The 54402-nt window shown below is 39.8% G+C and overlaps 1 protein-coding gene across 3 annotated transcripts; it reads left to right on the top strand.

Annotated features, from left to right (window-relative positions):
• Positions 1-645: 645 nt before the first annotated feature.
• RGS10 (regulator of G protein signaling 10) lies at positions 646-44651 on the top strand. Of its 3 annotated transcripts, XR_016279817.1 has the most exons (6): positions 646-803; positions 23595-23713; positions 26543-26629; positions 33099-33242; positions 42191-42930; positions 44334-44651. XR_016279817.1 is itself a non-coding variant. In XM_089507820.1 (5 exons), the coding sequence occupies exons 1-5, from the start codon at positions 755-757 to the stop codon at positions 42335-42337; spliced, it is 546 nt and encodes a 181-aa protein (XP_089363946.1). In that variant the 5' UTR covers positions 646-754; the 3' UTR covers positions 42338-44651. The 3 variants fall into 3 exon arrangements, 2 of the variants coding, with proteins under 2 accessions (XP_089363946.1, XP_089363947.1); XM_089507820.1 differs by having other exon boundaries at positions 42191-44651; XM_089507821.1 differs by lacking the exon at positions 26543-26629 and having other exon boundaries at positions 42191-44651.
• Positions 44652-54402: the final 9751 nt, after the last annotated feature.

Below are 54402 nucleotides of genomic sequence, written 5' to 3'. Positions count from 1 at the left end.
AAAACACTCCTAGAAATGTAAATGCATGCTTCTTAGTCATGCTCAGAATGGAGGACATTGCAGAATGCCTCCTGGACAGAAAGTGGAGGCGTAGGGTGAGTCCTGGAAAAGGAGGACAAGGTCACCCTGCCAAATGTTCTAACTGTAAAGGAGGACCAGGCACTGCCAAAAATGTAGGGCACCACCCTAGAAAAAATTGAGGGCGTTCCAAAATAAAAAGCTCGAAATAGAAAGATAAATGCTTGCTTCTTAAAACTCATGCTCAGAGGACATGGTGGGATTCCTCCTCCTCCTGGACAGAAGGTGGGGATGTAGGGCAGGTCCTGAAAAGGAGGACATGATGTCTGACGATCACCTTGGTCGGGAAGGACTGAAAGTCACATACACAGACAGCACACAACTACCCCCCCCCCCCAAAAAAAAAGCAGCAGCAGCAGCAAAGCAGGGCGCCAAGCCCTTTGCAAGCCCAGGCAGAGGAGTCAGGAGCCTGGCCCCCTCCTTGGCTGCTCCTTCCTTCCTTCCTTCCTTCCCGCCAAAATTTGAGGCGGGGTAAAGACCAAAAACCCCAAAGCAGGGCCCTAGTCTCTCTCTGTCTCTCTCTGCTGCAACTCCCTCCAGTCCATCCCTAACTAAGTTGCAGGGCTGAGGCGCCTCCCAGGGAGCTAGGAAGGGGAGAAGAAGGAGGGAAAGGCGGCCAGAAGGACAGGCAGAAGGACAGGGGCTGGACCCTCCCTCCCCCGGACCTCCCCCAGAAATGTTCACCCGAGCGGTCAGCAGGCTCAGCAGAAAGCGGCCCCCCTCAGGTAAGGGCCCCCAGGTCTCTCCTCCCGTCCTCCATTCCTGGCCAGGACACAGGGGCTCCCCCAAAGCCCTCCCTTTGGAGCAGGAGCAGGTCCCACATGCTGCTTGGAGGCCCTCCATTTTGGGGCGTCTTCAGGGTGAGCAGAGGTCCTCCTCCTCCTCCTCCTGTCCTCCATGTCTATTCAGGACGGAGTCCCCAAAGCCCTCCCTTTGGAGCAGGACTAGAAGCAGGACTTTGACGCTTCCAAAGCAGCCAGGTTTGCCAGCTTTTCTCTGCCCAGCTCCCACACTTTTCTCCAAGGTGCTCCGTGTTGGTGGTGGTGTCTTCAGGGCGAGCAGAAGCCCTGCTCCTTTCTCAGGACTGTCCCCTGGTTCTGTCCAGAAGGGAATCCCCAAAGGGGCTGGGAACCCTGACTTTGCATTTCTATAGGAGTGGTTTGCACTTTTCTTTGTTCAGCTCCTCCCTTTTAGTCTGGAAACGTCCTCCATTTCGCAGTGCCTGGTCCTCCTTGACAGTTATGAGGACATCTGCTCATCCAGGGCTGGACTTCAGGGAGAAGCTGCTTCGTCCTCGAAGGCAACAAGACTTGGATTATGACTCTGCAGACCAGGGTTCGAGTCCTGGCTTGGCCACGGAAACCCGCTGGATGGCCTTGAGCAAGTCACACTCTCTCAGCCTCACAGACGAGTTGAAGAAACTGTGTGTGTGTGTGTGGTTATTTGCATGGTTAACTAAGTTATAGTTAGCAGCTTTGATTGCTGCTGCTTCTCCTTCACAGTCAGTTCCGGGAGAGCCAGACATGTCTTCCTTTCCTAGGATGTGTCCTACATTTCCTGCCTTCTGTCCAGGAGGGATTCCAAAACGTCCTCCATTTGGACTCAGAAGCATTACTTTTGATTGATATTGTCTTTTTAGCTTTTATTTGGTCATGCCCTCCATTTTTCTTGGATGCCCTACCTTTTGGGGTGCCTTGTCCTCCTTGGCGGTGAGGACATCAGATCATCCTGAGTCAGTCCAAGTTGCCCTCTCTGCCTTCTTTGATCAAGTGATGTTCCTTTTCAGGATTGATCAAAGAAGGCAGAGAGGACAACTTCTCCTTTGCTCCATTGAAGCCGCAAAAGAAGCCAGAGGAAGTGTCTAGTGGAAAGAGGAAGGTGGCTTGCTTGCTTGCTTTGGGGCTGTCTGACTCAGGCCATTGCCAGCTCACTCTCCTCCAAAAGAAAGAAAGAGAGGTCTTTTCTGTTGTGGTGTGCCTTCAAGTTGTTTCCAACTTATGGAGACTTTATCATGGGATTTTCTTGGCAAGTTTCTTCAGAAGAGGGTTTGCTGTGGCTGGCCACAGAGATATAAATACAAAGAGAGATTTGTTGTTAGTAGCCCCTTTGAGACTAGCACTTTGTCTCAAATGTGCTACAAAATGTCTCTACGTACTGATTCTGCAGACTAACACGGCTATATCTTTGAATTTGTTGTTGTGTGCCTTCAAGTCGTTTTCCAATTTAGGGCGACCAGAAGGCAAATCTGTTGTGAGGTTTTCTTAGCAAGTATCTTCAGAAGGGATGCCATTGCCATCCTCTGAGGCTGAGGAGTTTATCATACCGGGGAAAATTGGAAGTTTAAATGGGGATTATCCTGTGAAAATTGCACAATTGCTATTAAGACACGATTAAGATTTTCACACAAAGAAGTCATTATCCCAGAAATAACCAGGGAAGAACCAGGCAATAAACAGCAGCAAATCATTCACGGGATTTTCCCATAAATGATTTTCTGCGGTTTATTGCCTGGTTATTCCAGGGATAATGACACTTTAATCTCTTTTCATCATGATGTCGTGTGAAAACCTTTATCGCTATTGTGCGATTTGACTGGGATATTCCTGGGATAATGGCAGTTCAATGGTGACGTATGAAAATGTTAATCGTGAATGCACAATTTTCACATGATAATCTCAGTTTAAACTTCCAGTCTTCCCCGTGTGATAAACTCCTGAGAGAGTGTGACTTGTTCAAGCTCACCCAGTGGGTTTCCATGGCCGAGTTGGGATTCCAATCCTGTTCTTCAGATTCATAGGTCAGCGCTCAAACCACTATGCCATGTCGGCTCCAGCAATATAAAGAGATTAGTTGTTGTTTTGTGCCTGCAAGTTGTTTGGGACTTACGGTGACCCTAAGGCAAATCTGTCATGAGGCTTCCTTGACAAGGTTCTTCAGAGGGGTTTTGTCATTGCCATCCTCTGAGGCTGAGAGAGTGTGACTTGCCAAGGTCAACCAGTGGGTTTCATGGCTCCGGATTCAAAACCTGGTCTCCAGAGTCATAGTCCAATACTCAAACCACGCTACCACACAGGCTGTCCCATAAAGAGATACACTGTACTTGCTCAATATTTTGGAGTGATGAAGAACAGGGGCATTCACTCCCCTCTCTTTTTATTTAATTATTTTGGTTCTTTTTCATAAATTTCATCTATGGAGTGAGAGCGTTAAAATGCATCTGGAACTCTAAAATGGGGATTTCAACGTTTGCTTCCAGATGTGTTTATCAACCCGCCCACTCTTTTTCTTCTTCGCCTGTGAGTCAGACTTGCCGAGCTTTTCCTTCTGCTGTTAGTTTTATGACAAGAAAGAGCATCAAAAGAAGCCTTGTAACAAATGCCAGGGAGAAAGGCTGCTGCCAGTTTGCAATTAACTAATTTGTCTCTCCCAATAGAAAGTGCAGGGCATAAATTTAATAAATAATAATAGAATAGGCCAAAAACCAGCAGGAGCTCATGCAGAGCCATCCCAAGCTCAGATTGACTTCCGCTTGAATCCGCAGGCTCAGAGTATGTGAAAAATCAACTGTGCAGTAAGGAAATATTTAGGTATGGAGAAATTGCTGGGAGGATTATGAAACCATAGTCTACGTGTAAAAATAAATATCCACATGCTCATTCAGTAGCAGCTTTGGGCACTGTGCCGGCATCCATCTGGAAAAACATGTCTTCCCCCAAAAGCAAAAAACTTAGCTACATATTTAGAATCACCTGCCTACTTGAAAACCTACTTACATAGCATTTTACAGCTTCTGAAATTTGAGCTGTGATTTTATAGTACTTTGTATTCAGTACAATACTTTGTGTTGTGACAAAACTTAAATGACATGCTGTGAATAGGTGACTTTTTAGTATTTTAGAATTAGTATTTACAGTTTTTTTGTTTTCAAGTATTTTTGCTGACTGCTGTATTGTAAAAGTATGAGGTAAAAGCAAATTGAAATACGTTATTTGAATGTCCTATACGTAGAACAGATTCTTTCTATTAAAATACAGTTGGCTATTTGTATCCACAGATTCTTTATCCATGGAGTCAACCATCCATGGCTTGAAAATAGTTTTTTTAAAAATTCCCAAAAGCAAGCCTTGATTTTGCCATTTTATATAAGGAACACCATTTCACTGCATCATTATATATAATAGGACCTGAGTAGCCACAGGTTTTGGTATCCACAAGGTGTCCTGGAACAAAACTCCAGTGGGTACCAAGGGCCCACTGTAGCTTTTAGTCAAGAGTCAGATTGAATTTTTCAAAGACTGAGAAACGTTCATATTTTTACCTGAATGCAATGAGGAAGAAGGTGGCAAACAATTTACTTTATGTTATTTGGATCTTCATTTGTTTTGAATGCTTCCAAAAATCATACCCTGCACTAGGTAAATTATTCCTTAATCTTGAAATTACGAAATGTGGGTGCCAATTGCTAAGAGGGATTTAATGATCTCTTATTCTTTTATACATTTTAGAATGAAATGTTTCTGTTCCACAATTCCAATTTCAGAATTCTTTTCTGCATTGCTTGTCATCAGTGTTTTTGAAGATTATTATGCTTAGGGCAGAAAGAATATGATTTGGCGTTAAAGATCCAGGTTGTCTTTTCTTTTTTTCTATTATTGCAGAAAATGATATAAGCTTAGAAAAGATGAAACAGTATGTATATGACCAGATAGGTCACAGAGTTCACTGTTATCTTGTCAACAGGCAGGAATTTACATGTTGCTTTTGGAATCTTTTCATCTGTTTGAAAAATCTTTCCTTGATGAGGATTTCCATTGATGTATTGCTTACATGAACCATGAGATCCACTGATATGCTGTCCTTATAATTCAAAAGGTATTAAACTCACTAAAAATACTACAGGTCTCAATGGTTTTATCTGAGACTCTCAAAAAATAGGACTTTATTCTTTCTTATGCTTGTTTTCTAACTGTTCTGCTGAAGCTTTTTCATATGTATGAAGGGTCTTATCTTCCTTCTAATCCTCTACAACAGATCTTTTCTTCAAATTTTTCATAATTCTTTTTGCTGTTTTCTGAATATTTACCCATTTGCTAACATGTTATCTGAAATCTGATGTTCAAATTAAGCATGCCATTGCTAATGAATACTTTTATTTCATACAAAATGCACTTGGTTTGCAACTAACAAAGAGAGTTTGCTTTTCCTGTTGTATTTCATTTGTGTGACAAATTCAGTAGGTCAAACAATTTAAACTCAGGTCCAAAACACAATGCAGAAATAATCCCTTTTGAGTCCCCTTTAACTCAATGCTAGGGAATTCTGGGAATTGTAGGCTCAATCTTAGGGGATTTTGGGTACAGTAGTTTTGTGAGACATTAGCCTTCTCTGTCAGAAAGCTCTGGAATGAAAATAAACTACAATTCCCAGGATTCCCTAGCACTGAGCCACAGCAGTTAAAGCAGTCTCAAACTGGATTATTTCTGCAGTGTGTTTTGGACCTAAGAGTCTGGGACTGATATGTGTAAGGGAGGAGTATGTATCACTGTAGTTCACTACTGCATTTGTGAGAGAACTATGTGGTTTAAACTTCATGTTATTGTTTTCAAACATTGCGTGTGTTGCTGCTGAATGATAGCAGATGTGCTGCATGAGCAAATATCTTTTTAAGTTCTCTTCCTCAGAGTTAAAAATAATTAGCAGTAGTTTAAAAGGGATGTTTGGCGTTGTAATTTGAGCAAACCTACACATTCAGAAGTATAAGCTGTTGGAGCCCAAGAGTCCTTTCAGGAGCAACAGCTATCACAAGAAAGCACATGTTTGAAACTTCTCCAGTGACATTTGGCTACATGGAAAGTAAGGAGACTACTTCTTTAGCTGTACAGTTATGAATAATTTTCATCAGAGATTATGTTGGTGCTGTCTTATCAGCTTTTTACAGAATGCATTAGAAATAAACCTATAGGCGTAAATCTTCCATACTTAATCAAATTTCCCATCTTTTAATGAGAATGTAAATCTTATACTGTATTTTATTCTTGTGCACTACATTTATTCTATATTTTTGTACACTGCTTTAAAATCATCAGATCTAAGTAGTCTATAAACATTTGTAAGTAAACAGTAGTGCTTGAAGAGCTCTGCCTGGAAGCTCCTGGCTGCTGGTAGAACCTAACAAATTCCTTTTTCTCTGAATCCTAAACATTTTGCCTGAATCTAATATTCATGGGATTTGCTTCCAAGAATGTGTACTTAATATCATACCCTCACTATACACACCTACCTGGGAATAGGCTCCACTGAATTCTATGGGCCTTCCTTCAGACTAGAGATGCATAAGATTGGATTGTCAGTGTTTTAAAACTGGCAAGGCAGAGATGGGAACATGCCAATTGCACAGGCTCTTAGTCAATCCTGTCTAAACTCTTGGGGGCTTACTTTTTACACCGTAATTTTAGCAAATTTAATGGATAATGTGCATTCTGCTTCTGATAGCATTTTGTAGTCAATAAGAAAAAAAGGTGTATGTTTCAGAATGTAATTACTTGTCAGCATCCCTCCCCATGCATTCTGAACAATTAAGTTTTCTTTTAACCCTTTAGGTATCAAATGCAGAGGCCATGTGTAGAGGGAGGAGTCGTAACAGAGGTCTGATGTGCTACTAGTCCTGGGTCCACTCATATAGATACACATGAGAAAGCATAGTGGGTGTTTCTGTTGAATGGAAAGTATGTGTGGATCTGTCATATGCATATTTTGCTCTCTACGTGAGTTCTCATGCAACATGAGCAGGCTAAGGGGAGGAGGAGTGGATTGGTGCATGAGAGTCATGTGCAGGTGTCTCATTGTTGATACTAGACTGTTGCCATAATATTTATGTAGTTGGAAACACCATAATCCTCATCAGGGTAAAGCTAATCCTAACGCAGAATCATTGGAAGCAATTACATGAGTTTGTTATGAATAACTTAAGTCCCATCGAAACTACAGCTGGACTGAGATCTATTACTGCTGAATGCAGATGTAGCAACCCAAGTACTGCACTCCTGTGTGCAGTGTGCACTTATCTGAGAATAAGTCACATTAAATAGAACCTATTTTGGTAAACATGTACATGGCAGATATTTTTTTAAAAATGTATTTGAAAACATCTTAAGAATTACGGTAGATATGTGAATTGCTGGTGCCATTAATAAACCACAACATAGTTTCAACATAAACTATCTTGTGGTTTCTTATGCGCACCAAAAGTCCAAGATCCAAGTCTTAAGATGTTTCAAACACACCAAACAGTCGTGTAATCAGGGAACGTCTACTGCAACACACTGATAGAAAAATTGCGGCTATCTTGTATTTACACAAGAAGAAATGCATCTTTACATTCAGCATTTTAGTTGGATAAAGGCCCAACTATAAATGTGACATCTGCCATTCTAGCAGAATCAAGCAAACACAAATCCAGTGTTGCTTCTGTGTCAGATATTCCTACTAAACAGCTTCCTGAGATACATCAACTAAAACAAGTACTACCACAAGAAGATCAAAAGCTAAATCTTGGTGAAACTATGAACCACTTCCCAGTTCTTGGGATTCAATAAGTCTTCAATAGCCAAACAAGGGGAATTATCAAGCCTCAAGGAAATTCTTTGATCCACTATCTAGCTTTAAAATTTAAATGAGAGAGGGTGTTGCGAAAAGGAACAAAAAAGAGAAGATGGATGAATTAGGCATGATACTAAATATGTTCATAACTACTTCTGCTGTGTTTTTAAATATATGCTAAGAATGGGAGAGGGAAGACTTTCATCACAGTTTCAGCGGGTGGGTGGGAGGTTTGAAAGCTTTCATCGCTAGCCATGATTCTAATAAAATCCCACCCAAACCCCATGGCATTTAGTCTTAGAAAAAGCTTTTCTCTAAAGCTTAGCATTTTCTCCAAAGCCATTTACAACTGGGGTAAGAATTTCAGGACTCCGGTTCGGAGGGATAATATTATTGCCAATATCAAATTTTTAAAATATCCAAATATGTTTGTCAGTGACCTATTTAATATCATGTCTACTTTGATTCTAAGCAATAATAGGCCAACTCCTATATATCTTTGTAATCCTATTTTATTATTATTATTATTAACCTTTATTTATAAAGCGCTGCAAATTTACACAGCGCTGTACATACAATCTTTTTAATTAAATGGTTCCCTGCCCTCAGGCTTACAATCTAAAAAGACATGACATAAAAGGAGAAGGGAAAGGTGGTGGGGCTAGTAGGCTAATACATATAAAGTACATAGCAATACAGGAAATGGTTCGATAAAACAGGCATCAAAAGAACATCATATAGCAAGCGACAATTATGCAATGCCTGGGAACACTTCTCTGAACAGAATGGTCTTCAACTCTGTTTTGAAGCTGGTTAAAGAAGTGATGGCTCTTGCTCGCAGGGGAAGAAGGTTCCAGGAGTGAGGGGCACCAAGTGAAAAGGGGCGAATCCGAGATGGGGCAGAGGAAATCCTGGGCTGGGACAGCAGACCTTGACTACCAGAACGGAGGGCCCGACTGGGAAGGTGAGGAGAAAGAAGGTCTGATAAGTAAGGAGGGGCCAGTCCATGGAGGGCTTTAAACGTCGACAGCAGGAGCTTGTACTGAATGCGGAAAGGGAGTGGGAGCCAGTGAAGGGATGCCAACACACGAGAGATGTGGTCAGAGCGGTGGACGGATGTGATAATGCGTGCAGCTGAATGCTGGACAGAGATTAAAGGACGGAGGTGAGAAAGAGGAAGCCCAGCCAGGAGGACGTTACAGTAATCAAGTCGTGAGATCACTAGGGCATGGACCAGGAATGAGATCCGTTTTGTATTTTTCCTCCTAGATTAGAGCTAATGCATCAGACCCAGAGTTTAGGACCACTAAATTCAGGCCATGAGAGAGCTCCTATAACTTACAATTTCAAAACTTAAAGTTTAAACTTTAATGCTTAAATCTCAAGGCATAAGGCGCTGTCTCTGTTTTCAAGTCACACTGTTGCACAATGGCATAAGCTGTACTTTATGGTTTGTATTTCTCCTCAAGTATATTTTATTTGGTTTATAAAATATTAATACATGTTTTCCAGTAGTATTAACAATATATCCAGCATATGCAGAAGATAACTAACAAATAGCAATCTCATTAGTCACATCCTTTCCATTAAAAAAAAAGATTCAGAGGACTTCCGGTGGTATGGCGGCGCCTTGATCACCTCCGACGAGAAACTCCGGAGGAGGGATCGCGGTTTCGCGGCGACGGGAGCGGTGGGGTAAGGTACCACCGACTCAGAAGTATCCCCCCGATAAAGGGGAGGCAGAGGGGCTCACTAGAAGAACCGGTGCTTCTCAAAAACTTGCCGATCCTCCATTTACTGGAGGGCTAGGACGGAGGAGCTGCACGGAACAGGAGCGACCACGGCCGCGAAAAGCAAACACAAGCCGCGGCTTGTGTTGAGTGCAACGCCACCACTTTTTAAAAGTATCTGTGCTATATAAACTTTTTGAGATCACCCGAACCCTACCAGAGAACGGAGTCCTCACAAAGGTGCCACTTTAACTTCTCATAATTTGGCTTCTTGCGGAGGAGAAGGGCGTGAATCAAGGGGCATCCTAATTGGATCTACAAGAGAAGGTCCCGCGTTCTCTTGTTACTTTTGTTGTGATTCAGGGCTCAAGACTTTATTTGCCTTACCAACTGCTATTTTACTACCTACTCCTGGAGATTATCCGGTTGGGCTCTGGTTTACTCCAAGGAGGGCCACTTTCCTACTAAAAAACTGAGACGCGACCGGACTGGGGCTCTTTGCCAACTGTTTGAGAGATTGAAACTGAGCCCGCAGAGGAAAGGCTAAGATATTGATCAATGTTTGGGGCATACTTCTAAGGGAGGACTGATTGTCGGATTGGGAACACTGTGTCAAGTTGGAGGAGCTCTTTCTCTTTTCTCTTTTTCTTTTATGCTGGTTGACTACAGTGTTCTCACTGTCACTCTAGTTGCTGTTCATTTGAACTTAAACTCTGATCTAAACAGCGCTTTTTCCGTTGGGCAAGCTGGGACTGAATACAGTGAAGAGAGAGTGGATGTGACACCTCCACCACTTTGCTGAAACTTACTCTCGCCATTTCTTCTGATTGTGTATTGGAAACTCAGTCTCTAACTGAATAGAGACAGAAACCACCTGAACGGACAAGACCAGCTGTTCCTAATTAGCCTGAAGGCCAACTGATAAGAAGAGTAGGAGGAAGTGTTGAAACCAGGAGAGACTTAAGCCTTTTTTTCTCTCTTCTCTCTCTCTCTTTGTGGTTTTCCCCCCGCCCTCCTTTTCTCTTGGTCCCTTATTTCTACCCCAATACTACAAACAAAAAAGGAGGAGAAAAAAAACACCTTCTTACCGTTACCAATTAGAACTGCTTGACTTGATCTCTCATTGAGACTGGTTCTCTATTGCTGAGACCTTAATTTACCTGGCGGTGACAGATTTTCCCTAAATAGATTAGAAGCAAATTTTTGTCTTTCTTTGCTTTCTCTCCCCCTATGCCTGAAAACTAACCCTCACTTGACTTGGAAGGAATATTGAGAACTTTGTGTAAGTGGTTTGATACTGTTGATTAAGATATGTATGCTGATGTTGTTGCTGTAACCTTTACTGGATTTCTGAATTGCTGATTGTTGTATATTAATCAGCTTTGGGGAAGTATCCTTCTTACTAAGAAAATTAATAAGGGGAATATAGGGGATAGAGGGAGTGAGGGGAGGAGGGTAGAATTAACATTGGAATGTCCATTTAGAGAAAGCAACTTTAAGAACAGAAGGAGTAACCAAGTTTGTAAAAATCTCCCTGGCAAGGTGAAGACTATTGATATTCTTTCTTCAATCTAATAACTATACATACCTGGTTGACTATAATAACTAGAGGCTTTTGGGTTTGAATTGACTTTCCTTTTTGAGAAAATCTTCACATCTGCCCCTCTTGGTCTGTATATTTCCTTTAAGGAATTAAGCTTAACGCTCCCTTGTTGTTACATATAGGGGGGTTATATCTAAAGGGGTTTTTTTCCCCCCTCTCTTCCATTTCCAGGGATTTAGGAGAGTGGTACTAGGCAAGGGAATTTAGTAGTTAACTGATAGGCACCAGGGGGACAAATCAAATCCTATTTAAATAAGGAAACTATATAGGAAAACTGAATCTAGACTAGAGTTATTATTTTTTATTTATTTATCTTCTGGTTGATACAGACAGTAAGTCTGTCTTTTATTACACTCGAGTAGTAAATCTTCTTTTTGTTTTAAGATGATGAATACCAGAAGAAACGCAAACACAAACCCAGGCCAACCAGGGAACGCTAGGAGAACCTCAGTTGAATCAATATCTAAACCTCAAGAACAAAATGATCAATTAATTGAGGAAATGAGAAGACTTCAACAAGAAACAAGCAAAGAGATACAGGCTTCGAAAGTTGAAATAAATTTACGATTGGACAAAATTGAAAATGAATTTGGATTAATTAATGGGAAAATTAAAAATCTGACGGAGGAAATAAAGAAAGTTGAGGAGAAGGTCGAATTGGTGGAAAAAGACCGTGAAGAAGATGAAGATACTATTCTGAGAATTTTAGTCAAACAAAGAGAGAATTGTCTAAAATTAAGAGGCCTTAGAGAAAATGTGAATGAAAACTTGTATGTCCTCTTGTGTCCAATCTTAGCAAACTTCATAAACGAACCAGAAGAGCAATTTCCTTGGGAAATTGATCGGGCCTACAGGATTAATTCCAGAATTGCTAAACTGAAAAGCTTGCCACGCGACGTTGTCGTATATTTTGTAAGGAAGCAAACGAGAGATCTTGTCCTCAACCAAAGCTACACATCTAAGTTGACAATTGAAGGCCAAGAAATAGCAATTTTGAAGGACATCCCGAGTAAAATTTTGAAGAAGCGTAAAGAGTACAAATGTTTAACTGATGTTCTAAAACAAAATAAAATTCCATTTAGATGGGAAGAAATTGAAGGACTTACCGTCACTTGGAACCAGAGGAAAGTCAGACTGAACTCAGTTGAAAGAGCGAAATTGTTCTTGAGAGGACTGAAAGATGATCTGGAAAAGAAGGAAGAGGGAGGGGGGGACGATAAAGGTGGGGGCCCTGAATAAATACTATTAATTTTTGAATTATACTCTGAATAGGTTTTAATATTACTTTTTTTCCTATTCCCCTTTCCTCTTGCTCTTTAGATTAAAATTGCTTGTCAAAGGCTGTTTTCCCAATAAAATTTACTATTCGAACCTATTACAACGTAACCTTTTTTGGCTTTAATTCCAGTTTGAATTAAAATCCCGTTAAGATGAAAATACTATCCTGGAACGTGAAGGGAATGAACTCACCCCAGAAAAGAAAGAAAGTATTCCTTTTTCTAGAAAGACATAAAGCCGATATCGTCTGCCTTCAGGAGACACGCATTAGAATTAGGGATGCTAAGCTAATTAAGTACCCCAAAATTGGTAAGGAATTCACTACATCTTATGGGAAAAGCAAGAGAGGAGTGGCCTTATACATTAGAGACCATATTGAGTCTAAATTAATTTTTGAAGACCCCAATGGTTATTTTGTGGGGGTTGAAATCATTCAAAATGGGGAAAAACTTTTGATTATAGGGATCTACTCCCCTCAGGAAAGGAAAGGTTCCTTCTACTCTAAACTGCACAGGAAAATATGGAATTATGAATATGAAAATATAGTTATGGTGGGGGATTTCAACGGGGTGATAGACCCCCCTCTAGATAGAAAATCTGGTAAGATTATAAAAGTCAACCAAGGGAAATTGCCCCAAAATTTTTTTGAGTTAAAAGAGGATTTTTTGCTAATTGACATATGGCGCCATTTGTACAATGACAAAAAAGGCTTTACTTTTTTTTCGGAAAGGCATGAATCCTTAGCAAGAATTGACCTCTGCTTAGTATCTAATACCTTGATCAGAGATGTAACCAGTATGGAAATTCTTAATAGAGTTGTGTCAGACCATAACCCTCTTATGATTACATTTAAAGAAGTAAGGAAGAATAAGGCATGGTTTTTTAATGAAGAACTGCTGAAAGACAAAACTATAATTAAAAAAGGAAAAGAATGGTTAAACTTCTTCTTTGCAGAAAACCTGAACGGAGAGGTTAAAAATAGTGTAGTATGGGATGCTTGCAAAGCCTCCATTAGGAGCTTTTTTACCCAGCAAAACATAATCTGGCATAAACAGAAGAGTAAACTAAGAAATAATTTGAACAAAACCCTGAAAGAAAAAGAAGAGGCTTTAAAGAAACAACCAAAGAATAAATTAATCCAAAAAGATATTCAAATTCTAAAGAAACAATTGGATTTAGAAATTACTCTAGAATTAGAAAGGAGACTAAAAATGGTGAAGCAAAAAAATTTCGAACAAGCAAATAAAACAGGTAAATGGCTTGCATTCCAATTAAGGAGGCATAGGGAAAAGAAACTTATTAACAAAATAAAGAAAGGAGAAGTAATACTTACCCAACAAGAAGTCATCAAAAAAGAGTTCCAGCACGTCCACGAGAATCTGTATAAGGAGAGAACAATAGAATTAATTAAAATAGAAGAATATTTAGATGCAGCAAAACTTCAAAACATCCCGGAGAAGTGGAAAAGAGAATTAAACAAGCCAATTCAAAGAGAAGAAATATGGGAAGCAATTTGTAAAGCAAAAAATGGGAAGGCACCAGGAAACGACTGTCTTCCAATATCTTTCTATAAAGCTTTTATCGAAGAAGTAGTTCTCCCTCTCCAGCAGATTATGAATGGAGTTCTAGCAAATAATCAAGATGATCTACCTAAATCATGGAAAGAAGCAGACATATCAATAATCCTGAAAGAGGGGAAGGATCCTGAAAACCCTAGCAATTATAGACCAATATCATTACTAAATAATGATTATAAGCTACTAGCCGCTATTCTATCTAAGAGATTGAAAAAATGTTTGGCGGAAATGGTTGGAGAGGAGCAGAGGGGCTTCCTGCCGAACAGGCAAATCAGAGATAATACAAGACTTGTTATTGATATATTAGAATTCTATGAAAAACACAATGAAAAAAAGATTGGTTTGTTATTCTTGGATTTTGAAATAGCTTTTGATTCGGTTAATTGGAATTTTATGCTGGCAATATTGCAGAAAATTGACATAGGTCCAAATTTTTTTAATTGGGTTTCAAAAATATATTCTAACCAAAGCGCTCAAATTAGAATCAATAAGGATAAAACAAATAAAATTAAAATTCAAAGAGGTACACGGCAGGGCTGTCCTCTCTCCCCTCTACTGTTTCTGCTAACAATAGAAATCTTGATTAAAAAAATCAGGGAGGAATCAAAAATACAAGGAGTTAAATTAAGGAACTCAAAAATCAAAATTAGAGCATTCGCAGACGATGTGGTTATTTTTGTGGAAGACCCGATAAATAATGGCTTCCGGGCGGGTCACGGGGTTGAGACGGCCATGGTCGCCTTGGTCGATGATCTCCGTCTGAGCATCGACAGGGGAAGCGTGTCCCTGTTGGTGCTCTTGGACATCTCAGCGGCTTTCGATACCATAGACCATGGTATCCTTCTGGGGCGCCTGGCGGAGGTTGGGATCGGGGGCACTGCGCTCCAGTGGTTCCGGTCCTACCTCTCTGGGAGGTCCCAGTTGGTGCAGCTGGGAGACGTGTGCTCCAGCGAGCGGGCCCTTAAAACTGGGGTCCCTCAAGGAGCCATTCTGTCTCCCATGCTATTTAACATTTACATGAAACCGCTGGGAGAGATCATCCGGAGACATGGGGCGCGGGGTTATCAGTACGCTGATGACACCCAGATTATTTTCTCTATGTCTCCGACTGATGCAGTGACCGGGGATGGCGTCTCTCCTCTCGTGGCCTGTCTGGAGTCAGTAATGGACTGGATGAGGAAAAACCGACTCAAACTAAATCCAGAGAAAACGGAGGTACTAGTGATAGGTTCCCCCGGTCCGGGAATGGCGGTGGTTCCACCTGTCCTGAACGGGGTCACGCTCCCTGTGAAGGACTCCGTGCGCAGTCTGGGAGTGCTTCTTGATTCATCGCTTCATCTAACTGCTCAGGTGAATGCGACGGTCAAGAGCACCTGTTATCAGCTTCGGCTGATCCGCCAGCTGCGCCCATACCTGGACCGGAGGGACCTAGAAACTGTTGTACATGCCCTGGTAACTTCGAGATTGGACTTCTGCAACGTACTCTACATGGGGCAACCCTTATACCAAACTCGGAAGCTTCAATTGGTACAGAATATGGCAGCCCGGCTGGTCACTGGTGCTACCAGGACCAGCCATATAACACCTATACTTAAAGACCTTCACTGGTTGCCTATTCGTTTCCGAGCTCAATATAAGGCGTTGGTTATTACCTATAAAGCCCTAAATGGCTTGGGCCCAGGATTTCTGAAGGACCGCCTCTCCCCGTACAATCCGCCTCGCACCCTCAGAACATCTGGGCAGCAATTGCTGAAGGTGCCAGGGGCTAGGCTAGCTTCTACCTCTAGAAGAGCCTTTTCCACAGCTGCCCCTGCCCTCTGGAACACGCTGCCCATCGAGCTCCGCGCATCTACTACCCTGGCCCAATTTAGGAAGGATCTTAAGACCTTCCTATTTAAGCAGGCATTCCCCGACTAAACATCCTGTGGGCCTCCCTCCTCTTCCGTGGCCATGAGGATGGGCTAATGGGGCTTTTATTGTTATTTTAAAATTGTATTGGTATTGATGTTGCTGTGTTTTTAACCTGTATCTGTTGCACTGTTGCATTTGTAAGCCGCCCTGATCTTTTTGGAAGGGCGGGATATAAATAAAGATTTTATTATTATTATTATTAATATTGTAAAAGTGATGGAAATACTGGAAGAATTTGGTAAAATATCGGGATGTATAATTAATAAAAACAAATCGAATATTTTAACAAAAAACATTTAAAAAGAGGAAGAAATCAAACTAGGTAAACTAACAAACATCAATATAGTCAACAAAGTCAAATATTTGGGGATTGATATTACAAAGAAATCCACAGAATTATTTGAAAATAACTATTCAAAAATTTGGAAAGAAATAAAAAAAAGACCTAATTAAGTGGAATAGACTAAACATTTCTCTGTTGGGAAGAATAGCTGCGATTAAAATGAATGTCCTCCCAAGAATGCTTTATCTATTCCAAACAATACCTATCATTACAACTGGGAAAATTTTTAAAAACTGGAACAAAGACATCTCAGATTTCATTTGGAGAGGGAGAAAGCCAAGAATCAAAGTAAAAAACATGCAAGATAAAAATGAAAGAGGAGGTTTGAGCTTACCTTCTCTGAAATTATATTACGATTCATGCGGTTTAGTTTGGATTAAAGAATGGGTAACTCTGGAGAATAAAGTATTATTAGATTTAGAAGGAGATGATTTAAAGGCGGGATAGCATGCTTATATAGTATATGGTAACAACATGAAGAACAAATCATTTGTAGCTCATGCAATTAGACGCCCCCTCTTTGAGATTTGGACTAAATACAAGAGACATATCCTTTCCAAAATTTGCGGGTGGGTATCCCCACATGAAGCCATGTGTAGGAAAGAATCGAGTGCAGGGACTAGATGGCTCAAATACGAAGATTTATGGGGTAAGAAGGAAGGAAAAATAATTTTGAAAACTAGGGAGGAATTAATTCAAGAAGAGGATGATATAAATATTAACTGGTTTACATACAGACAAATTAATGAAAGATTTCGGATGGATGCAAAAACATATGGATTTGAAACAGATATTAAAAATGTAGAACTGGGAAAAATTTTATATTGGGAAAAGGAAAAGCTAATTAGGAAAATTTATGAATACCTTTTATCCCTGGAAATGGAAGACGAAACGGTCAAAGATCAGATGATCAAATGGGCTACCTGTATAGGACACCCAATTATGTTAGATCAATGGACAAAGGTGTGGAAGGATCTAAAGAAACTAACCCTCTCTCAAAATATTACAGAAAACTTTTATAAAATGATGTATTTTGGTACCTTTCACCCTATAAATTAGCTAAGATCTATAAAACAAAGAAAGATATTTGTTGGAAATGCAAAACGAAAAAGGGGACATTCTTCCACTGTTGGTGGGAGTGCTGTAAGGCAAAATTGTTTTGGAAAATGATCAACAATTCAATTAACCACATACTAGGAACAAATTTAACCCTAAGGCCCGAGCTATACCTACTAGGGATGATGGATGAAAAAATTAAGAAAGAAGATGAAAAAGCGGTATTTTATATGGTCTCCCTAGCGAGAATCTGTTACGCCCAACTATGGAAGAGTGAGTTAACTCCTTCTTATGAAGAATGGCTATTAAAATTATATGAGGGTATAGGTATGGACATCTTGACCCAGGCAATGAAAAATGAATGTGGGATAGAAATATTAGATAACTGGAAAAAGTTAATAATTTTCTTTGAAAAAGAATGGGGTAAAGAAGCGACCTTAAGTTTACACTAAAAGTTACTATTTGTCTGTAATAGAATTTGTAATATTCAGCCAATCTCCACTGAAAAGTGGCATGAAATTCTCTTGTATATTTGTACGCTAATAAGTATACTCGATAGGTAAGAAATATCTTAGATAAAGAAGTGTTAATGGATCGCCAAATACTAACACTTTAAATCCTATTGGTAGGGAGGAAGTCATTTGTTGGTCTTTGTCTTGTTTAGTGTTAAATGTTTGTTTGGAGTAAGGTGAGATAGGTTGTAAGGATTGAATCTGGTATATTAGATGTATTTTGCGTGTTTTTTGTTTTATTATAAGATCTGTTTGGATGTAGGTTTGGATGTATGTATTTATGTATTTTTGTAATTTTGGTTTGTTTTCTTTTTTTCTTTTTATTATCATTTCTTTTTTTAATCCAATAAAATTAAAAAAAAAAAAAGATTCAGCCTCAAATGACACACTGTTTTGTGACTCTTTCATGATATCTTAAGATACTGTTTCTCTCACCTGTACAATATTTGTAGTAATACAGCAACACAATACATGGTGTAACAGACAGAATGATATAGATTCAGAAAAAGCACCACTGTCAAGAATGAGAATATGTTATGACTGGTTTGGACAGAGTTAAAGTAAATGCTTTAGAATTTGCATAATGGAACTTGAAGATTTTATGGAAACCTCATGATATTCTGGAAGGTGGTGATTTCAATTTGTTTGTTCCTATGTTTTTCTTCCTAAATGCAAGGTTGATGATATGAAGGACCAGCAGCATATTTTTTTAGTCATCCAGAACCCAGCCCTGTTCCTAGGTGTCCCATTTATGGCTGTGGCTAGAATGATTTTGCATTGGTTAGTTGGCATTGACTACATTGATTTGAATGTTTTCTGGAGAAGGCAGACCTGGTGTCTATCACACATGTTTTGTTCACACCTAGATTAGGTTACAGCAGCATGCTGTACATACCATTGTCTCTGAATAGTGTTCAGAAACTGCATCTACTGAGAAATGCAGCTGCTAGGATAATATAATGGACCAGATATTTGGGACACATTGTGTCTTCAAGTTGCCTGTTTGATTTATGGTGATTGCCTGATTTATATAGGATTTTCTTAGGTGGTTTTGCCAGTTCCTTTCTTTGAAATATAGCCTACAGCACCTGATATTCATTGGCACTCTCCCATCCAAGTACTAACCAGGGATGATCCTTCTTGGCTTCCAAGATCAGGCAGGACTTTAGAGTATTTAGGATCTTGGAACATATTACTCATACTCTTCCATCTACATTGACTCCCAGGCTCATTCCCGCTACGAAAAAAAGCAAATTGCTGATCAAATTATATGACTGTTGTTCCCATTTGAAACCGGTTATGATGCTGGTGTGATTGATTGCAATCTCAATGAAGCGAGGCAAATGCAAAAAAACCCGCTTTTTTCTGACAGTAGTTTCAAAGTGGTTCTTTTGAAAAGAATAGATTCCAAAGAGTGTTCAGCAAATGGGAATGACAGATCTGAATAGCATCATTCTGGAGGGGAGGGATGAACTGCAGAAGGGTGTTTACCATTCCTTGCCAGTTTTTTGGAGATGTCACACATCCCCTCCCCCAGTGCTGCCTTTTTACTTGTTGGTGTGACCTATGGGTGCTTTTAAAAAAAAGTAATTGATGAATCGATTGAATGATTTCGCAACTACTAGCAAAGGCAAGTAGTTGCTAAACTGTTATATCAATTCTGCGATCAATTTTTTAAAAATAAAAATCACCTATTGGTCACACCTATTTGCCTTGCCTTCCTCTCATCTTCCTCCTCCTTCTCCTCTTCCTTTTTCTCAGGACCTTCACTCTTCCCTGCTTCCCTCTCTTCCTCTTTTTCCTCCTCATCAGGACCCTCACCTTTCCTTGCCTCCCTCTCTTCCTCCTCCTCGTCTTCTTCCTCAGTGCCCCCACAATCCCTTGTCTTCCTCTTCGCTTAGTCTTCCTCACACAGCCCTAGTCCCTCCATGGAGTAGCCCAGCTCCCTAGGCAAGGGGCGTAACAGTAGTCCAGAGTCGGGCCGGGCCAAGCAACACAGTGTGAGGGATCTTCAAGGCTTGCTGCACCTTGGCCAGAGTTGTTGGGAGCCACCAGGGGCCATAGCCGGCCACAAAAAATGGCTGCCGGCCCCACAATGGGGTGCTCCAGCAGGTCATCCCACAGCTGACTGTCACCTCCAAGGAGGAAGGAGAGGAGGGAGAGGTGAAGAAGAGTCCATCCGGGTTGCCGGAAGGCGGTGGGGGAGGAAACCCACCAGGTACCCCACGGAGGAAGGCAGGCAGGGATGGCAAGGGAAACCCACCTCTGCCCGTGGGTCCTTTGCCCTCAGGCTTGGTCCTCCTTCTCCAGGACATGCCCTCCATTTCAGCTTTTTGAACATTTCAGCCTTCTGTAGCATGTTCCTCCTCCTCCTCTGCCCCCCCAGGCTTGTCAAAAGTCTGGGCTGCTGCTTACGTCATGGATGATTGACATGCATTTTGAAGTGGTGCAACTAGTGGGGATGATAATCATGCCAAAAAAGAAATGAAAAAATTGGGGTAAGAAAAGAAATGCTTTCATAGTGGGAACCAGGGACCTTTTGGAATCAATTTCCAACACAAAGCTAAAGCGAATCAGGAATCGATTTAACTGCAAATGGGAATGAGCCCCAGTTTGTTTGCAGTAATACCCATGCTCTATAATTCCCTTCTTTGTGATGTATATCTAATTCTTTCCTTGTTTTTGTTTGTTACATTTTGTAAAATCTATTTATTGTAAATAAATGAATATATGTTTTTATAAATAAATGATTAATGAGAGTGTATTTTCTTTTCCCAATTTTGATGGACAGAGCTGACTTTCTTTGATTTATAGATTTTTAATTTTTTTGTTGTGTTGTTTTACTGTTCTTATTGTATTTTAAGTTGCTGGACATGTACTGTATAGGAGGCCCTTGGGTCAAAAACTATCATCATTCCTTCTAATAAATCAACTATGTTGAGTAACTAATGGGACTGTAGTCAAAACATGGCCACTGAGGGCCAAACTACACATTAAAGGAGAGCCTGGAAATGTTACTTTTAAAATAACTCCTGGAATACTTCATCTCTAAGCTGCATCTGCGCTGTAGAAATAATGCAGTGTGATACTGCTTTAAATGCCATGGCTCAATGGGAATTGTATTTTTTTTGTGATACCAGAGAAGGCTAAATATCTCACAAAACTACAAACCCCAGAATTCCATAGCACTGAGTCATGGCAGTTAAAGTAGTGTCAAACTGTATTAATTCTGCAGTGCAGATGCAGTCCTAGTATGCTGCATTTTGAGTCCAAAAAAACTAGTGTTCCAGGCTCTGTAATAAACAGACAGAGTGCAGCCTAATGTAACTATCTCTTTAAAAATGTAAATAAGGGAAGGGTAGTTTAAATCTCGCATACTGGAATGTGTAAACTGTGCTTTGATTTTGAGCCATTGTCACTTACTGAAGAGTAAAAAAGATTACAGTAGGCTCTCCACATTTGCGGCTTTGATTTTTGCAGCTTTGATTATTTGTGGGTTTGATTAATATGTTCTCTCTGGTAATCTCTAGGTCCTCCAGCACAAGTCTGTTGGAAGCTGATCACAGAGTTGTGCTGGTGGACTGAGCGATTCCTAGAGAACACACTTCTCTAGGCATTTGTAGGTACTGGTTCTCCAGTATGATTCTGTGGTCAGCTTCTGGCAGATGTTGACCATAGAGTTGTGCTGGAGGCCGTAGAGATTCCTAGACACAAGTTCTCCTGTAAAAAAAAAGAAAAAAGAATAGTGTCTTTTTATTTGTGTTTTTCCACTTTTCCAGGGGCCCTGTTCTCCTAACCCCAGCAAATGTGGAGGGCTCACTGTAGTTGTTAGTCTCAACTAGACTAGATCCATTGAATCAGCTGCTGAATGGTAAATCTATATTTATGCAATGGGTCTACTCCAGTTGGATTTATCCTCTAGGTGATATATTGTGTGTTTAATGTAGCATAGGAAGCAGGAAGAAAATATCACTACATTTGTGCAAAGCCAAAGATTTATAGAAAGTATTGTAGAAAGCACTAAAACAAACAAAACAAAAGAACATACCCCACACAATCCTTTAAAGGGACAAAAGCAAACAAGCCCATACATGCCAAATGAGAAGTGAACATGTTCCATGGCCAAAAATTGCTGAGTATCCACAGGATGTGGGGATGGAATGGTGTATTGTGCAAAAGGTTCTGACAGAATCTGCAGCAGGAACATTCACATTGGAACAGTTTATTGCATACCTCACTTTTAAAAATGAAGTTTAATGCTACAAACTTGAGCACTATTTAGTACTGATTTTTGAGTGCATACTTATTTTATTTTACACAGTGTTCAGTCATTCACGTTTGTAAAAAATTAATGTGCAGATTCTAACAGGGAAAAGAAGAGTAGCCAAAAAAAGAGCATGACACGTGCGTATTTGTTTTCCAGCCTGTGATCTGATATACACAGTTCTAACCTCTTAAGTATTATCCCATTTCATCCTGCTTGATGCTACATTAGTTAGGACATATAGGGACATTATTTAAGTAATGTCACAAATGGCATAAAATTACAGGAAAAATGTTTTGAGTCCAGCAGCATTTTCAATTTCTGTAACTGTATTCAGTCAATTTAACCATTAAAGCAACTTCATGTTTAGGCTTCAAATATATTTTTATCCTTCTCAAGTAAGTGGGCCACATTCACACACACCCCACATATTCACACACACCCATCTTGCTTACAAAATCTTAATTTTGAAAAGGATCCCTGAATCTCACCAAGAGTTGTGTCATAACCTAAGCAGTGTTAACATTTCCAGAAACAATTAGTATATAGCTTGTAGTACCTTTGCTTCATAGCAGAAATATACAAAAGTATAGCCCTCCCAAGGTTCCTGGACTGCAGCTTCCAGTGTTTTCCTTAACTGGCTGTGCTGTGCAGGCACATGGGAGTTGCAGTCTAACAGTGACATCTGGAAGACCACACTTCTCTGCACTGTTAATTTTAAAAAGAACTGATTAAGAGGTCAGTGCCTGGTTTTGTTTTGTTCTGTTTTTTTGGTTAATTACTAATTCTTGTACAGATTGTACATTAAAAAATGCAAAAATGAAAATATTTTTCTGTTTGCTTGTGTGCAGCTGACCTCACGCTATTTAGTAGATCCCATTGCAACTGAAGAAGAAAATTTTATTGATCAGGAAAATATATGAAAAACTAAAATGGAACTAGAAAATCCTAGTAGCTAGGCTGTCTAATCTTTTGTTCTCAGTGATAGGTTTAATTTATCTTCTTCTCAGCTTCTAGAAATTTGATACTCATTTTAAAAAATGCACAGCATTTTTGCAGTCCTTAACAGAAATTATATCTTCATAAGTTGATGCTGTATCAGTATAACAGGCTGTAAGAATTGTTGACCCTCTCTCAATAACACTGCAGCCGTCTTTACCTTTCCTGATGCCACAGTCTGTTCTGGTCTGGTATCTCAGTAAACATCTGTCTTACAAGTAAAATAGGTTTGCCTAGATTTGCAGGAGGATCTCCAGGTTTTATCCCCTCTATACAGCTCTGCTGACTCAGTTTCTTTAGGAGAAGAACTATGAGTCACAGCACAAGATTTGCCTTAAGAATGCCCCTTGTTTGATTTCTGGCCTCAGTTAACACAATCAGACAACCTCTGATAGGGAAGGTTTATGTTGGAAATGCTGCAGAGCACTCGTCAATCAGAACAAACAGTGCCTGGCTAAATGGAACAACAGTCTCGTCTTGTATAAGGCATTTTTTAATTTTCTTTATTCTGCAATGTTCTCATCAATACAGGTGGATTGAAAATCTCAGAGTGTGTTGACCATTGCAGGGGGGAAATTCAGCAGTTAGAGGTAGGACAGAGATGCATAGAACTTTTTAATTTTAATTAACTTTATATTTTTCAGAAATAAATGATAGTGACAGCAAGCCAGGCAGCAGCCAACAAAATCTGAATGGCACCAGAAGATGGGCTACATCCCTAGAAAATTTATTGGAAGACCATGAAGGTGTCAAGAGATTTAGGGTTGGTATTTTAACTCTTACAGTGCACTTAAGCTTAAATACTGTTTTAAACAAAATTCTGTAAATACAGTATTGTATTCCAAGGAGTACATGGTGTGTGAGGATCCCAACCAAAAGAATTGAGGAGATGCTTCTTTCTAGACTGGTTTATGTCTGATGAGAGATATTGAACTTATGTGAGAAGATATGTAGGGCTTTGATAATTCAGAACTTAAAACACACAACTATGCTGGGTTTTTTTTTAATGCAAAAGATGCTGAAATCCACTTCCATAGAATATTTACTTCTACATTTTTAGTGTGCTTTTTGGCACTGGCATGAAGGCTTTCCTTACTCTTGAGCTGGTATAGTAAGATGCTAACCAGTATGACCCTTACACTATTACTAGAGCTCTGTATTCAAGACAGATGGGTGGCGTGACAAATTGTAGCATTTCTTTAAAGTGTAGAAAGGGCACTTTTTGTTTTACAACTCCAAGAATCACCCTGGAAGCTTGACCATACTAGCTAGGTCTGCTGAGAGTTGCAGTCCAACAACATCTGGTGGATCAAATGATTACCACTCTACTTTTAGATTTCCTGTGCTTTGCTTTATTATATGCCTATTGATATTGAAATCCAAGGCTGAATATAATTTACTTTTGCAGGATTCAGTTACTTCTGCAACTGGAATCGGGACTTAACTCAGTCCTGTCTACAATTTTTCATGTTATTGAAACCCTGCTCCTAACTCCCTGGAGTAGGTTTTTAGGACACATGAGAGGGGGTCAGGCACTGGAACAAGCGGAATCCAATAGATCCTGGTCAAAGTGTATCCTCAAATGTAGAATTCCAGTAGAATTCAATTACCTTGTGTTATTGGGAACCTAGGTATTAGCAGCTGATATTGTAAAAGGTTTTTTGAGCAAGAGAATGTGGTCATTGTTAAGAAGATGATCTGTATTACATTTCAGTGCTATGTGTGGGTTTCATATCATTGTGAAAGTGTGTCTACTTTGAATGACATTTCAAAATGAAAGTAACAGTGCCTCTTGGTTTTATATATATTATTAAATATTGATATATCTTTTCACACCTTTTGGTTTAACTTTGGGGCTGTACAGACCGGCCTGAAAGGGTGGTGTGCAGCCACCCCTTTCTGCTCCCAAGGGACACTGCAGCAGCCAAATGCGCAGTGTCCCTCTGCTCCTAAAAGAACCCATAAAAACCAGGTTCTTTTAGGAGTGTGTACCCGACACCACGAGTGCACCATTAGTGCACTGTGGTGCATCAGTGATGCCAGCACAACAACATATGAATGCTGCACAGCACTTGCGTCACGGGCGCGCGCCCCATGTAGGTGGGGCCGTGCAGTCATGGCAGCACCCTTATGTCCTAGGGTTCAGGGCATGTGGTTGCTGCATGTTCCCGAACCCTAGTATCGGCAGCGCCACACCGCTTTTGGCCTGTCTGTACCGGGCCTTAATTTACTAGAAAATACAGTCTTATTTAAATAAATAATTTTGGGGGAGTCATAGTTTTATGAATTTAAAAATTTGGCAAGGTGATATGGACTAGACATACAGATGGTTTCCAAATAATAATAAAAGCTGATCTTACAAGTTTCTATTTGAATCTGTTGCATTTTCCTTCAATGTAGTTAAAGAAAAAAAGACATTTTCTCACTACTGAAATTATTATAATCAGTTATCTTGAGTAAATATATTTGTCAAAATCATTTGAGCAGTTCAGAATCTTTTCATTTTTCCTACACTGTAGAAAATGAAAATTATAAACTCACAGCTGATATATTGTCATATTATTCCATTATAGTCCAGACATACGGAACAAAATTAACTACTTCTGCTCCTTAAATTTATAAAATATTTAGCAAAATTCCTTTTTTATTATTGCTAAGAGCTTCCAATTAAGATGACACTAGGAGATGGCTGGTGGATTTACAGTTATGGGACTGGCGAATGAACTCGGTATTTTGCCATAGCTCTCACTACAGCTGCTCTAAATTGAACAGTCTCTCTGCCACTGCAGAACTGCCTACCATTTAGTTCAGAGCAGATGTGGGAGGATGACAAAATCCAGAATGGATTCACCGGAGACATTTCACACTATGACTTTATAGTGCTATGTTTCCTCTTACTGTCATGGCAACATTCTGTGGGATCCTCCTGGAGTTTGCAATTTAAGGAAGGCATCTTCCCCAAACTACAAGCCCTAGGATTCTTTAGGATAGAAACATGGCAGCTAAAGCAGAGTCATAGTGCTATCTATAACTGTGTAATGTGAAAAGGGCCCAATTTTTCTGTTCCTATTGATCCATTGTTTTCTGCACCAACATAGCATTTTCATCATATGTTCTATTGCCCTAAGTTATAATTATAAATGTGTTGCTATTTTTATGTGGAAACTGATCAGTCAAGCCTGACTTTGTGTTGGATTTGATTGGTTGTTCCTAGCAGATCTCGGCTGGCTGGTTTGCTTCACCACAGTCCCCCCCCCTTGTCTGAAGTATCTTATAGTTTCATCTCCTTTTTAAAAAAAAATCATCTTCATCCTACCTCCATTCCTTCCACTTACTCTCCTATACATCTCACCATTAGCCTCACCATTCTCTGTTTCAATTTTTAGTTGCTATTACTGAGTTCTGGGATCAAGTATAGATTTCATTGACCTCAGAATGGCTGGATGTGAGTTACGTAACTGTCTGGATAGGCATGTTGACAAAAGACAACCTGTTGACGCCAAAACACACTGGCCATCCTGGATGAGATTGCTAACATTTGACTAGGTGACATTTATAAATACCCCTAACAGTTCTCTTTTTTTTCCTTCAGGAGTTTTTAAAGAGAGAATTTAGTGAAGAAAATGTTTTGTTTTGGCTAGCATGTGAAGAATTTAAGAAGATACATGATAAGAAACAGGTAATTTTTTTCAAATTCAGTCTGAAAAGATCTCACATTTCCTCATGCCCTATAAATCTTTTGTACTATAACTCCCACCACCACCACCACCATCATCATCATCCAGCAAGATGTCCATTGTTGTGGTTGTGTGCCTTCAAGTTGACTATCATAGGGTTTTCTTGGCATGATTTATTAATCAGAGGAATTTTGCCATTGCCTTCCTCCAAGGCTAAGAGAATGTGACTTGCCCAAGTTCACCCAACAGGTTTCTCTGGGTGAGAAGAGATTGGAACCCTGGTTTCTGAGTGTCTTAGTCCAGCACTGAACCCACTATACCATGCTGGCTCATGATGTCCATAGTGGTTGGGAGTTATGGAAGATGTAGCCTACATCTTGATACCAGGGTATGGAAGGCTGCTGGACTTGTTTCCTTGTTCTATTCTATATCCATACAATGGTGGAACTGGGGACAGGGGACAGGGTAGCCTACCTAGTTATTTCCGATAATGACCTCCTCAGAATTAACCTTTTATTTGTATTTAGGTTGTTGTTGTTGTGTGCCTTCCAGTTGTTTCTGACACATGGTAAATCTAAGGGGAACCTATCACAGGGCTTTCTGGGGCTGAGAATGTGTGTCTCACCCAAGTGGGTTTTGACAGTCAAGTGGGTAATAGAACCCTGCTCTCTAGAGTCATAGCCCAATACTCAAACCACTACACAGTGCTGTCTCTCTGTATTAGGGTAGCAAGAAAGTTTCTTGACAGATGGTGTATACCATTCAGCAAATGGATATTTTTTTCTTATGGCTGAGCTAGGATTTGAACCCTGGTCTCCAGAATCATAGTGCTCAGACCACTACACCATACTGGCTCCTTAGTTCCCTTATAATATGTTATACATATTCATGTTACATATTTTGTGACTTAGTCTGTGGATGAGTTACATATAATTCTGGTTTTCCTGCTTAGTGCTTCTGGTGCATAGTACTAGCCTGAATTATAGAATAGTAATAGTAATGGTCCTATAATCTGTGGTGGCCTATATGTTTTTTGGGTTAGATTCCCACCTCTGTGTCCATGGGTGTATGAGGTATGTTGGTGCTCATTTCCTGGGATGAGACTTTAGAAGACATAAATAGGATTGCAAGATAAAAATCTAATAAAGGAACGAAAAGTTGCATTGTTAAACTTATTTAAGGGACAACATAAAAGAGCTGTCTCTATGCTGTTGGCTAGTAGGTGCAAGATTTGTAATAGAAAAGTTCTGAGCTAATCTGAGCTAGGAAATATGGAATAAAAATTATGGTACATTGCTTTAGCCAGAAAATTTTTAACTTATCTGATAAGCGTTGAATACAGTGCAATCAAAACCAGATGCCTTTTCTTGGTCCAATATGACATAGTTTTTATTTTTTTACACAAAATATGGTAAATGTGAGACGGTCACAACCTTTTTATTTCTACTTACAGAAATACAGTTAACTCAAAGATTCCTATACATCATTCCTATTAATTCTTGTTTGTTATCTCCAAAGTCTTCTTATGAACTGAATTTTAAAGAGTCTGTTCTGTCTAGACAGCATCACACATAATCCTTATAAACAATGAAATAAGACTTAACAAGTACAAATTACATTATGTTATTGTTTATTGTTTTAAAAATATTTCAAAGGTTTTAAAAAGGGATTTAAAAAGTTATATCATTGCTTTGGAAACATTGCCTCAAGGAAAAACATCTGGATTCCCTGCTGTAAATGAGAAATAGCTGTGGATTTTTAACATCTTTTGCCTTATGAAGAAGTAAGTGGAGCTTTGAAAGCCTGCATGATGTATTTTACATATTTTGGTTGGCAAATAAGTGTATCATTTTTGTGAAGCGAGAATTTGTTACCCTATTAACTGGTTGTCTGGAAAAAATGATAAAGACTTTTCTTGCAATATAGTTATAAGAAATAGTTCCTACATTGTTTATATAAAAACGTCTGTAAGAAAACACAATGAAAGTAATACACTAGTTTGACTGGTGACAGAGCAATTACCCTTTACTAATGATTACTTCGGACTACAACTGGTACAACAGGCGCATTACAGACCGCCTAAAAGCGGCGGTCTGCCGGCGCTGCTGGTTGCTCTGTGCGGGAGCTGCAGCTGGAGCAAAAAAGAAGCCCCAAAATGGCGCTTCTTCCCACAGCGCGGTTATGATGCCGCGAGGCGCCAATGGCGCACTCGCAACGTCATAAGCGCTGCGCGATGTGCGGATGCTATGCGTCCAGAATGTAATAATGGCGGTGCCTGTGTGTATAGGGTGCCGCCATTATTACGCCCCCATCACGTGCTGCTAGGGGTGAGGCCGGTGTGGACGCTATGTTCCCGACCAACCCCTAGCACGTGACGGGGGTGCCTCAAGAGCCAGTCTGTAACAGGCCATAGTCACCCTACTTACATCTGTGTGTGAGACAGGAACTGGGAATAAACACGATAAGGGTGCTAAAAGAAATAGCTTGATGGAGTGTGAAAATAACATGGAAGCAAATCTGCTTGCTCAGGTTGAGAGCAAAGTGCTGACTCTGGTGGCTATATACCAAAAGGAGATGTGAAAGTTAACCAAGTTGTAATTTGACTGTAATTATCCTGTCCCAGTGAGGATTCAGTCTCTGTCTTGTAATACATGATTAATTCTGCAAAGAAGCATTTGACATGCACATTTCCCAAAAGGGATGCTAAAAATATGGTTAGCCATATCACAACTTACTCTTTTTCCTACATTAACATATACTGTGAGAGCTTTACATGTGATTCCTCCAGACCCAGGGTCACACAGTGTGTGTGTGTGTATCCAGTTCTCTTCTATGCCAACATTCTCTGAAGATGCCAGCCACAGATGCTGGCGAAACCTCGGAAATAAACTCTTCTAGAATATGGCCACATAGCCCAAAAAGCCCACAAAAACTTTACATGTGATTGTTTCTACTTGCTTTTGTCACTATCAAGAAATTGTGCTGAAATTCAGAATAGCAGTATAACTATTCCCAGAGTTGGCTAAGTCTGGCGGGATACAAACCGCCATATAGTACGTATTCTATACGTACTAGGGTTAGGAAGGGGCGGTGCTTCCGCACCCCCCTAACCCTAGTACGTATAGAATACGTACAAGATGGTGGCACCCTTTCCACATGGGCGCCGCCATCTTTACGTACTGGACGCTTAGCATCCAGACGTGTCGCGGCGCTAATGACGTCACAAATGCGCCCTTGGCGCTTCGCGACGTCATCAGTGCGCCGCAGAAAGAAGCTCCGAAATGGAGCTTCTTTTTTGCTCCGTGCGGGAGCCGCGCAGTTTGGCTGCTGCAGCTCCTGCACGGAACAAATGGCGCCGGCGGGAGACCATCGCAAAGCGGCGGTCTGTATCCCGCCAACGTCATTCTTTTGCTGCTCATTTCTGAGGCTTTTTCACTGGTATCAATAAGTATAAAGAGGATATTAGTGAATGATGTAACTTGCCTTGCATCTTGTAGTTCATCAGGATCTCCTTTCAGTCTGATCTGTTTGTTCTATCAAAAAGTATCAGTTTTTTAAAATGAGTAATATATATATATATATATATATATATAGCAAGCAAGTAGTGGAAAAGTTGCTATATTTAACATGAAATCCTCTGTATCTGGCTGATTCTTTTTTCAGATGTGCTTATACTACCATTCTGTAGATGTTTACTCAAAAGTAATGACTTTATCACATGGGGAAAAGTGACAGGAGCATAGCAGAATGCTTCTGTCACTATTGCATTAGTGTGCTAAGATTATCAGATGACATCGCATGACATCACCATAATCCATCATTATCAGGTGAATAAAGAGGAACTCTAGTGCCATTTTTCATTCATGGGACTTTCCAGTAAATGAAAAATGGCGCTAGAGTTCCTCTTTATTCACCCGATAATGACAGGATTATGGCAATGTCACATGACATTGTCTGATAATCTTAGCACACTAGACGATAGTGACAGGACCATCTCATTATGCTCCTGTCACTTTTCCCCATGTGATAAAGTCCTAAATTGCATTGTATTCAGTGGTGCCAGGGATTTTATGTGTTTATGATTGTAGTCTATCTAATTCAAGGTTGGAGATCATGTGGCCCTTCAGATACTTGTTGTTGATGATACTTCAGATACTTGGTGTGCCTTCAAATCATTCCTGACATATCACAGCCGTAAGATGAATCTATCATGGAGTTTTCTTGGCAAGATTTTTCAGAGAAGGCTTGTCATTGCCTTCCCATGAGGCCGGGAGCATGGGACTTGCCCAAGATCACACAGTGGGTTTACATGGCCAAGCTGGGAATCAAATTCTGGTCTCCACAGTCATAGTCTAACACTCAAACCACCAGGCCATGCTGGCTCTCATGCTGAAACTCCCAGCATTCCTCACTATTGGCTATGCTAGCTAATGCTACTGAGACTTGTAGCCCGGTGTCTTGAGGGACATTTGATTCCCACTCTTGTTCAACCTAATGAAACATTATAAAGTTGTCACAGTATTTGTCCATATCTAAGAATGTAAATTTACTCTTCATTTCTATTTCATATATATTATACTGTTAGGCTTAAATTACTATATCCACTTTTCTTCATTTAATATAATATGAATCAATTTAGTTACTCAGAATAGTACAGCAAACATTAGTTGTTACTAAGTGAAATTGAAAAGAATGGAATAAAATGTAGGTCTTCTTCTCTCAGTGGGACTTAGGCCTTAAACAGATGGGCCAAAGGAAACAGTGTCAGGCCGCTTTGCAGGCATGGCATTTAGATGATGCACACTCCCAGAGCGGTTGGAAACTGCGCTGTGGCCACGCTAAGGGGTGGGGAGCTGTACTAAAAAGAAGCTGAAGGATACTGCTCCTTCCACAAAACCTTCAACCCTGCATATAAACACCCTAATACTAGACTGGTCCCAAAGGAGCACCCCATCCTGACCCTAACCCTAAAGCAGTTTATAAATGCACTGGTGCAGGTGCACGTTTAAAAAAGAATGGAGCTGGTGGTTGGGGAGGCAATGGAAAAAAGGAAAAATGTGACATCTCCAGTGGCTATAAGTATAACATACACAAACCAGACAGTCCAAGATGGGGCATGGGGTGAAGGGGGGTGAAGGGACACATGGGGTGGCAGGATTGTACATTGCCAGTGTTTTACTGGGCACACCCTTGCTCTGCTGCCCAGTGGAGGGTCAAAGGTGCGACTGTGTGCATGTTCAAAGGGGGTGATCATCCAATGAGATGGCATGTAGGCAGGAGGCAGTCACTGGCATTGTATTCCTACGATGGTGCGCATGGACGGGGTGGGGGGGGGCAAACGTTTTTTTAAAAACACCCTCAGCAGCATGGCTTAAGGCTGTGCCGTGTGGTCGTGGCATGTGCATGTGGGCTACCTTGGCAGCAGGTGGTATGGTCAGTGGACTTTCTGCCCACTCTTGGAAGAAGCAGCTTTGGGCTGCCCTTTCCTGCCCATCTGCTTGACCCCTTAGTTTATATTTTGCTGTATTATACTTTAAAATGGTTTTATTATATTCAGCTTTCATCAGACATGAAGGTAGTTGAGAATTATTTTAATTTTATGATATTGTATAGCAAAGGTCTGAGAAGTCCAAGAAGCTATATTTAATGTAAGACTGATAAAAAGTTAAGGTAAGCTAAATATGAATAAGTTTTTTCTAACCCGTATAGCTCTCAGATACAAGAAAAAAGAACAGTTTCTCAACAATACTAAGGGAAAAAATGAGGGTGTTGGTAGGTGGTGGATGGAAGCAAAAGTTAACAAAATGAAGATGTAGGACATGTAAACTGAATATTGTTAGAAGCATCTTATCTGCAAATGGGAAAAATCTGGTAGAAAAAGTATACTTTTGCTTGTTTTGAATAAGATGGAAATAGATGAGTATCTGTTAGGATGCTTGAAGTCTAGTTAGGTTTGCCATAAGCAAGAGTGCATGCCTTTGACTCTGCTGCTCCACATGGTACTTTTAACTTACGAAGGCAAACTTTCTGTGCATATGCTATGTGTTGTAGTTGCTGTACTGTTACTGGGAGCCTTATCTGCAACTAACTTGTAGTCAATGAGATAACCACTGAAAAATACAGTTAAGATAGGATATGTAAAAAGACCTTTCTGAATCCACAGATGTGTTTCAATCCTGGCATCCATTCCACTTACATAACAGAGTTTTGTCCATGGAGTGAGGCTTTCCTTTCTCCCTCTGTAGCCCACTTCAACTGCACCTTTCCATGATTGTTTCTCAGGACTTGTGGGACCTTCCAGAACAAGGTGATATGTGATGTGGGGTACAAACAGCAGGAAAGGATGATATTGATGACAACCAGTTGCCCTGTGCTTAAACAGAATAAGCCAGAGCATCTTAAGATCCCAGCCTGTAGGTCTATACAATAAGAAAAAAAGCTTGCTTAGTAAATGTGTATTTCCCTTCGCAGATGAAAGCAAAAGCGAATGAAATTTACACAACATTCTTGTCAAGTAAAGCTTCTTCTCAAGTCAATGTTGAAGGGCAGTCCCGTCTGGATGAGTCAATACTGGAAGAACCTCACCAACTAATGTTTCAGAAACTTCAAGATCAGGTACAGTGCTAAACGTTTCTCAACAATCTTGAAAAGGTAAATAGCTCCAACCTGACCAAACGACAAGCTGCATTTTTACACCATGTAAGGCCTATAGCTGAGGAGGGAGCAGTGTGGTGTGTTGCTTTCCTGCCTTCCTGCAAATCTTGAAGCCAGATCTGTGAAAACAGCATGGCTGTTTCTGAAAGAGCTAATGTAAATGGGCTTGTCATAGATGTGAGGGAAGAAGCTATCTCCTAAAAATAACTGTGGCCTGTTACAGACAGCCAAAATAAAGCTGCTTCGAGTCACTTTGGAGGTATGATATTTCAATGATGCATGAGTCCTAAGAGTCTGGAAGCTTCACTAAAGCTGCACTCCAGTCCTTAGGACCAGAGCGTGGCTTTGGTGCGGCCTTTGGACTCTTAGGACGCATGTATCATTGAAATACCATACCTCCAAAGTGACTCGAAGCAGCTTTATTTTGGCTGTCTGTAACAGGCCAGTTTATAGAATTTATATGAAAAGTGTTAAGTAATTACAAACACAACTTAAATGTAGGGGGAACAAAATCTCTTATAGAAGGATCATATTTTATAACATTTGTCAAAAAACTGTTAACAGAATTGTAATCGTAGAGAATTAATCAAAAAACTCCCTGAAAGAGTATGATTTAGAACTAACCAGAAAAGCATCAATGTACTCTCTGTTGTTTGTTAAATATTTATATATAGCTTTACCACACACTTTATTTTCACCATCTTCAGCAGGTTGAATATTTTGTCTACATAAAATTAAATATACTGGTTTATGTGCCAGTTTATGTTGATTAATGATCTGTATCCTTTAAAAGAAACTCCACCAAAGACAGTGGTCTCAAGGATGTTTCTACATTCATATCTATGAAACAGTAAAGGGCGCTTGACATGATTTTCACCCCAAACATCCTCATGATCTTTCCTATTGGATGTGTTCCTACAACATGGTTCTATGAAAACTGTGGCTTGTCATGAAGGAGCAGCATGCTGGTGCATAGTTCTCATTCTCTGTCACATGCAATGGAAAAGGCTAGACAGACCATAGAACTTCTCTCCACAGTTCATTTACCATGCCATCTGGTAGTGGGCAGCTTATATTCTCTGATTTGTTCCCTCCCAAAAGGAAAAACAACAACAACAACTGAAAATAAACTGTGGAGTGTGTGTGTCTGTCTGGTTTATTTAGTTATTAAGCAGCATGCCTATGGATTGCTGGGCTTGCCACATTATGCATGTGTGCCTCTGTGGTAGTATTGTTGTACTTTCAGTTTGAATCTGCAGGTGCCAAGCTAGGAAGCATGATTTTCTGGTATAATGCAATATCAGAGCTCTACTATACATGCTTTCATTTTCTTGAGTAAGATTCATAGTCCTTGCTGAAGCATGTTTAGTCAGAATTATTTAGTCTTTGAACTGAATAGAGTCCACCTGTGCCTTAGGTGGGCTTGCCATCCGCTGACTTGAGCTTATATGGATGGCATTCCTCCTAGGCTGAGTGGGTATGACTTGCCTAAGACAACTCAGTGGGTTTCCATGTCTGATTTGGATTTTAAGTCCTGGTTCTAATCCAACACGAAAACCACTGCACCACCAACATGCTTAATCTAGATTTTGTTGAATTTCTTCATATTCCACCTCTGTATTTCCATCTCTCTTTGTATAATGCTGGAAGACTTTGCTTTTGCTTCCTGTGTGGAAATTTGTTCACATTTTCCATATGTGTTTCCCATATGACAGGTAATTATATATGTACTTTTCTTAAATTACACATTTTGGTACATATTTTCCCCACTGATATTATTTTCAATTTGCATTTTTACGATGTATGGATGATTTAGTGTATTTTTTATTTTCTCAAATTAAACCACACATCTCACAAATATGTTAATTTATCTGACAAGCTGCACTTTGACTTACAGTAAGTTTTGTGAGGTGTGAAAGTCACTAAAATCCTTCCAACTCAAGAATTATAATGTTTCTCTTATCTCACATGCTACTTACAAATTGTGCCTTTTCACCATTTGGGAACTAATTTAAACCTGTGAGATTATACAGACATGCAGTCCCAAAAGCCTGAATAATGTCATAATCTTTGCCAACCCTGATCTCCCAATGTCCTAGTTCAGCACTCATCCACCACACTACACCACACTTATTCTGATATATACATTTACCTAGAAGTAAATCTCATTTAACATAATCCTGTATAGATATGGATTATGCACTCAAAATGTTTCTCATCAGCCACGAATGTGCTTTCAGTCACACTGTGTTTGGTTCTCTTTTGTTTTACTGCACTAACTACATGACAGTCAATCTGTGTAGATTGCCTTATGTGCAAATGGCAAATGGTAAAGAATTCCATGTAAGCAATTATCAACTCCATTTAGAAAACTAGATTTCAAGCAATCCATAAATCACCAAGATCATGAAGACTGTTTCCCCTATTCTGGTGAATTTCACTTCCCTTCTGTCTGACTCAAGTGAATGTAACAATAACATGGGAATCAGGAAGGGGCTGAAATTGGTTTGCACATATCATCCCAATTCTAGACATTCAGATTTCTCAGGCGCTGATCTGTCCCTCTGAAATTGTGGGTGGGTAATAGTGTCAGTTATCTCATATTTTGCTAATCGGAGCTATCACACCTTCCAGAATAAAAACAACAAAAAGGGAAGATATGTTGCACACTTTGCTCCACCTCTCAGTTTAGATTTGAGCAAAATACTTCCTATATAATAAACTCTTAACCTGAACTTTGAGAAGTTCAGTATCAAAACAAATAATAACATATCAAAGTGTAAATGATGAAAATAATTGTGCAGGGCAGTGTTGTATTTCTTTCTTTGGTAGGTTCCTGAGTCAGGCTAACACTTTAAAATTAGAAGACCAAGTTTAGGAAATACAGCTGTTCTTTGTAGCAATGCTTCCTAGACTTCCCCAAACTGGTACATACCAGATGTTTTGAATGTCAAATCAGCTCCTGACAGAATGTGCTATGTACTTTTAAGTCTACTGCTATGCACATTTACTCAGAAGTTACTTCAGCTGGGTTTTAATGATGCTTACTAGCGTGCAAGTGTAACATGGAACTTCAATCTTAGAAGCATATCTTGCAGAATCAGAATTTGTAGTTGGAAATTGGTCAGTTTAATTGGATCTTGGACAATCTAAAAATATTTTAATAGTAAATAGTATTTAGTATAGTAAATAGTATTTTAATAATAAGAATGTGTACTAAACTAACAATCTACATGTAGGATTAATACCTCAAGTCAGCAACATCTTGGCAATAAACAGACTAGACCAGCAGTGTGCAAGTGGCTAGGATCTTTTTTTTTTTTTTGAGCTGCAACCCTGAATGCCACTGCTGAAAAATATCTGCAAAACATTTGTTTTGGTTTTTAGCAGTTCAGAATCCCCCTAAACCTATTGCGTCCAGCCCTCCCCACAGAACAAAACTAGAGGTGCATGTCCAGTCACCTCCAGTTCTTCATTTTGCTTTAACATTTTGGGGGTAATTTTATTTATTTTATTTATATCCCGCCTTTCTCTTAACATGGAATTTTGGGGCTCTGTGCAGCCTGTGGGAGCCACAAAAATTCAGCACCCAGTCCTGCCAAATGTATCCCTACTGTATCTAGAGGAGTGGGAAAAGACATGGAAGCAAGTCTTTTAAGATTTAATATTTTTAAGAAATTGAATTCTGGTTCCCTTTTAGTTTAATTAATTTTTAACCCTTCACATTCTCTCTCTCTCTTGTCTCCTTTTCTCTTTAAAGGGAACCACAATCAAATTTCTTTTATAAAATATTTATGCAAAGCCAGTAACCAATCTAAACCACATGGAATTTAGTAAAGTGTTTATAACAGTAAGGGAAAGGACAGAAGTTGTATTATTACGGTATATAGAGACAAATATTACTCATTGCTCCTTAATGTATTACATCCTCAGGCCAGAAGGGCAGTTAAGGACTTGCTGTTCTATCATTAGCTCTTTTCCAAGCAGTATTTTTTTTTTTAAAAAAAAAAAACTCAAGGCAAAAATCACATGCCTTTTAAAGAGCTTTTCTTATGACTAGAGAATCTTTCACCACTTAAAGTCAGAGTCAGAATCATAGAGTTGGAAGGGGGCCTCAAGGGCCACCTAGCTCAACCTCCTGCTCAATGCAGGATCTCTAACTAAAACAGGTAATGACCCACCACCTCTCCAGGGAATTGGTTCCACTGCCAAACTGCTCTCATTGTTAAGATGTTCCTTCTAATTTTCAGTCAGAATCTACTCTCCTGTAACTTCAGACCATTAGACTTGGTCCTATCATGACCAATCATCAGAGAACAGACCACCCCCCTCTCTGTGACAACCCTTGAGGTAATTCAATTAATATATATGATTGCTTTTCAGATTTTTTTCTGAATTAAATATCATTATATTCTCCCTGTCCTTGGTTTGATCTAGAGAAAACTTTTCAACTTTTAAAAATGAAGGCCTGTTCTTAATTTGTTTTTTATTTGTTTTATTTATATACCGCTATTCCAAAGATCATAGCGGTGAACAGCAAGTAAGCTAATTAGCAAGTAAGCTAATTTGCCCCCAACAATCTGGGTACTCATTCTAGCGACCTCGGAAGGATGCAAGCCTGAGTCAAGCTTGGGCCCTTTTGCTGGTCTTGAACTCGCAACCTTGTGGTTTCGAGTGAATGGCTGCAGTACAGGCATTTAACCACTGCGCCACCAGGGCTCCATACTGCGCCACCATACTGTTCTTCCCCATAATTAAAGCAGGACAGATAAAAGTATATATTTTACCTGTCCTGCCACTCTTCCTCTGCGCAGGCATACCCCAGTTAACAAAGCCTCTGACAAAAAAAGTCCTTTTTATGAAATCTTTGTAAGCCTGCCCAACCCCCATTTTCCTCTTTGCCCTTTGTCTAGCTGGAAAGTTTTTAGCAGCACTGGCATTGGGAAGATGTTGAAGGAGTGCTGGTGACACACACTTCAGTGTTGGATTGCAGCACCATTGTGCAGTAAACAATGTAATAAAGCTTGAGCTGGGAAAGAATGGGATTCTACTGTAGCTGATCCTGCTTAGCTTTGTGTACCTGTGTGCGCGCCCAACAGCAGGCAAGGTAAATCCAGCTGACCCCAGAATTCCTCACTGAGCAAACAAGAGGGAAAAGAGAAGAACATATAAGCCTTGTTTACTAGCTACTCCAACAAATTAAAAAAGCATAGATCTACAAGTCTGGCCACTAAAATGGAAATCATAAGGAAAGCAGAGGCTGGTGAAATAAAGAGCCATTCCTGGATATATTTTAGAAGAAGCATTCAAATTGTCTATCAAAAGTTCAAAAGGCATCTCTTTATTTATGCAAGGCTTACCTGACCTAGTTGTTTCATTTTACCTATACATACTGTTAGTTATGAATAACATTCTGGGATTGTAGTTTTATGAGATATTTAGCTTTCTCTGCTAGAATGCTCTGCTGCTACAAAAGACTACAAATCCCAGGATTCCCTAGCATTGAGCCATAACAGTTAAAATGTGAAATCTGTATTATTTCTGTAGTGCAGGTGAGGCCCATACTGTTTATCTGATTGGGAGAAATCTAAGGGCTCAACATTCATCCTGCTTCCCATTGCACCATGTTTTTTCTTTTTTAATGTATAGAAAACTCATTGCATTACAGGAGTGTTCAAAAACATTATTTCACATCTGCAGTCACCAAATGACTGCTATGTGGCTTTGCTAAATACATATCTCTCTCGTGAAAACATTAGGATCTTAACACATTTTCTTGGTGTGATGATTAAAGTTTCTGAAACACATTTTATACAAAAAACTATTATATTGATGAAATGTGATGTAATAGACTAATTCCTTAACATACCATTGTTTGACAGCCTGCATGTTGCAGGTCAGAAACATTTGCTTTTGTTTAAAGTTACTCAAAGCTTGGAAAACACATTGCTGGTTTGAAAATTCACAGGTTCCTTATCCAGTAAACATGATGTTGTAGCTGTCACACAATGATGCATGTTAATATAAAAGTTGTTGCAACATAGCTGTGTTGAGTTCCTGCAGATGCAGAGAGAAAAGGAAAACAGATGTTTAAAACCCTCAAACTAAAGCTTCCTGTTACACTGGACATATGATATATTTTAGAAATAGACCTCAGAAACTACTGTTTCAGTTTTCTGCACGTGAGATTTGTTATCCTCCTTCACTTGAGAATATAAAGCAGCTCTTAGTATTTCACTGACTTTGACCACTGTAGTAGAATTCAAAGGCATAGCCATGTTAGTCTAGAAAATCAGTATGTAAAGGGATCTTGTAGCACTTTTGAGACTAACTTGATAGCATGAGTTTTTGTAGACTGCAGCCTACTTTCTCCCAATGCATCGGAGGAAGTAGGCTGAAGTCTATGAAAGCTCATGCTACAAAGTTCTTTCTTTCAGTTAGTCTCAAAAGTGCTACAAGATCTCTTTGACATCATTAACATTGCAATCCAGCAAAAAAGTTATTATTCTTTTCTTGTCAGAATTGAAGTTTTTGTTCTGTGTTCTTTACTGTTGAAATACTTGTAATGTGTATAATGTTCTGAGGGAATATCTAGGAGTCTTGGGGGTATGCAAACAAATCAGCATGTTTAGAAAGAATGGCCAGAATCCTGCTGGGGACTTATGTCTTTATGGACTTACGTGTATGCAGGAATTAGAACTGCACAGTTCTGTAGCATCCATATTCAAGAGAGCGCTGCTGTTTTGTTGCTATGTAGCAGAAACAGCAAAGTCCCCGATGTCCATTGGTGCCTGATAAACAGTGGGAATAATGTGCCTTGGTTTCCAGTGCACATCACAATGGTCCCAATGCACAGTGGGCACCAGTACACACCAGGCACTCTTGCTGCTGTCCTATTATGCATCTTTGCAGTTTAGTAAAGTGGTTTCTTATCTTTGTTGTGTAGCTAGCTATATGTAAAGTTACATAATGTAATAGGTCATATAAGATTCCAATGGCCATATACAATTCCTAGATAAAAATCTATTTATTTTACTCATGTACGTAGCATTTAAGACTCAGCGTAGCAGTGAAAGAGCCGGCATGAGGTACTGGTTTGAGCTTTGGATTAGGACTCTGGAGACCAGGGTTAGAATCCCAGTTTAAACCCACTTGGTGACCTTGGGCAAGTCGCACTTGCTCAATCTCAGAGGATGGCAATGGGAAACCCCATCTGAAGAAACTTGCCAAGAAAAACCCATAATAGGTATGCCTTAGGTTCTCCATGAGTTAGAAATAACTGGAAGACATGCAACAACAAACATGATATTTATTTATCTCCTTGAATCCAAAATTTCTTGCACACATTTTGACAGTTTATGCCTTCTATGCAAACTGATGATCTTTTTTCTCCAACTCATTTAGTGTAAGAGAAGTACATTACAAGAGCATATATTACAAATATAATTGGCACATCCAAAATGTTTAGTTAAGCAATAATAAATTTTATATTGACACAACAGGGCTACTTGTGGTTAGACAGTGAATCAAAGCTACTTCTCATGATTGTTTTTGTTTATACATCCCATGTTGTATCTCACTGATAGATTTGGACTTAACAGTGAGCTGCAGAAATGTTCTCAGTTGCTTACTGATTGACAAAGACAGTTTGCTAAGGTGGTTTTAACAAGGAATGAGCCAGTAATGGAAAAGCAACTGGATAATAAACAAACAAAATTTAGTTAGTGGATTAATATAATACAGTCCTTAGGAAGGGTGGTGTGTGTGTGTGTGTGTGTGTGTGTGTGTGTGTGTGTGTGTGTGTATCCTAGTAAATTTCCCAACCATCCATTATCTGTCTTGTGGATTAATTAGCAGTTATTTTTGTTGTATTTCGGCATATCTTTCCCTTGCTAAGTTATGTTACAGTGATGGAATAAAATATAATGACATAAAATCACTCACTGTTGTGTCATAATGTTATCTCACTATTTATTTAATAATGAGTGAATCTGGTTGCTGGAAGAAATAAAAGCAGTAACAAATACAGATGGAATGAATAGCATTGTACAAGGTATTCAAGATGTCAGTCCATCATTGATTTATTTTTAAAATATGATCTCAATAGATTTTAAATATATTTGGTCTGTCTGGGAAATTTATAGGCAGCTATCCAACAGCGAACAGTAACATCTGCAAACATAATAATAATAATAATTTGTTTTATTTATATACCGCTATTCCAAAGATCATAGCGGTGAACAGCAAGTAAGCTAATTAGCAAGTAAGGTAATTTGCCCCCAACAGTCTGGGTACTCATTTTAGTGTCCTCGGAAGGATGCAAGCCTGAGTCGAGCTTGGGCCCTTTTTGCTGGTCTTGAACTCGCAACCTTGTGGTTTTGAGTGAATGGCTGCAGTACAGGCATTTAACCACTGCGCCACCAGGGCTCCTTTAATTAACATTGCACTTATGGACATCTAGCTCTGGACTATGTGCAGAGGAAGAATTGAACATAATTTCCACCTGTTCATCTAACTGCAGTTACACAGGCAACTGTACAGCTGGTTGCACAGCCATTTGCAGAAGTGATAGCATACTTCCACAAGAACAAGTGAGCTCCCACTGGTGCAACTGGGAAAATAAATGGAGCTATGATAGTGTACTGCTTTTCTTCAGTCATCTTATATTACACTTAGCCCTTGAACTGATAATATTTTATTTGGGCTGAGTCTGAGAGGTCTTCCATAGTAATGGAGTATTCCTCTTAGTTATAGATTTTTTACACAACTTTATTACTTGAGTTACTGTGCTGGATTATGTTCTAACAGTTGAAATCATGGACACTCTCCATTGTTAAGATGTTCTTGCTATTACTGTGTGTTTGTGGAGGAAGAGTTCATTTAATTAACTGTTTCCCTTTTCCATTCAGATTTTCAGCCTCATGAAGTATGACAGCTACAGCCGCTTTTTAAAGTCAGACATGTTTCTTAAACTAAAGCAGACAGAAGAACAGGAAGAAAATTCACCAGATCCTCAAAGTGTACCAAAAAGAGCATCAAGAATTTACAACACGTGATCCAAATAACAACAAACATTAGCTCCTACTGAGACTGTATAATGAAAAGCAAATGAGTTCTCAAGAATAGTCTTTGAGGTTAACACAGTTGTAATTAAATCTTGAAAAACAAACTCTGATAGGCCATTGTTTAACTTGTCTGAATGACTAATTGTTTTTGTACAATGGCTACTACCAAATTCCTTGCCTAACATGGTTATACTAAACCCTTACAAGGAGTGAGGAGTTTGTGAATAATCTACAAACAGACTAGGATGCTTTTATCTTGTTATATTTTAAAAAAACATTCCTAGTGAATTATTGGAATGTAGCATAAAAACTGTTACACATTTTCCTTCATGTAAGGAAAGGCAGGATGTCTGTTTTGAAACCCTCATAACCCTAAACACAAATTTTCTACAAATGCACATTTTTCAAGCTACCTGAGATAATTTATATTCTCACGAAATGTTCCATAGTTGAATGACAAAGCTGAATTAAAAAAGAGCTGAACTCCCCCACCACTGCTACCTAGAAATGTTGAGACCTCAGCCAAGAATTCATGAATGAAATATTAATTTAACTCAACTTTTAGAAATACGCGTTTTCAATAGGTAATCAAAATAATTACAAAATCCTTTTGTCCTTTCTTTATAATAAATATATCAAATATTTCCCCAGCATACTTATTTTTCAGGGGTCTTTTAACCATGTGTTTTGTTTTGAAATTGAGCTTCCATGCCAGTGACTTTGAAAATTAGTATTGTTTTTATTTAGGGAACCATAGGCTTCTTTTGCTTGGGGAAGGGGCAGGTGTGGCTTTCTAGGAGCTATTCAATTTTACTTCCCATAATCTGTCACCATTGGCTATGTTGGCTATGACTGATGGGAGTTACAGTCCAAAAACATCTAAAAGGCCATTGTTGCTTGTCCCTGCTTTGCAAGCTAAAGTAAACTTTTTCACTGAGCAGCAACTAAAATGTGGTTTACTGCTATAGCAAACCTATGCCATGAAACTCCAACCAGTTCTTTTCTCTGCATTCCAAATACATGTAGAAATTTTCCAGCTGCAGCCTGATGTGTCCGTTTATCCAGATGGGTGAGATGTACAGCTAATGCACACCCAGTGAATATGTGTTTCTAGTTCAATAGCAAGTATGAACAAGCTCTAAGCTTTCCATGCTCGTTTAAAGAAATTTCTTCTTGGTTACCAAGATTCCCCCCCCCCTTTCAGATTATATTCTAGTTAGGCTTTATTTTCATCTGCTTTCATGCTAAAATTGTTTTCATATGTTGTAACAGGCTATTCCACCAATGAAATCAAAATTGATATTCCCATCATACACTTTGTTCAAATTGAGTGTGACTCAGAACATAAATTAGTGATTCCTGTTTGCTTTGTAATTAGAAAACAAAATATCAGAGCCTGGAGAGCTCAATTGCCTTCTAGTTTTAATATTATTATAAGTACTGCTGTTTATATTTTCGAACAAATGATTCCTTGTGATTTAATGTTTTTATCTCAATTCCATAGGAGAGTATCTAGCAACTGAGTATCATTCAGCCATGAGTGTAATTGACAGCCCATGCATACAGATATACGAAAAAGAGAAGCACTTTCATCAGATTGCCACAAGAATCTAAGCCGTTGCAGAGTTGTACTCATGATAAATAACTTCTGGTACTTTGTAGCAGCATGGGAAGTCGAGCTGTGTACAGAGATGCAAAAGGATCTTGTAGCTCTTTTGAGACTTTTAGCACCTTTGAGAAAGAAGTTGGTAGCATGAGCTTTCGTAGACTTCAACCAATTTCTTCAGAAACATACATTTGAGGAAGTAGGCTGAAGTCTACAAAAGCTCATGCTACCAATGTCTTTCTTTCAGTTTATCTCAAAGATGCTATAATATTCCTTTGCATACAAATTTCCCAGGCTAACATAGCTATATCTTTGTGTATAGAGATGCTCGGCTGTTGCTTCTCAGGAACAGCCAGTGATTCTGTTTTGGTTTTTTTATAGGTGGTGAATCAATCCTTCATTTTAATGACTGTTTCTAATGCAGCTTTTCTGTTATATATGAATCATACATATTCTGGACCTTGTTTCCATCACTTGGAATTTGGCAACAGGAAAGCTCTCGTGGATTCCAGGGTAGCTGCTGGCTAAATATCCATACAACTATGAATGGGTTTGCCATCTCTTTGTAACAGATCCACCAGCCAGGCTTGGTGTTTCTGATCTTACAAACCAAACTTCCTTCCTGGACCAGTTTTGTAGCATTTCAAGCATAGATTCTGCTTAAGAATAAAGAAAAAAAGAAGCTGCAGCAGACTCTGAGATATATTGGCATGTCAAATAAACATTGCTCAAGATCAGGCAACATCTTTCCCCCTGTCTTTGTCCTTCAGTAACCATAGTTAAAACTTATCATCATACCCACAGTTTTTGTATTTCTATGGCTTTTCATACAGTCTGATTATAAAGGTCCTTTCTAGGCACCAGTTCACTCCATCCATCTTAGGAAGCAGACCAAGTCTATGAAAGCTTGTGCTACAACTTATTTCACACAGTTGGTCTCAAAGGTGTCACAAAATCCCTTTGCATTATGAAAGAGAACACTTTAATGCTAAATTATCAGCTGATCAGTCTTGGAAATAATGTGGAGAAATTTTGCTGTATGCTTTGAATGGAGCATACAGTGGTATCTGCTGAAGTTTCAGGACCCATGAATACCAAAATTTGTGACTGCTCAAATCCCATTATATACAATGGAGTGGTAAAATAGTATCCCACTATTCAACAGTGCAACATCCTGCCTTGGAGAGTGGTGGAGTTTCCTTCTTGGGAGGTTCTTAAACAGGCTGGATGACCATCTGTCAGGGGTGCTTTGATTCTATATTCCTGCATAGCAGGGGGTTGGACTGGATGGCTCTTGTGGTCTCTTTGAACTCTAGGATTTTCCGATTCTATGATATAAAATGGCAAAATCAACTTTTGTTTTATGGAATTTTTGTTTTGGAATATTTACAAGCTGTGGGTGCTTGGATCAGTAGAGGCAAAAAGCATGGGTATGGAGAGCCAAATATGGTAAGACCTTTAGAGAAGTAGGGAACTGATGAAGATAATGGCGGGATACATACCGCCATTTAGTACGTATAGGATACGTACTAGGGTTAGGAAGGGGCGGTGCTTCCGCACCCCCCTAACCCTAGTACGTATTCAATACGTACAAGATGGCGGCGCCCCTTCTACATGGGCGCCGCCATCTTGACGTATCGGACGCTGAGTGTCCGTACGCGTCGCGGGCGTTGTGACGTAGCGAGTGCACCCCTGGCGCCTCGCTACGTCGCAAATGCGACTCAAGAAGAAGCTCCATTTTGGAGCTTCTTTTTCAGTCTGCACAGGAGCCGCGCCGTGTGGAGGCTCCGGCTCCCCCGCAGACAAACCGGCGGCGGCGGCAGACCACCGCAAAGCGGCGGTTTGTATCCCGCCAATGGCGGGTTACATACCACCATTAAAGTACGCATGGAGCGCGTACTAGGGTTAGGGAGGTGCAGTGCTTCCGCACCTCCCTAACCCTAATACGCGCTCTGCGTGTAAAAAATGACGGCGGCCGTTCCAGACGGCCGCCGCCATGAGGACGTCATGGCCGCACCGCATCTATACGGGGCGGCGCGGACATGACGTCCTCACTCCGCGCCAGGGCGCCTAGTGCGCCCTTTGCGCAGATCAGGAAGGAGCTCCATTTCGGAGCTCCTTCCTGGTTTGCGACACCGCTTTGCGTCTCTGGGCACAGCCTTCAGACGGCTGCGCCCAGCAAAGCAAGGGAGAAAGGGGCCAAGCAACCCCTTTCTCCTCCCTGCCCCCGCGGGGTGTCCTTGGGACTTGAAGCCCCAAGGTCACCCCTTTTCAGGCTGCGGGGAAGCAGCGTTTTGCCGCTTCCCCGCAGCCTGAAAAGCGGTGGATTGGGGCCTCAGCGGCTGCTGTTCTGGCAGCTGAGGCCCCGATACACCAGGGAAAGGGGCAGGTACAGACCGCCCCAAATGGGCGGTCTGTAACCCGCCAATGTGTTGTATTAGCCGAAGACAACTTTCAGCCACATTTAGAAAAAATCCCTGGTAGAGGCCTCAATGCTTTAAAATAGTCTGTGAAGACAATCCTCCACCATCTTTGAATTAAATATATTTTTCAACCTGCCATTGTTTGGGAATATAATAGTGACTGATCTGATGTGTAATCATAGAATTGGAAGAGACTGCAAGGGCCATCCAGTCCATCCCCCTGCCATGCAGGAAATCTCAAAGCATCCCTGACAGATGGCCATCCAGCCTCTGTTTAAAAATCTCTAAGGAAGGAGATTCCACCACATTCCGAGGGAGTGTGTTCCACTGTCGAACAGCCTTTATTGTCAGTTCCTCCTAATGTTGAGGTGGAATCTCTTTTCCTGTAGCTTGCATCCATTGCTCCGAGTCCTTGTCTCTGGAGCAGCAGAAAACAAGCTAGCTCCCTCCTCAATGTGACATCCCTTCAAGTATTTAAGCAGAGCTATCATATCACACCTTAACCTTCTCTTCTCCAGGCTAAACACCCCCAGCTCCCTAAGCCTCTCCTCATAGGGCATGGGCTTCCAGACCCTTCACCATTTTAGTTGCCCTCCTTTGGACACGCTCCAGTTTCTCAATGTCCTTTTTGAATTGTGGTGCCCAGAACTGGACACAATATTCCAGGTGGGGCCTGACCAAAGGAGAATAGAGTGGGACTATTACTTCTCTTGATGTAGACACTATACTTTTATTGATGCAGCCTAAAATCGCATTGGCCTTGTTAGCTGCCACATCGCACTGTTGACTCATGTTCAATTTGTGCTCTACTAGTACTAGTAGATCCCTTTCACACATAGTCTCGTTCAGCCAGGTGTCTGCCATCCTATATCTGTGCATTTCATTTTTCCACCCTAAGTGCAGTACCTTACATTTCTCTTCTTCTAAGAGGGCCATCAACTTATACTTAGTGCAGGTGAAGTTCCCCACATTTGTAGGCAAGAAGACAAACATCCCACAAGTGCTGCAGGTGACTGCAGCAGGTCCTTCAGTGTTCATACTGAGAAGTCCTAAGGAGGCACTGAAATAAGACAGTGGACTTCTGCTAAACACAAGTGTAAAGAACCCTTACTGGCTTGGTCTTTGTCCCCAAGCTCTGTTAAAGAGCTCAGTCAACTGCAACTATAGTTATGTAGAGAGCTCCTGGCTACTAGCTCCTTCCAGAGGTAAGTTTCTGACTCACTTCCTCTAAATACAAGTCCCTGCAAGCCCCTTAAAGAAAACAGTTTAGTGCAAAATTGAAAATTTAAAGGAGCCCCTCTCCAACACTCTTCACAGGTTACCTTCTGCTCTGTACTTAAAAACCTTCTTGACTATAAAAATAGAAGGAAAATTCTAGAAGGAAAAAATGTAAGGAAAATTTGAAAAGTTTGAAAACTCAGCCCAGCAAAATGAACACAGAGAACTAGCCTTCCCTTTCCCCAAGAGAATGGTCTGGAAATCCTCTGCTCAGAGCTCTTTAGAATTAGGCTTCTACCTAATGCCCCCTTCAGGCATAGAAACCCATTGGATGACTGTGGGCAAGTTACACTCTTTTCAGGCTGAGAAGAAGAGAACCTCTTTTGACCACATTTCACTAAGAAAATCCTAGGATAGGTCACCATAGGTTGGAGATTTAAGGCATGTAACAACAAACACAGATGACACCACAGTACTAGCAGAAAACTGACAACAGACCTGGAACACCTACTAAGGAAGATCAAGGAAGAAAGTGCAAAGGCAGGCCTACTGTTGAACATAAATTTAAAAAAAATGACCATGGAGAAACAACACAAATTTAACCAAGACAATGAAGAAATAGAAATAGTAAAAGAATTCACATACCTGGGATCAAACATTGATAGGAACAGGGACTGCAGCCAGGAAATCAGAAGATTAAGAATGATTAGGGTGGCTATGAAAGAACTAGGAAAAAATCTAAAATGCAAATATATACAACTGAGCACAAAAGTTAGAATCATACAAGCCATCATTTCCCTATTACCATATATAGATATGAGAGCTGGACAATTAAGAAATAAGATAAGTAGAAAATCAATGCATTTGAGATGTGGCGCTGGAGAAGAGTGTTGAGGACCCCATGGACACCAAAAAGGACAAACAAATGGGTCCTAGAGCAGATCAAGCTAGAAATCTCCCTGGAAGCCAAGATGACAAAATTGAAGCTGTTGTATTTTGGGCACATCATGAGAAGGGAGGACTCAATAATGCTAGGAAAGGGGGAAGGAAGCTGAAAAAGAGGAAGGCCACGTGCTAGATGGATGGGCTCTGTTAAAGAGGACATGGGTATGGGCTTGCAGGAATTAAGCAGAGCAGTAGAGGATAGGGTTCTTGGAGATGTCTCATCCATAGGACTGCCATGGGTCGAGATCAACTTGAGGGCAGTTAACAACAAAAACAGTCAAGTAGAGGAAAGTAAGTTCTGGTTATATATCTCATCCTCCTTAAGCTAAAGTTGCTTGTGGGAAGAAAGGCTTTTCTTGGAGCAATTCTTTCATGTGTTTATTTTTAAAACTCATTAGTCTGATGCCAAATGACTACACTGTTGTTAAACATGAGCAAAGCAGATTGGCTTGAATACTTTGTTTATAAGTTTTGCCATGTGAAATGTAACTCTGCCTCTCATTTTCTCATTTCCTCTTTTCTTCTTCCACATGTGGGGTTATTCATTGCCAAATTTAGTTTTTAAATATTTGAAAAGTCTGTTTACCTGCAAGGCCAATTGTATTCATACATTTTTCTTTCTGGCAGTATTTCTGAAAATCTCAGTGTTGGTTTGATTAGCTGGGAGAAGGTCCATAAATTTAACTGGATCATTACAGCAATCTGCTGTGTAAAATATAACAGATGGGACACTGCTTTCCCCTTCCCGTATACATGCCAGAGCTTTAAAAATTGTTTCTGGACTACAACTCCAAAAGTCCCCCAGCCACTCCTACAAATACAAAAATTAATACTTTCATATTGATTTGTACATATATGAGAGCATTGCAGTGGAGCCAGCAAAGAGTTTCTGTGCTCATACTCTGTTTGCCCAGAGTATTATTATTATTCCACACCACCAGCAGCATTTGTATAAACTGAAATTTTCCTGTAAATCCATGATGTCCGTGATATCCTCATCACATACATGTCTTATTCTGTATAGAGAGAGATCTTGTAGTACCTTTGAGACTAATTGAAACAAAGTCTCTCTACATACTGAGTCTACAGACTAACACAGAATAAAACACTGGATGCTTTATTCTGTATGATTATGATGGATGTGTGCACAAAAAATAGCCAGATTAGGTGCCTTTTTTCATGTTGTGCAAGAGTCTGACAAGCAACAGCAGTAACCCTACTAAATTCTTTTAGTTGTTTCATAGTGCAAGAAGCAAGGTTTATAATGTAACATTTTGACCAAGTTCCTTCTGTGAACCATGCTGAAACCTTAAATGACATGGAGAAGGGACCTTTGCGTTGCATGTTTAAGACAGCAACTGGGATTAATTGAAGCCATCATATTTTAATTAATGGCACTGAAACTTGGATATTTATAAATTCATATGATTCCAAAGTGTTACTTTAATAAGGAATATGCTTTGTTACATTTCTTTTGAAATAACAAATGTGACCTAAATATTTACACATATAGCAGCATGCACTTCTCCATAAAGTTCCTGGCTTACTAAACACTCACTTGGCCAACGCATGACTCAACACGTGAATTCTTTAGATTGGTTGACAATTTTAATACTAAAATGTTCCAGAAATTAAAAATGGTCATGCTGGATAACCTCAAAATCCAGAGATGTTTTTTCAGCTGTCGCCTGCCAGATGCCTCTAGAAGGTTTCCAAACAAAGCATGAAGTGTATATCCATGAAATCACTGTCCTAGGTCCTATTACAATACACAGTATTCAGATAAGTTGTGACTTGGAACATGGAACCCCCATTGGAAGTGTAGCTGGACAGTCTTTAGCAGACTAATGCTCTGTAAACATATGTGCTGTAATCCTTTTAAGAAGCCATCTAAGGTGGTCACCATCACCTCGTATTGCAAATTCCATTAGTAGGATTATAATGTGCATGTATTTGAGTTGCTGTGGAAGTGCATTGCCCATACAGTGTCCAGATACAACTCTAAGGTTGTGTTCAGAACTTGGAAAGGTTACATTTTCGGACAGATCCCCCCAGCCACCGTATGGTGGCTGGGGATATATATATATATATATATATATATATATATATATATATACACACACACACACACACACACACACACACACACACACACACTAAATATGTCCAAAAAAATAAAGCCCCTTCCCTCAAAAGGAATGTTCCTAAGCTCTGGTTATAGTTCTTGGATACTGATTGTCCACTTTGTCCCTTTTCAAACTATAGTGCACTGTTGTACTGCTATATTCCATTTTAACGGCCATGGCAACACCCTATGGAATTATGGGACTTCCAGTCTTTAGAGGAGCATTTAGAATTCTCAGCCATGGCAATTCAATAGGATGTTCCCATGGCAATTAAAGTGGAATATAGTGCTATAAACAATGTAGTGTGATAAGGCTCTTTTAAAATCATAGAAATAAACTGTGCACAGTATTGATGGGCTGGTACCTGCAACACTACAAACCTACTCCTCTACCCCAGCTCACAGGGTTTGCAAGTGGATTTTCCTTTAAATATCACACCCATATGTAGCATTTAATTTTAAAAAAGATGGACAGCCAACATGAAATAGAAGGTAGGGGAAGATGGATTAATTCAGCATGGCTTATTACAATGGGCCCTTGGTTTCTCCTAAGGTTTAGTTCCAGGATACCCTCTGTTCTGTGGATACCAAAATCCATGGATGCTCAAGTCCCATTATATACAATGAGGTAGTAAAATGTTGTCCTTTATATAACATGGCAAAATCAAAGTTTGCTTTTGGGATTTTTTTCGGAGGGGGAAAATATTTTCAAGCTGTGGATGGTTGAATCCATGGATGCAAGGTCTGTGGATACAGAGGGCCAACGGTTTTTATATACATCCAATGTGCTGGGATTGCCATGGGGGGTGGGGGAGAATAGGGTGATTCCAGTTTGAAGGCATGTTTGCATACACAGATGGTTCATATTACACATCATGTTTATCGCTGTGTTGAAAAGGCACCAGAAAATTATATCTAATTTTTAGAAAAAGGAAAATATTCCAAGACTGCATTGGTTTGTGGTTTGAGTCCAGAGACCAGCGTTCACTTCCCAGCTTGGTCATGAAACCCACTCAGGGGAAGGCAATGGCAAACCTCCCCTGAACAAATCTAGACAAAAAATCTTGCAAAGATAAGTTCACCTTAGGGTCGCCATAAGCTGGTAACAACTTGAAAACACACAACAATACAGCATTCACACAAAAACAAATTAAAATCATGTATTCAGAACTGCCGAGTTTCCATCTGTTCCTTCCATTCTTAATGTATCTTTTCTGTTTATTCCTTATTAAAGTAACACTCCCGAATCGTATGAATGTATAGATATACATATTTCAGTGCCATTAATTAAAATTTGATGGCCTCAGTTAATCCCAGTTGCTAAGTGAAACTTGCAGCCTTAGTCAGACTGGTTGTGTGCCAGCATATTGCTATCAGTTGATAGATCGTATCAGACTAGATTTTAATTTTGGTAAATTCCAGACACAGACCTGAAGGATGCCAGAATCATGTTCTATGGAAGAAAGAAGTAGATGAATTTATGGCTTAGAAAGGAATGCATTTGCAAATTGAACAGCACCCCCTACTGATTACCTAAAGAATGAAAAAGATAAAAGTTTCAAGTAAAAATGATATTCGCTTTTAAAATCTTAACCATTTACAGTGCCCTCTGCTTTTTGCTTTTTGTATGTGTGTAGTGACAGGAACTAACACTTTGATATCAATTAAGTCAGCAAAAGATTTCGCTTTTGTAGGTCCACGAGTGAAGATGAAAACAAAAACAAAAATAAATACTACTTTCATTCCACAACTCCCCTAGGTATTTCTTTACAGAAAAGGTTGTAGTTACATTTCTTGCTTAAGGCATTGCTTTGACTGGGATCTGGGGGACACCCTCATTTCAGTGAATCCTGTGCAGTCAGTCTCTGGAATGTGTCACCTGCCTCTTCCCTTTCTCTGTATCCATAAAAAGACATACAGTATAGGAATCTAGTAGCGCCTTTGAAACTAACTGGGAAGTAGAACATTTCCCATAAGCTTACATGGACAGAATTCATTCTATCCATTTCATTTGCATGCCTGAGTGCACTCATCTTCCCTCTGTTATATTTCTCTTATCTTGATCTTCTACTTTTTAACCAGAGCCCAATGGTAAATTATCTTCTGGAAGATCCAAATCTATAGATTACAGGATTTATGTGAGATGTGGGGAGGTTTTGGTCCACCAGATGTTTTGGCTTACAAGTCCCATCTGCAACTGCCAAAATTGCAAGTTATATTTTCTTGATCATGTATTACATTCAAAAATTACATTTTCTTAATCAAATACACACTTTGGTAAGGAAGTGACCAAAGCATTTCTGTATGAAGCAATTCCCTTTAGTTCCTTCCCTAAACCTTAGTGAAAAACAGCTCCAGAGAACTGAGAAATAAAAATAGAAACATTTCCCACAATTACTTGTGCAGAGAAAAACATTTTATTGTTTCACATAAAACATATGCAGATGGATTCTCAAACATCTCTTTAACAATGTATTTGTAGGGTATTTGATATATCACTTCCCATTTTGCACACAAACCCTGGGAAGAACTGCCCTGAGAGCATACTTTAAAGAGCATACAAGTAAGAGTGGTATAGTAAAAATAAGAGCTAAGCTTACATATTAATACATTTGAATCTCAAAAGAAAAATATTTGCAAGCAAGATTTTGTCCTCTGCTCATGTATCTTTAACAGCAACTTGAGATCCAGCTAGTGGTAGGAAAAGCTTTGCCTACTAACGATCTTTGTAACACATGTAACCGTCTGTCCATGTAATTCATGGTGAGCCATTATGACTGCAACTTCCATCGTTTTTCACCATTTGTTGTGTTAGCTAAGGTGGATGGGAGTTTCAGTACAACAACATTGAGTGAGCCATCCTTTGAACACTCCTGATTTAGGTAATGTCTAGGCTGACTTTTGGTATACAATTCACAAGCAAGGATACCCATGATAATACTATTTGCATTGAAAGAATTGCAGAAAGCACCAGATGGGGGTGATCAGTAAGAAGCTGATGATTCGAAACACAAAGTTCCCAAGGTTCTAGAGAAAAGACAATAGTAACTACATCACATACAGGGGCTACAAATATGCCCTACTAAATTCACAGAGATGCTCAGAGTTCAGAAGAGTTGTCAGCCCTATGAAATATGCAGAGGTGGTGTTCTAAACAAAGTGGTATGCTTGGGGTGGGGTAGTCCTACCTGTTTTTAACTATTAATTTCTGTCTTGGAGATTCTGCCCATAAACTCAAAATGTGTGTGTTCATACTCTGTACGGACTTTAGCTTCTGCATGCTACAAAAGTTAAAGTCATCTCCCATTCTGAGAGAAAGGTGGAATATAAAGCTGTGAAATAAATAAATATTTCTTCTTATATTCTTGGGCAAAGTCCTACAATTCCTAAGACAGCTTTCAGGATCAAGTAATGTTGATAGATCATCTTTATTTTAGAGATGAGGAATAGGCAGCACAACCCTAAATAAAAAAATTGCCAGTTCTAAAGAATTGAGATTAGGCACAAGCCTTTTTTGTTGGTAGGAATGCATTTTGGCTGACAGATTCCAGAGGGCTGTTGACAGGAAAGTGTTAGCACAACTGCTCTGCTGGTTGAAACAGCCAAAATAGCAGCAAAGAAAGGGTGAGATGAGAGAAGAGATAGGTATGCCAAATCCAAACCTCCCCCAGCCCAGGCATGAAGCCACAATGCCAGTGCAAGTGTAGGGCAGGATAGAGTTGTCTTAAGTAATTCCTAG

This window comes from Sceloporus occidentalis, unplaced genomic scaffold, assembly GCF_023333645.1.
Source record: "Sceloporus occidentalis isolate IW3139 unplaced genomic scaffold, rSceOcc1.0.p SCAF_2, whole genome shotgun sequence".
Taxonomy (NCBI): domain Eukaryota; kingdom Metazoa; phylum Chordata; class Lepidosauria; order Squamata; family Phrynosomatidae; genus Sceloporus; species Sceloporus occidentalis.
Note: the sequence above shows the minus strand (reverse complement) of the source record. Positions and strands in the feature narration are given on the sequence as shown.

Excerpts from the sequence above, each read along its gene's own strand:
- RGS10 (XM_089507820.1), top strand. The coding sequence starts at position 755 with ATGTTCACCCGAGCGGTCAGCAGGCTCAGCAGAAAGCGGCCCCCCTCA. Across the intron at positions 804-23,594 it reads CAGAAAGCGGCCCCCCTCAG|AAATAAATGATAGTGACAGC; the intron begins GTAAGGGCCCCC and ends TATATTTTTCAG. Across the intron at positions 23,714-26,542 it reads AAGGTGTCAAGAGATTTAGG|GAGTTTTTAAAGAGAGAATT; the intron begins GTTGGTATTTTA and ends TTTTTCCTTCAG.